The 71,780-nt window shown below is 41.0% G+C and overlaps 5 protein-coding genes across 9 annotated transcripts in view; 2 read left to right on the top strand and 3 right to left on the bottom strand.

Annotated features, from left to right (window-relative positions):
* Window positions 1-14,494: 14,494 nt before the first annotated feature.
* On the top strand, window positions 14,495-17,651 carry tmem229a (transmembrane protein 229A). Its single transcript, XM_083934886.1, has one exon. It carries the CDS (start codon window positions 14,534-14,536, stop codon window positions 15,635-15,637), a length of 1,104 nt encoding a protein of 367 aa, XP_083791012.1. The 5' UTR covers window positions 14,495-14,533; the 3' UTR covers window positions 15,638-17,651.
* Window positions 17,652-18,912: 1,261 nt separating this feature from the next.
* On the bottom strand, window positions 18,913-28,805 carry LOC310962579 (hyaluronidase PH-20-like; the record flags this gene model as incomplete). Its single annotated transcript, XM_083935083.1, has 9 exons — window positions 18,913-18,920; window positions 20,866-21,121; window positions 22,183-22,272; window positions 22,792-22,950; window positions 23,060-23,278; window positions 23,364-23,532; window positions 23,631-23,797; window positions 24,160-24,338; window positions 28,775-28,805. The coding sequence occupies 9 exons, from the start codon at window positions 28,803-28,805 to the stop codon at window positions 18,913-18,915; spliced, it is 1,278 nt and encodes a 425-aa protein (XP_083791209.1).
* A 3,050-nt stretch (window positions 28,806-31,855) lies between these two features.
* Window positions 31,856-56,612, top strand: LOC310962683 (actin nucleation-promoting factor WASL-like). Of its 2 annotated transcripts, XM_083935201.1 has the most exons (11): window positions 31,856-32,237; window positions 40,433-40,567; window positions 40,821-40,907; window positions 42,106-42,202; window positions 44,121-44,144; window positions 48,763-48,946; window positions 49,635-49,677; window positions 51,662-51,815; window positions 52,528-53,066; window positions 53,144-53,252; window positions 54,144-56,612. In XM_083935201.1, the coding sequence occupies exons 1-11, from the start codon at window positions 32,133-32,135 to the stop codon at window positions 54,203-54,205; spliced, it is 1,539 nt and encodes a 512-aa protein (XP_083791327.1). In that variant the 5' UTR covers window positions 31,856-32,132; the 3' UTR covers window positions 54,206-56,612. The 2 variants fall into 2 exon arrangements, with proteins under 2 accessions (XP_083791327.1, XP_083791328.1); XM_083935202.1 differs by lacking the exon at window positions 44,121-44,144.
* Window positions 56,613-60,950: 4,338 nt separating this feature from the next.
* On the bottom strand, window positions 60,951-65,629 carry lmod2b (leiomodin 2 (cardiac) b). Its single transcript, XM_083934863.1, has 6 exons — window positions 65,230-65,629; window positions 64,424-64,945; window positions 63,540-63,804; window positions 63,185-63,396; window positions 62,147-62,593; window positions 60,951-61,177 (listed from the first exon to the last, which is right to left on the bottom strand). Exons 1-6 carry the CDS (start codon window positions 65,503-65,505, stop codon window positions 61,151-61,153), a joined length of 1,749 nt encoding a protein of 582 aa, XP_083790989.1. The 5' UTR covers window positions 65,506-65,629; the 3' UTR covers window positions 60,951-61,150.
* An 812-nt stretch (window positions 65,630-66,441) lies between these two features.
* asb15b (ankyrin repeat and SOCS box containing 15b) overlaps window positions 66,442-71,780 on the bottom strand; it is a 9,252-nt gene continuing 3,913 nt past the window's right edge. For 2 of the 4 annotated variants that reach the window (XM_083934835.1, XM_083934836.1), the window contains exons 8-14: window positions 71,223-71,394; window positions 70,624-70,784; window positions 69,877-70,021; window positions 69,625-69,780; window positions 68,825-68,927; window positions 68,577-68,730; window positions 66,442-67,782 (exon numbers count right to left, since the gene is read on the bottom strand). In XM_083934835.1, the coding sequence (XP_083790961.1) occupies window positions 67,604-67,782; window positions 68,577-68,730; window positions 68,825-68,927; window positions 69,625-69,780; window positions 69,877-70,021; window positions 70,624-70,784; window positions 71,223-71,394 (1,070 nt within the window). In that variant the 3' untranslated portion in view covers window positions 66,442-67,603. The remainder of the gene's footprint in view (window positions 67,783-68,576; window positions 68,731-68,824; window positions 68,928-69,624; window positions 69,781-69,876; window positions 70,022-70,623; window positions 70,785-71,222; window positions 71,395-71,780) is intronic. The other 2 variants (XM_083934837.1, XM_083934838.1) reach the window with 1 other exon arrangement.

Genomic DNA, 71,780 nt, shown 5'->3' with positions numbered 1-71,780 from the left:
CAGCTTTCTATTCCGTTGATAATTTCTACTTTATATTAATGATGAATTTTAGTTTCACTGTTCCTTTTGATTTCACATCATTTCAGTTTGATCAGTGACTTCACAGCTCGCCTCTTCCCTCGGCGCATTGTGTGTTTGACGCCAAGAATAAGTAATCGGCTTCTCTTTATCACGTATTTCTCTCACTCTTCTTCTCCTGCATGTTTGTTCGCTCCGGTCTGTTGGTGGAGCAGTGGAACATGGGATAGCTGTCTAACCCCCGTCACCTGTCGAGATACCCTGGATGGATGCACCCGGTGGAAATTAACGCCAGGATTATGCAAATCCAAATTGAACTGTGACGTTAAGAGGCTCGGCCCAGTGACCTCGTCATCTCACACAGGCAGGGGACGACGTATAGACAGACCGACATACAGTATTCACATGCGTGCACACTCACAGACACACACATTAGTGCACGATCATACACATATGTACAAAGACACACGGATATGTGACGATGAGTATGTGTGTGTGTGTGTGTGTGTGTGTGTGTGTGTGTGTGTGTGTGTGTGTGTGTGTGTGTGTGTGTGTGTGTGTGTGTGTGTGTGTGTGTGTGTGTGTGCTTGTGTGTTGACCACGCACACTGGTTGTGAGTCAGTGTGCCTCTCCTGTCTGTGAGCATGAGCTGAATTATAATTTGGTCATTTGGGCTGTGTCCTAAATAACCACACACACACACACACACACACACACACACACACACACACACACACACACACACACACACACACAATACCCCAGTCACATGTATGCACAGGCCACTGGTTTCTGCAGCTGTGACTGTAAGAGTTTATGTGCACTCTTAATGAGGCAGCACTATGGCAAAGAGTGACTTAAATGTAGGCATTTCCAGTCTTGCAAAACCAAAAAAAAACATATAAAAACTGCAGATATTGACTGTGCTGCACCCAGAACTAGGCTTGCAATATGTATTAAACTGTACCAAAAGTCTGTGATGCAGTTCAGGACAAGCACATATCCTAGCAAATCACCAGATCACCAGTATAGAACCGTGTTGTAAACGAAACATGAAAGTACTTATTCTCACCTCAGATGTAACTGGATGTTTTATGGCAAATCCAGATTAGATGTTCTGCCATACATTATTTAGATAGTTAACATACAGTGAATAATCCGAATGGTTCCAAATTACCTCCATTCACTGTCACGGGAAAAAATTAAAAGGACAAACCATGAAGTTGTGTTACAATTGTGAGTTTTTAGAACAATTGATCATACAAAGGGCCAAATGGTTGAACAAATATGGTAATTATTGTATACACTGAACACTATACACTGAGTGGTTTTAGTCCAAAGAAGCAGAGAGAACTGACATCACGTAGAGCTCAAACAGTGCGAAATGGAAAATTCTTTCTGAGAATATGAGAGGAAGAAAAATAGAAAGAGAGAGATGGGTTAAAAAGGAACATGTCCTCTTTTTTTCATCTCTTTACCCTGGATGCTGTCCTTCTGCCTGACCTCTGTGAGAGATGACAGATGATAAGTGATAGATATTAATATACACACACTGATGCATTCACAAATGTGCTAAATGTGCTAAACTACATTCACACAATCACGCCCATTTGCTCACACATCCTTATCATATTTAAGGTTGTGTGCACAGAGTCTGCCAGATTTTCAGTGCTGGTGGAATCTAATGGTTGGCATTACAGAAGCTCAGTGTTCCCCTGACATTTCACTGGAAAAAAGGGCTTCTGCTGCAAAGTGTGTGTTTGTGAGAGTGCTCACAGGACCCTAACAGACAGGCAGACAGCAGTTAGCGTGGGTGGTGTGAGAGAGGGAGAGAGAAAGACAGAGAGAGACAGAGAGAGAGAAAGAGACAGAGAGAGAGAGAGAGAGAGACAGAGAGAGAGAAACGATGAGTTAAAAGGTGGAGGAGACAACAAGAGGATGATAAAGGCAGAGTTATGGCCATAAATCAAAACTGAGAAAGAACTAAAAGAGCAAAGGTGAGTCAGGAGTCGAGACAGAAGGAGAGAGGGAAGCAGAATATGTGAACTCTAAAACCTGCATGATCATCTGACTGTTCGTGTTTCCAAAGGTTTTTGAAGAATCCAACTTCAGTTGTTGATTCGGGGACTACAATGATATTGTTATTATTATTATTAGAACTGATGGCCAAAACGTCAAAAATAAGACCCAACTTCTGATAAACTGTAATTGTCCTTTTTTTTTTTTGATCGTAGACTTTCAAGACTCCATGACATGGATTAAACTTTTGGGATTTTGACTCTGCATGTGTGCACATCAGTCTTCCCTTCATCCTTTCCAGGATTTACTCATTTACTATGACGCTCGCTCTCTCTGTCTCCCTCCATTTCTCTCCTTTCACATGCTGCTTTTTTTTCACTCCATCTCCCTTCCTCCCACTCTCTACCCCCTCCCATATCTTTACCTACCCTCCTCCCCCACTACTTCCGTTCATCCTTCATTTTCCAATGACACGGGGGATCATATCCTCTCTCTGGGCAATACAATGTAACTTAATACGGGTCAGTGATGCTCAGAGAAATGCCCTGCCCCACCCCTAACCGTGTTAGTCACTGACACTGTGAGATTGGAGCTGGGGGTGTGTTTGCTTGCCTTTGTATAGATACAGTATACTGCATGTATGCATGTGTCTGTGTAGCTATATGTATCTGTATGATGCCTGCCAACCACCAGCATTAGTCATGAACAGTAGATACTGCCTTCAGCCCGCTAAAAGGGTCATTATGACCTTAGCACACGTCCTAACCTTTGCAGCACTTCTTTAAATGCTGACAGGCTGAGGCATGATGGAACAGAGTCTGCCAGAGTTCTCTTACATTTGTGGATTATTATGGCATGAAATACCGGAGTTTTCAAATTCATTATGTCAACTAGAAAAAATCATGCACCTCACCTCTGTCCTCAACATGGTTCAGAAGCTTTTTGTACATGCAAAGGCACCGTGCTGAGGAGTAATAACTGAACAGGGTTTTCTATTAAGGCACATTCCACTTAACTGACGGTGCTTTGTTCAATGCATGAATTTTCAATTACATGTTTTTTTTCCTATATATCTGTCGTTTTGTGCTTTGGGCAATGCTTTCTGCCACGCAACAAGCTGCTGAGTGATCCTGGTCTATTGAGATTAGCAGGCTTCATGATGACCTTGATTGGGACAAGCCAGCATCGATACTGTGCGTCAATCGATCAGTCACAGCAGATACTACGAGTCTCTCTCCACTGACCGAGGCAGATAAACAAAAACAGAACTAGATAGCTGAGCCTGCTTTTGAGCTGCTCCTGGTCTGAATGCAGTTTCTCTCTGTGTCGAAAAATTTATTCAGGTCACTGAACTTTTCGGTTACATGGAAACATTCGCTTATTACTGTTGGAGCCACCACAGAAGAGGACCAGGGGTTGACTCACCATCTGCGAGGAGTTTTGTCGGGAGGCTGGGCAATGAATCAAGCAACATTAATATTTCTGGGTCAATTGTACCGTATTCTCCCAAATATAAGACAACGTTTTTCCTGAAAATCCGCCTGAAAAAGTTGGGTTGTCTTTTTTTCAGGGTCTATATTTTAAAGACCAAGTAAGTGCTTTTATAGAAAGAATCACTGAGTCAGAGTGTGAGAGTTCCATTCACAACATCAAACAGCAGATAGCTCCAGAAATCTCTAAAACTGGTTGACACAGTGATCGCCCTGAAACAAGTGGCTCAAAAGTCGGCCAAGTTAGCCGACAACTGAGGAGGAGGAATAATGTGTATATTCTGCATAAACACAAGGGTCAAGTACCTGTAGGTCGGGGTGGGTCTTTTACAGAATGTTAGGACATTTAAATTGCACAATACAGACACATAGGTTTGATATTTGAAGCAGTTATATTGGTCACCTTTACAGATAGTAGTAAGTAAGTGGTAAGTAGGTGGGAGCTGAGTACAAGCACTCCACTAATTTCACTATTTAATGAAGAAATTGAGTTGATGGGTCTGTTACCACTAGCAAAAACAAAATAAGATGCTTAGATGTTGGGGAATTTTGTGCATAAATCAAAGCTCTGAGCAATACAAAACATCGTCTTGTATGAAACAGATGCAGTCTCTGTTCCTCAAGCGTAGCCTGTAGCCAATTTTTGCTGCTGCTTAAAGTTTTACAGCCCCTGTAGCTTGATGAAGTTTTTACTCCATAAACAAACTACAACAGAGGTTTGCAGATGGAAAATGTATGAACGCGACCATCTCCATACAAATTGTATGCAAATACAGGCAGAGCATGAAGCAACTGCATCTTCTGAAACATTCAGCAACACCACAGGGAGCAGTATAAGGAGCAGCTGAATTTTATAGTTGACCCTGAAATACGAAGCAAGAGAGGAGCAAGAGTGAGGCAGAGGACAAGAGTGAAAAGGAGGAAAAACAGACGTGTAGAAAAAAAAGAGTTGTAAGGAGTAAAGCTAAACTGAAGGAGAATATGACTGGAGGCAAAGAAAGATAAATGAGATAGAGTGTTGCTCTCGTAAGCAGATAGAATGGATAAACATTAGTTGCTTAACGTTTGAGACGCATCACACAGATTATTTATAGAGTGACAGACTCCTTTAGGAAATTACCACCTGTAAGGAAACACATTAGAGTGCAGATGGCACGATTTTACATTCATATTGAAGCAATTATTTTGATGACATTCGTTCTGTTTTAGCTGAAGAAACGATCGGCTCCGGTGATTCATGTAAGAACTATCGAAGAAGTTAAAGGTCATTTGTGAATAATGTTCATGTAATGAGCTTCTGTTGGAGACAAGAAGTCAATTTGAATAAATGGGAAATCTTAAGAAAAAAAACACTATTTTGAATCTCATTTCAGAATGGTGTTTCAGTGATAATTAAAGATCAATTTAGCATTTTATTCATGCTAAAGTTGATTGAAAGACAAACGCACAACATTATGAACACTAACACTAAGAAAATACACAAATTATTTATTGTAATAAATAAGTTAAACTACGCACATCTAGCATGACCTCTTCCTTACCTCACAGCTTTCTCTGCAGAACAAATACAGAGTAAAACATTCCAGTTTCAGGGTGAAACATTCAAATAAAAATCCACTGGAGGGTTTGTTTAGTTAACCCGTGTAGGCAGGCCGCCATGGGACCTCATTAGAGGAAAGGTTTTGTTTTCTGTTGTTTTGCTTTTCCTCGTTGAATTCTCCCATCAAGAGCGAAGTCACATCTTGACAACTATCTTAATTTACTGTAGCAACTTTATTTTAGGTTTGGGAGGAATTTCGACATCATAAAGTTGAACACAGTGTCTTATTTCCATATCGAAGCAGTTGTTGTGTTCATCAAAGACACATTGTGCTAAGAATAGTTTTTAGAGAGCAAGAATAGAGGTAATACAAAAAGGTTTCATCTTAAAAGGGACTGAGAGGGTGTGAATGTATTTCTTATGAGAAGATAAAATAAAACATGAAATATTTTAAATGTTTAACCTCAAGAAAGTAGGCCTTAATTAAGCGCACATTAATGAAAATAAAATATTCTCAATATTTCGCCAGCTCTGAGAAACAAAAGTTGTTTGTTTTCATTTTGCCATCAGTGCAGCTCTTGTTTGCAGGTGTTTTGAACAGCAAATGTAAAAATTAAATGGCCTGGGTTTAAATTGCTCTCCATATTCTGTACCGTAACTGACATTATACAAGCACAGATGATTATATTTTTCAGACTATTCAGTAAACTAGGACATCACTTCGACCATCCAGCCAAAAAGAAAAACAGACAGCCTCAATAGCTTAACAAATTCAGATAAATATATTCAAATTTACATTTCACTCAAGCTGCCACTGAAAACTAGAGCACAGGCGATAGAAGAACATGCACACACCACCAGGAAAGGATCAAACACTAAAACAGCCATGAGGTCAGAGGTCGGGTAAAGCCACCTGCTGCTTTTTCCTCTTTACCTCCTGGCACCACAGTTAATAGACAACTCCAACTCTCTGATTTTGTTGGTTTGGAAATCCAAACAATGCACTCTGCAATGCAATCTCTCACTCTCTCTTCTCCTCAAACCCTTTCCATTTCTCTTTCAGAAGTGTTCTCTCCTTGTCACTATGTCTCTGCCTGTTCTTCCCTGTTTCTGTCTGCGGCCAGACAAAGAAAAATACAGACAGTATTGTGCGAAAACCCAGCAGACAGCTGAGAAGAATACAGAGTAATAACAATAATGGATTGGATTTATATAGCGCCTTTCTCAGTTCTCAAGGCGCTTTACAGAGTCCAGGTTCCATTCATTTACACAGACATACTGTACATGGTGGTGGTAAACTACCATAGCAGTCACAGCTGCCCTGGGGCAGACTGACGGAAGCATGGCTGCTAACCACCTCCTCAAACATACAGCAGTCATACACATGAGGAAAGGTGGGTGAAATGTCTTGGCCAAGGACACAATGACCATGACACAGGGCAGGGATCATACCGCCAACCCTTTGGACATTGCCCGACTCGCTCCACCAACTGAGCCACAGCCGCAGAGTAGAAAGAGCATCGGAAATTATTCTTATCCATATCACCACAGGTCTGTAATAAAACAGGTCTCTAATACATGCCCTAGCTGATGGGAGGTTGAACCAATCGGGGCATGACACACGCTCATAGTGTCGGTATCCCATGGCTACAGTCTCTAAGACCCCCCTGGGGTGTATGGATGGTAAACAAAATGGATGAGATACACATAGGTTTACAATACACAGCCCATTGTGTCTGTCTATCTACCTTCTTTTCTTCCAACCCCGCAAAATACAAAAATACCACAGAAGTAGTCCCATAACGAAACAGGAAGCAGACACTTTTTTTAGTACCAACCCCAGGCGTGCAAAATTAAATCATGCCGTCCTCTGCTGCTGCCCTGGCTGTCTAGACTCAGAGAGAGAGACATAGAGAGAGGTGGAGAGGTCTACACGTAAAGCCTGAGGCAGACAGGGGACAGAGACTGTCTGGCAACAGGTACACAGAGGGCATCTGGAGTGGACTGAGTGAACTAACTGGGTTTGCTCTGAGATGATTAAACATGCAGCGGAGAGGGGGGAGCAGAGGAGAGGCAGAAAATAAGGAGGGCGTTTGCGGGGAGGTAATTTGGATGAGCAAATGTCAAACGTGGAAAAAAAGACTTGTAATTTTCAGGACAGTATGAAGAGGCTAGAATGAGGTCATACAGGTGTGGAGGATTAAGATGGGGAAGACAATTACAACTATCTGACAGAAGAGGAAGGAATATGTCGGTGCAACGGGCTTTGGACAGGAAAGAGGTGACACATTTGAAGTGAACCGGCAAAGAAAAGGAGATGACACATAACTGAGAGGAGAAGGTTGAAAGGTTGGATGAAAGGCGTACAAAGCTCTGTTTCTATTCCAGTTTATATCCCTCATATATTCAGTGGGGGGAAAGAGGTTTGCAGGTGCATTATTGCACCAACACTGAAAGGTAATGATGATAGGTTTATAATGATTTCATAAGCTATAAACCTTTAAATTCCAGGCCAGGCATTTTTTATGAATGATTACTGTCAGTGCTAACTTCAGGGCAGTGGGAGAGTGAAAGTAAACAGTTAAGACAAACAGTAACAATGTATTGCATGCGTGAATCATTTCCTGTGAATCCCTTGAGCGTGCATCACATCACAAAAACCATAGTGATGTAAAAAAAAAAAAAAAGAAAAAGTACTACATGAAAACCAAGAACTTCTGCCAAACAAGTACAGGAAGAATTTGAGGAAGACAATTATGAGAAGGGGTAGGCGAAGAGAGTAAAAAGTTATATGCAGCTGTAGTTGGGGCATGAGAGGTTACACTGTAGTTGTGTGAAGAATATAGAAAGACGCAAAAAGAAATTTACTAGAGGCAGTACAGGCTATGTGGTGGGGGGTAAGTAGGTTTAGAGCTGAAAGAAAGGGGGAAATGAAGGTAAGAGTGAGGCCGGAGAGATGTAAAAGGGAGGAGGAGGTGGTGAGAGGGTTATTTAAGATGACAAGGTTAAAGGGAAGGTCACTAAGGTTACTGCAGAGAGGAGCGCAGAGATGAAACGAGAGAGGAGGAGAGGATAAGCAGGAGAAATGAGATGGGTGAAGAGAGGTGGTGCAGGCACAGATTAATTATGGTAGTAGATCCACTGGGACTTACACACGAGAAGAGAGTGGAGAAGTTAGAATATGAAATTATAAATGAGAGGAAAAGGGCGAGACCAGTTGAAAGACTCCAACAATAGCATTACCTAAGTAGTATTAAATGAATATATTATATATTTTTTAAATATTGTCATCAGACTAGGAGAAGATGTGATTCATAAAATGTTTGTGTCGGACAGGCAGGGACTGCAAGATGGGAGAGTGTGAGGCTGAGTCAAACGTAAATGAATTACAATATGGGGAGGAGAGGAGAGAGTCTTAGAGGAGAGACAAGGAGAGGAGAGAAGGGTAAGCTAGGTGAGGCGGGGTAAGTCAGGGTGTTGTGTTGCCGTGTGACCGGGCGAGCCCTGGAGGGTCTCTGGGTTGCACTGAATTCCTAATGAGGAACAAAGTGCAAAGCAAGGGGCCTGAACTGCTCTCGGGAATAGTGCAAACCTCCTACTGGGAAGACTGATCTTCATTCTCTCTTCATCCTCTCCCTCTTCCTCTGCCCTTCTCTGGAGGAAGCGCACGCACACGCACACACATGCACACACGCACACACGCACACACATGCAGCCTCTCTCACATAAGCAACAGGCACACTTATTCGATTTTAAAAATCAATAATGTGTATTACAAAAAAACAAACCACATGTTAAAATTGGGGGAAATGCACAGATACACAAGCACAGCATTAGTTTACAGGCACACACACATACACACACACAAAACACATTACCCCAACCTGACCATATGAGACAACGCGAGTGCATGGGGCCAGTGGTCCATTCAATAATGGCTCAAATAGGAGGAAATGGCTTCTGAAATTACATTTTCAGAGGTTCTCATTTTAAGTGCATGACTGCAGATTCACGTTCATTTCCTGTGGGACTTGGTCAAGCGTCACATCAATCAAACATCACATTGCTTCATCTTACATCCATTCACAAACTGTAATGAGCCTAACAGGATACATCTGATGAGAAAATGTTTTTCAATGCAACCGCAGAGAGGCTGTCAAGCGCCTAATATGATATATCTGTTTTGTATATTTGCAATAGGCTTTGTAAATGCACAAGAGCCTGACGTATACAGCCTGCAACCCTTCAGAAACTAAATGAACATGTTCAAATGTCAGACTCTCATATGAATGGCACCAGCAGTAGAATAAGCTTGAATCCTCCTTTGTTAGCATTTCAATCAACATGCGGTGGTGAGGATAAAGGAGTTCAAGGCCACAGTACATAAGGAATAATGTATCATGGCTATTCAGGCCGCACACATGTCTGTCTTATGCATTTGCCACATTGGCCATCACTGATGCACAATTGTATCCACTCTGCATTAAAATGCACCCAGTGACACAGAACTGGGAATTCACAACATCTGAGTCAGAGGGGCCCACCCAAGCCATGGGAGACTGTGTCAGACTGCTGCCATCTAGTGTTGAAGCCTGACACAACAACACAGAGAAACACAAACAGGCTTCTTGGTAAGGCAGTATGAACTATTTTAAATTGATAATATGAAGTGAAAATGTGATGATATACTTTTATGGTCTGCTGTAGCAAATGCTAAACCAGGATTTATACTAATATATAGACTTATACCCAACACCTGGCTGACAAGGATCCATCAAAACAGATTCAATTGCATAAAACATAACAAGTCAGTCAGAAAGAACAGAGTCTGCTATCTGTGGACACAAACTCAAGGTCTAGAGTCTTTTATCTGGTGGAGACTGGAGACTCTAAGTATCAGACAAGCAGGTGTTTCACTGAAGGACAGACTTAAGGTGAAAGAAACTGTGAAATATCAAGACCACATTCATCTGGCATACCAAGTCTATGAAATCTACAGTCTGTCTTGGTGGCACTGAAGAACAATATTTGACTTCTATTCAGTGTATGTTACACAGATTGTGTGCTTCATAATAATTAAGTCATTGTGCAACATCAAGTCTGGCAGTCATCTGAATGAAACACAGTAATAAAACATGAGGAGAGAATTAGTTTATGTAGCCACCACCCAAGGGGTTGCAAAATAACTTTGTGACATCATGAGATAACTTGCTTGGCGAAAGCGTTTTATCTGAATTACGAATGTATTCACCCTTCTATTTTTCTCATCTCGGATTTTCTTCTCATGAAATAATGAATATTTGCCAGGGTCTCTGTGTCCTCTGAGAATGAAATTAAACTGAAAAGTAGCACATGAAGGAATCCAATATATGAGACAGCACTGACCTCTTCTATCTCTGCTGCTGACTCAGATTAGATTAGGCACAGAATATTATTCAAAACCCCAAGATTGTAAGAAGAAACTAATTTTTCTGTCTGATTCATCTTTCAGGTCACTTGAATTTCATACAGTACCTTGTTTTATCCTTACAATCACTAAACTGGTCCATTTGTAGAAAAAATTCTTAGTGTTTACACTTAAGTCAACTGCAATGACATCCTTTTCATTGCACACCCGGTTTTTACAATAGGGCAACATTACTGAGCTCTGGAAAACGGGGAATCAGACAGAATAAACAGGAAGCCAATTCTATATCACAAGGAAGAAGGAAATATTAAAAAGCCTTACTATAGTGGCTAAATCGTTAAAAAAGCCAACATGTTTCAACCACTAGTCTTCATCTGGGCTTTAAACAAGACAACATGGGTGTGGCCTCACCTATAAAATGACTGAGCTACACTCTGCTGCTCCTGCTATCATAACATTCACTGTAATCACAACACAGATTCATGTTAAAGTTAAAGTTTAGTCAGGAACTATTTGCATCTTTTTTTTTTTTAAGGCTCTACTGCATCTCTGTATTCTTGACAGCATACAGAAACACCAGTACTAGTAGACTTACGATGTCATAATATAACTTGCCAAGAGCAAGAATCAAACGCATACGACTCACCCTTCCCTCTGATACAACACAGCTGTCCAATTTACAGCTCATGTCAGATTTCAGTCAAGTAGCGTCATCCATCCATCCATCCATCATCTTCACGTTCATTACCCTAATGACACCCTAATGGGGTCACAGGAGGCTGGAGCCGATCCCAGCTGACATTGGGCGTGAGGCGGGGTACACCCTGGACAGGACGCCAGTCTATCGTAGGGTACACATTCACACCTACGGGCAATTTAGAGTAATAAATGAACCTAAAATATGCATATCTTTGGATTTTAGGAGGAAGCCCTGGAACCCTGGAGAGAACCCACGCAGACACGGGGAGAACATGCAAACTCCACACAAAAAGGCCCGAATTCGAACCAGTAACCCTCTTGCTGGGAGGCAAAAGTGCTGACCACCACACCACTGTGCCACCCTGCTAAGCAGTGTCAGTTCTACGATATATAGCCCTTTATCACAAATTTTCCTCTGTCCTTGGACGTTTGATTTGGGGAAACAAGTCAAGGGGAAAAAAGAGAGGTAACCTCAAGTAAAGCAACAGAGGTTGAATCCCTCTTCCAGGAAGGACATATGCATATGTTATAGTTGTACAGAATAGACAAGTTAGTGAAATTATACTATGACCTGATTGTGGAGATTTGTAAATATAAAGCGATAAAGAAATGCTCAACTTCTACTTTTTCCCATCTGAAAGTAAGCCTTATTATTCAGTATTCAAGGAGATAAAGATGGTCAGAGTGTACCGTTTACATCAGTGATAATCTCATTTGTTTACAGTAATTGCCCTATGTCCAACAATAAAAAGTGTAATGAATTATTGATGTTCATAGTCGACATGACACATTAAGACTAATGGTTGTTATTACCTTTAGCAGTGCACTTAGTAGAGGTTGAGAGAATATACTGTAGCAATATAAGAGGCGGCGGTGCATATATGTGTGTGAGAGTGGGTAATCTTGTCATTTGGCATATAATGCTGTATTTGACCCAATCTTTTTGCTATTAGTCTTGTTTTCTCGTTTCCGAATTGGCTGTGTTGGTTCTGGGTCACGTCTGAGTGGGTTCAGGCTGGAGTTCAATCTGTGCTGAAGCGATTCTGGTTTTAAACCCTGCAGAGACACACTGTTATCTCTGTGGCCCAGAAAGACCACTGATATCTCTATTTCCTCTGAGTACACACACAAACACACACACACACACACACACACACACGCATGCACACACTATACGCTTTTGCATTCACAATTGCATACAAATACACACATAGACAGCACGCAGACATTCACAAAAGCACACATGTGAACAGTTTGGGACCCCACATTGTATCCTGTAGAAACATGCTGACACACACTTAGCACTCACAAAGTGCAAACAAATATGGTTAAATATGCTAGGATGTCACAATACCAGGATTTTGAACTTTGATACAATACTAGTATAAAACAAACTGATACTAAATACCTCTTTCAATAACGCAGGAGAAATACCAAAACCAACACACAGTTGATTTTGTTGTTTCATCTGTACATTATCTGATTGTAGATCTCGCTTTTTTTATAGCTTTGATACTTTTGATACTATTGAATGTGGATATCATATTGTTTTGAACACGCGGTATACAAAAGTATTGAAGTATCGATACTTTTGACGCGTTGAAATCATGAAAGACTGAGGTACAGTACAATACAATACAAACTCAGACTCAGTGCCCACTAAAGACTTAGTGGGCACTGGAAAAACACGCAACACCAAACAAACACCAATGCATACAGCACAAATGAAGACAGGCATCTAGTAAGGATGCCCCCTGGGCGCCTCCCTAGGGAGGTGTTCCAGGCACGTCCAGCTGGGAGGAGGCCTCGGGGAAGACCCAGGACTAGGTGGAGAGATTATATCTCCACACTGGCCTGGGAACGCCTCGGGATCCCCCTGTTAGAGCTGGTTAATGTGGCCCGGGAAAGGGAAGTTTGGGGTCCCCTGCTAAAGCTGCTGCCGCCGCAACCCGACCCCGGATAAGCGGTTGAAGATGAGATGAGATGAGTACTGCTGCCCATGAACCATAATGTAATCTCTACTAATCTCTATGTGCTTATTTCTACAAAGCAAATGCATCACTTAAAATCATAGTTCATAATGTGTTATTTTAAAGTTCATAATGATAGCAAGCTATTTACATTATAGTTATTAACCAGGAAACCATAAGAGAAAGTGGTGAAGGTTATTGTGACTTTCTGTGGGCTGCAGAAATCCTTTGAGTTTCATCCTTTGGCTTACTGTTAAACTGTCACTTACTGTTAATGAAATTTGAGCAGAATAGTTATGATACAGGCCACCTTCCTATTTAGCCGTTTCCTCTCACACAGGTCTAATTGCCTATGTGATGGCTCAATTCATTCCGATGATGGATTCATTTACTACATTTTTCTTTACCAAATCAGTTGAGTAAGGACTGCCTTTGGTCTATCATAACAGTGGCGTAATCTGCTCTAATTATCACTAATGACTCTTAATTAAACATCGTCAGGACGTTACAGGGGAATATCAGCTCAATTAATATCCGCAGCCACAATGTCCCGTCTCCCCCTCAGCTATAGGACAGCTACACCACCACCTCCTCTGTTCCTCTCTTATGTTGCCTTCAAGTGTTATTGGAAATTTGGAAATAATGTTACATCGATGCAGTGCAGCAACTGGATGCATGACTGAGATCACCTGCTGCCACTGATGTAAAAGTCCATTAGGCCTAACCCTCCGAAACCCCTCTTAGCTTTATATTGAGTTTTTTTTACCTTTTGAGGTCATGCACACCGCACATACACCAGCCAGCGACTAAATAATGCTAGCTTTAGTTCCATACATCATCCTCAGTATTGCTGCCAGTAAGTTAGTTTCTACTCATTTAGTTAACTTCTACAGTCACACTTTAGTTTGTATTAAATAAGTTGAATGACTAAGTGAATGACTCGTTCTAATAATTAGAATTAACTCAAGTCACACTCAAATGTAGAACTATGTTTATTAAATCCATTTTTTATCCCATCTTTTCTGTCGAGGTGACATTTAAGAGACGGTGAGCTTAGACGACTGTATTTTTGTTAAAACGCATGCTCTATCATAATGTTATTTTGACTTATGTGACAAAACATCAGTTAGTACTTAGGTTTAACAAAAAATACAACTAAAAAAAGGTTAGGCTACTGCAGCATGTTATTATTTCCAAATGAGTCATAAGAGGAACTTGTTCTCAAGTTGGGTTCACTAGGGGTCACAGAAACAGGTTTTTCCAGGGAGCACCTGAACGCAGCAGTCACTGTATGGTTGCATGAGATGCTTGCCGCCGCCGCCGCTCGCTTCACTTGGCAGAGAAAACAATGTGTAGGAAGAGGGAAGCTGAATCTCTCCAGACAGAGTGAATGATCATGGTCAGTCGAGGGCGAGACGGTCCTCGCAGCCGTTCAGGAGACGCCGTCGGTGGCCTAAATACTTCGCAAATGCCCCGCCAACAAGAACCGTCCGGAGAGACAGAGGACGCGGCGGAGTCACCGCGGGAGCTACCGCGTTGGATGCGGCTTTACTTCTACGGGATGCACGGCGTGACTCTGGATGTCCTGCTCTCATCATTACAGGGCTTTTTGAGTAATCGGGACCCTAAACTGGTGGGCTTTTCCTCCCCGTATCTTTACATTATGCATTCACTGACCCACTTTGCGCTGGAGAAGATCTACTCACAGAAGAGGTGTTTCCGAGGTCGGCCTGTCGTGTTTCATCTTGTTTTCTACCCGTCTGTCTACATCGGGCTGCAGATCCTGATCGGGAACGTCAACACTTTGACCGAGCAGGTGAGGGTGGTGTCTGGCACGCAGCTGGTAGTGCACTACATCCTGGCTCTCTATTTCGCCCAGGTGTTTCACAGAGGGCTATCGAGGCTGCAGTATCACCCCTCCTGCAACCCGGACCCCCAAAGCAGCATACCCGGCCCGGAGGACAGCGGGCATCATCATAATCGGGGGCCTCTTCATAGTCTCCCCGGCTTTGTGCGTTTCTTGTTCTTTGGGATGCATGGCTTCCTGGACGAGGTGCTTTTCACCTCCGTGTTCAACCTTGTGGAGAAGTCTGACCGGGCCCTCAGCGGTCACACGTCCCTATGGTCTTTCTTGATGTACGGGAGCTGCAGCTTCGTGGTGGAGAAGCTCTACCTCCACCTGCACTTCAGCAGAGGCTGGGGGACGTGGAGGCGGCTCCCCATCTACATCTGCTTCATCTACACCTGGGAGTTCTCCTGGGGTCTGGTCCTGAGGCAGTTTGGAGCCTGCTCCTGGGACTACTCCCATTATCCTCACAACTTCATGGGACTCATCACCCTCCTGTACCTGCCAGGCTGGGTCTGCCTCAGTCTGTATCAGGATGTGCTGTCTAATGTCCTGCTGAGAATCAAGTGCACCAAAGATGAACATGTTTTGAGCGGGGAGAATGGAGAAGTCAATGGACAGCTGGAGTCAAAGAAAAAAACACTTTAACTTTTCTTTTTGACGTTTTAACATCTAGGGAAAGTCGGGCTCACAGTAGACTAATGAAGAAACAAGCTGGCATTGTTTAATTTTAATTAATGAATTAATAAGATCAAATTGATTTTAAGGGAAAAGCATAAAAGCAGATATTTAAGGAGAAGTGCCAGAGGTAAATTCGTATAATGCGGGACCTTTTCAACTCAATTCATAAATAGGTCTATTTAAGATAATAAGCTACTTTGACTCTTTGGACAGTTGGTTAGTAATGTTTCCATGACAACAGATGTTAAAATGTTGAATATATATTCAACATGAATTGTTCAGCTAACCTGTTTAAATTCAGTTTACCTACTGCCATTTTTATCTATGTAAAATCAACTTGTAATATTAACATGTTACTAGTCGTCATGACTTTGGACATTTGAATATTCAGTTTTTTAATGATTGCAGAGGCAGACTTGCCATCGTATACATTACATGTATTGTGGCAGAAGGTCTAGTTTGAGTTGGATCCATTGTGTCATTTATGCATCGGCATGCTTTTACTGTAGCTCATATCTGCATGCTAACTAGAATAACACCTGGAAGCTTTATAGATGAGATATTAAGATATTCCAAAGTCAGCACTTTCAAGACAGAGAAGACATGAAATCAATTGGACAGTAGTAACCCATATTATTTCATGCAAGCAGTCAGTTTCAAATGTTCATCTCTTAATTGACATTTAAAAAACAAACTCCCTGTCTTTCACTCATCTTGTTAATATGACCCCTTGCTAATGCATGTGAACTATAAAAGTAGAGATCAACCCAGTAACATATGTAGCAAGAGAACCTGTACCTGAATGGATACGAGGAGCGAAGTGAGATTTTACTGTGAATCTTTTATGAACCAAACAATACTTTGCTGGAGTGCCTTTCTGTGGAAACAGAGTCAACCGGACTCACACAAAGAAAGGCTCAGTGTCCATGAGGATCCTCTTTTATATAAGAAGCACAGGAGTGTTTGGAATAATCTTTTAACCTTCAGCACTAATGGCGATCTCAGTCAGTGAGGTTTGATTGGCTCCATTATCGGAACAAAACCGGTTCTGTCACTATCACTGCATCACTCCATACCTACAGCTGATCAAATTCACAGATTTAGCTAAATAAACTCCAGCTGTGTATACTGTTTAGAGCAAATTGTGACATAAATTTGCTTTACATGGTCTTATGCCTTATTAACAAAATAATCTAAGCACCTATCACTGTGACAAAATAATGGTGTTAAATCTTAGCAAACCTATCTCATCTATACAAGTCACTTTGTTAGGTAAGTCATCATCATTTGGAGCATGCATTGCCAGCAGTTGATGCCGTTTTATTCCCACTAGCAGTTTAACTTGGTGCTGGAATCGTTCCTGTCATTTATGAAGCTGCTCTTTAATAATTAGAAAATGTTTTGTTCTAGTCACACCTCTAAATTCTGATAATTTGTTTTATCTTATTGTAGGAATGAGTAGTATTTTCAGAATTTTTAGATACGCTTGCTGTTTGCTGAATGCAAATCTTGAAAGAATTTGAAATTGGCTCTGCTAGATTTTGGTCTGTTTAGTAGGTTTAGTAATCCTAGTAACATACTGGACTTAAATACAAGGAAAAAGTTGAGATTATTCCCTTGTGTGCTGTGGGAGCTAAACTGAAATTCTTGCATGTCATTAAATATATTAGAACCATTGACTTTTATTTCTTCTTTTCTGTGGGTAATTTATTAAGGAATCAAATGTTAAATGGCACAAACATTATAGCTTCACATTTACTTTATTAACACAAAGAGGTGTCTCAAACTTATTTCAAAACCATGTCACAACAACTGATACATCTAGCACTGAATGTTTACAGCGCTACCTGTGGGTGGTGTGTTTTACTTTTTTTGTCTAAATTGGCAGCTATAGAGGTTCTTAAACATTTGCATTCACTGAACCACAGTTGAAATGACTTTGTAAGTTAAAATTTAAAACGGTTTTAATATACATGCATATACATACTTTACTTTCTGCCGTGCTCCTCGCCAATTAAAATAATGACCACCCTCCTTTCAGAAACTGTACTTGCTAGCATGTGCTGTACGAGTTTACAAATAAATTAAATCTGGGATTTTGAATGACACGACTGGCATTTCTTCATTCTTTTACTCGACGGTGCTCTGCTCTACTGAACAAAACTTAGTCTGGGCTGGGATTGCCTCCACACTGCCAGAGTTTGTTTGGGTTGACCTGGCTTCTGAGGAAGAGTGGTGCTTATCAGTGATAACGTTAACCGTCCAGGACGCCGCAGTGCATACCGGCAGCAAGTTGCCAATGAGTCAAGACCGGACAGACTGGCTACCGAAACAAGGAGTGTGACCTAATTCTCTTCTCACATAGCAAATATGTGTTTTCTGCTTATTAATGTTCGAAATGTCATGTACAGAACCTTTAATGTTGGTAAATAACATTCATATTATTCAGCAGAGTTCTGAGCAATTGTGTTTCACACTGTATCACGGAAGCAGAGTTGGTAAACAAGCCTTACAAGAGAGCTTGTGCAATAAGAAGGAACAATTTAGTTGTTGTTTAGATGTTTTCGCGTCGTTAAAACATTCACTATTACAAGTTACCAACAAAAAAGATCTAAAACCTTTATTTTTTTTGAAGGCTTACTCATAACTGTCAACATATCCAAGCTGAGGTGTGAAACAAATTTCAGCTAAAACTGGAAAACAAAATCCAAAGACACAAGGAAGATGACTTGGCTTTTTGCATGTACTGTAGGTCAGTTGCCAGAAAGCACGCATCAGTTCCCACAAAACAAAAAGCTATTTGTGGCATTTCTCTACAGCTTCCTTGTTGAGAGATTGTGAACAAATAAATAAATGAACCGAATGCAACAACACAGAGGAATCAAAATAGTTCGACAAAAAGCCTATACTTCAAAGCTTTAATTGATGTCCGTCTGTGTCCTGAACTTGTAGGGACATTTTTATTTATCTGGCCCTAACTGTAGCATCACATCTAGCCATAAGGGGTTAAAACTAGGCTTCTCTCCCTCTTTACACCACCGTGGAGATCACTTTGACACAAGCAAACATCCAGACTCACATCACGCTAACCACCCAGAGGACACCATCAACACACCAATGACCTACAGTATCTGCTGACAACAGCCCAATGGGAATACCAAACACTGACTCCTCCATAAAGACTCATTAGCACTCTCAGTAAGAAGTGTATGACTGCTGTGTACAAACGTGAAAACATAGTTTCATGCAGCTAAAAATAGGAAGAGCAGTTAAGAGCATTAACAGCATCAATAATCACCCCTCCTCTATTATAACACCTTGTCGTGTAGGTTGACCAATTAATTAAACTGTAAGGGTCCGTTAATCTATGTGTTGTTATATTAGCTAACATTGAATCAAATGGCTAATATGTGTGATGTTAAAGAGGGCACTATAAGGGAAGAACGGAAACTTAGCTAACAACTCTGCTTGTTGGGGTTTATAGCACATATAATTAAATGGTATATAGCTTATATGTGTTTCCAACAATTGGTGTTTTCATGGGGGGAAAAAAATCTAATAAACACACTGTACACTATAAGCTCTTTTCAAAATGGTTCCCTATCACAGAAGTGGTAAAAATAGACCTTTTAATGGAATTCCATTGCTAGGCAAAAGCCTTGGTCCCTGTTAACTTCCTGTCAGTTTATGTCATTCACATTCACTTCAACAGGAAACAAACTTGGACACATTCAGAATGTTAATGTTTACGTCCTTGAAAAAGTCTATATAATGTGTTAGCCATTTTTTAGAGGTTAATTCCATTTACTATATTGTCCACTATTATACCAACAATGCACAGTTAATTTGAGTGTACATACCATACAATGTAACTTCATTTTAGTCCTGTATACTCCCGAAATCTCGTTTGGTCCTTTATAAAACAGTATAATAATTATATACACACAATTAAGGGAATTGTGAGTGAGTGAATTAGGGAGTTTTGAACACAGCTATAGACCAGACTGTATAAGTAAGTTAGCTAGCTGGTCAACAGTCGAGCTAATGAGGCAGTTATTTATCTCAGGAAATAGACACTATGAAGAGAAAATTTGATATTATTACTTACATTTGCCCGGTGGTCAGAAACACATTTCCAAATTAATGCTAATGTTGCTCCACGTCTTTTGGATATGTAAGTGGGTAACTGCTTGCTGTAGCTAACATGTTAGCTACCTGAAACACCAGTGCTAAAAGTTTTAGCTCATGGACTTTGTCTTCCCTCTAGTGACCTAAACTAGTTGTACGTCCACACAGGTGTTTTCAATTATGTGATAGTCCTCCTAGGCTGAAGTTGGGTTTGGTAAAGCTCGTACTTACAAGAGTCTTAATTAGTAACATCTGTGATTTTCATGTCCATAGCATCGACTTAAAAAAAGATCTGTAATCAGGCATGTAAGGGAAAACACCTGTGTGGGTGTCATCATTTGTTTCTGCGCTAACAACACTGTAATTTACTACAGAATAAAAATGTAGCCGAATCACTAATTTAATTATGTATCCTATAACAAAACACATTTTAATTATTTTTGTTAATCACATTTTTTGGACTGAATTTTTGATAAAACTCTTCAGTCACTCGGGTCACCCTATTTCTTCTGCAAGTTCGATGTAGAACCAACAACACTCCCTGTCTTTTCTTTTATTTACATATACATTCAAATCATATACAAATACCTGAAGGGATATTTACTTGATATGGCACAGTATTTCTTTCTCAGTTTTATTTGAGCCCTCTGTTCTTTGGCAAGACTATGAAACATTTAATCATTGGTTATAGCATGCACGTACGCATAATAAAGATGAGGTGATACTTCCTGAGTATTTTTAATATTGCAGATGAAGTGTCCAGTACTAGATTGTGACAGGACTGGGTAGTTCTGTTCCATATGTTTTGGTTTAAGTGGTGTGTGTGTGCTGTAAAAAGAACTTCAGGTCACAAAAGAAATGTCACAAAAACATTTTGATTACAAGCTAAACTTTAAAAACATTTTGAACACTGTCCTTAGCAATACTGGCTTGTTGCTTATCATGCAACATTGCTTTATTCAAAGTGTGAAACTTTTGGTACAGTCCTTGCTTCACACTAAATATCAGGGCCTTGGCGAGCTCTCTGTGCGTCCTGGGAGAACAGCTTAGTCCTTGGTAGCACTGACAGGTAAACCTCTTGCTCAAAGCCTTTAAGTCTGTGAGGGTAGGTCTCCCTAGGACAAGGTAGCGGTTCTGAACATGCAGGATTCTGAAATTCTCCGGGTTTAGATGGAGGTAGTGATGGAAATTGTAGTTTTTTCGGACACAGCGGCCATTCCCTCGACACAGGAAGTTGCTGCAAAGCTGGGCGGCTAAGGTGACATTGGTGACATAAGGGTTGAGGGTGGTGGAGAGGTAGGATGAGAGGGCTGCACAAGATTTCTGGGGAGGAGCGGAGAGAGAGTGGACGAATAAACAGGAAGGGCAAGGAGAGAAAAAGTATTTCAAAGTAAAGACATGTATTCATATAATATACTCTGTATATACAAGTGTATGTCTGAAAACGGGACAGTACAGCCCTTCCGAAGAGATGAGAAGATTGATACCACGCTATCAGTTCGATATAAAGCTGAAGCCAGGACACGATTAACAAGACAGGTTTAGGACAGATGGTAGAATTATTAAAACACTCAGTCCACATGGAAATGCACACACCGGATTCAGAAACTGTGCTTTTAAACAAGCTGTCAGGACTGTGATGTCACATTAATGCTGTATTCAACCTTCATTGTCTTCTGTTTCTGTGAGAAGGACACTACATCTTCTGTTGTTACTTTGATATGGAGAACAACTGTGTTATTGGTAGAAAAGGTCACCTTATCGCTGGCGCAGCTGCAACATGTTGTGAAAACGTTAACAGAGACCCGCTTTAATATAACCAAATTAATGCTTGTGCTCTTTGGCATTCACAGTGGACCTTTGCTGCATGTCCGACCCTTTTGCAAAAGCTCATTGAACCTACCGAAAGACATTTTGAGTATTTATTTCTGTGTTTTTTCAAGAGGGGGGCTTAAAGAGACAGGCACTAAAACGGAGCATTTCAGACAGAGGGTGAATACAGGAATATTCAGACACACAGTATGAGAAAAATAATGTGTTTTTTAACATTAAAGCATTTAAACATGTTCTAGTAGAAACCCAAAATACAAGTATGAACCTGAAAAGGAGCATTATACGTCCCCTTTACTTTACTTGGACTTACATGGTGAGGTATTTTTCAGAAGACTTTAAAAGACATTAAAATTAACCCTGCTGCCATGGATTAACTAATACTGTTACACTACCAACCAGTCCATCAGTACCTGGGCCGCTGAGGTATTGTCAGTCACAGAGACAAGTAGACTCCTATATCATATAATTGAATACACTGCCTCAGGTCTGACAACCTGCCATCAGTACATTGTCTTTCAGCAGTCCAGTGGAGGTCTGTGGGGTAATATTACCTGGTCATCATAGTCAGCGCTGGCCCCCCACAGCACAGTGCCAGACACTCCCACTGCTGCACTCTCCCCAATGGTGCTGACCAAGTCTCCCTGGGCAGAAATGGTTATTACGCTCATTATCGCCTCAGAAACTGACAAACAACAACCATACACATATGCATGCATGGAGCACAGACTTTGGAAGTGTTTCTTTATTTCCCCAAAATATACCCAACATCCGAGGTGAGAAGAGAGGATAAAGATTACATGCTCAGGCAAGGGTTACCACCTGGACAGGGTGTTGTTACACCAAGAAACCAAACTCCTCTTAAAACAACACCTGAGGCCGGAAACACCTCACTGCTGGGACAAAGAAGTAACCAAAGATGTATCTGATTTAGTCGAGTGTGTGGTCACTCATTAATGAGTTGTTCAAAGGTCCTATATTGTAAAAAGTGAGATTTCCATGTCTTTTATTTAGACAGAGTTTGGAAACTGTGCCTTTAAACAAGCCGTAAGGACTTCCGTACAGCATATAGTCCTACTATATATAGCTAGGTAGGCACTTATATAATACATCTGGGAATGCAGCACGTGTTAAACAAATCGACATCTAAGTGACTCATTTACCTGACTGAGGAAGCGTCTGTTTTGATCAACAAAGACAGGTCGCATGTAAGCAAACACAGGTGCAGTGCCACTCCTTCTGGGCAAGGCAGATACTCTCAAAGCTTCCTGGACACGGTTTCTCACCATCAGGGCGGCTCTGGGATTGTCTGCCAGAGAGACCTGAAACAGTGCGAGCATGCAGGATAAAAAAATATGTGGGGAGCTTACATTTTTTTTGAAATAATATAAGGGATCCATAAAAAGTAAATATTGCGCTAATCTGACCAACCTGCAGGTAGACAGAGGGGTAGAGGGCGCTGCTGGACTCCCACAACCAGAGCAGCTCATTATTTTGCCTCCTCACCTCTTTGGAGCAACGGCCTGTGTAGTCTGGCTTCTCCCAGCCATAATTGTAGCAGTTAGGAAACAGGTAGAAGCCCCAGAGATAGTTGGGTCTCATAGCTCTACCCATCGCCAACATCCCTGACATTAAACTCTTAGCTGCCACCTAAAATGGAAGGAAAGATGGAAGAATTGAATCAATATTCTATTGCTGTTGAGAACTATAACATATGTTTTCACACCCTTCTGACCTGGAACTGTTGTTTGGCTTTCTCTGTGGCCTGCTGCACGGTGAGTGAGCTGTTTTTCTGCATAAGGTGGGTCACTGATAAGGTCTGGTAGATTCTCTTTGTGCCCCAGTTTCTGTCCCACAGGGGGCGCCATTCCTCCCAGTCTATTACGGCCAAGCCTTGGCTCGTCCTGTAGAGAGGACAGTAAGGATGGAGAAGAAAGTTAAAGGTCAGCATCAAATGTGTCAGACAATGAAGAGTGGCATTTTTAATTTTAGATAGGCTTACTTGGATGGGATGTAGTAGTTAATATCTCCTCTGGCCTTGTTCATACTGGCTTTCAGGTTACCTCTCTGGGGGATGCCACCATTGAACTGTTTCCTACTAGTGAGGTCTACATGTGGGTAAAGACCCAATCGGTCTGTGTAGAACAGGGACAGAAACTGGCCTGGGACCTGCAGCAGAAACAGAACAAAGTGAATCAAGTCGTAAAGTTTCCTTTAAATAAGGTGACACTTTCCAGAAGAACAGCTTTAAAACCTCCAGTACCAGAGGCCTCTTTCCTACAGGGACCTCTGAATATTCATGCATTTTACTGAGTTGGCATCATGTAGAAAAAAAAAAACTGAATCAAGTTTGTTTGCATGCATGTATGTAAAACATATAGAAACTGGCTCTAAAGCTACTCAGATTTAAGAAAACAAAAGACCAGAAATGTCCCTCTGTACTAGCTTTGTGAGCTTGTAATTTGATTACAGCATGTCTTTTGCGCATACAATACACAACAACATTAACATTCAAATGTGTGTCCCCATACCTTAGCAGGTGTGGCCACTCCTTTAAAGGGTGAGGTGTCCAGTGAGATGTTGTACCTGTTACACACCAGATCAGGAATGTTCCAACTAACGATGAAAGGCTGGTGCTCAAACATCGGACCTGTGGTGTGGGGGAGAGGAGGAGGCGGAAGCGGTCCGGGCTGACAAGAGGCCGCCGCTTCTGGAGGAGATTTCAGGGTTTTAGTGAGAGGGATGGGTGACGTTTTGGCAAGAGGAGGTGGCGATGTTTGCGAGGTTAAAGGCAAGAATGCTGGGAGGGATGATGTTGAAACAGGAAAGGGAAGCTCGGGTGAAGGAGTTTGAGGTAGAGGGGAAGATAGCAAACCTTTTGGAAGTGAAGTTGAGGTGGAGGGAGGAAATAGTTTAGCAATGTGAAGAGGAAGTCTGTCAGAAGACCAAGGACTCGTTTTGGGAAGATGACATGATAGGTTTTTGTGCAGAGGTAGTCCTATAGTTTTAAGGGATATGGCCAGATGTTTGCAGGGTTGAGGTAGCGAGTAAGCTGTGGGAGAGGATATGAAGTCTGACATTGTAGATGTAGTGGACATTGATTCTGAGGGAGTTGTAATAGAGGCTTGTGACGAGGACGTTGGGGTGATGGTTGAGTTGAATGATTCTAGGACTGCAGGAGTGGTAAGAACATTGGAAATGTTTGTGTTACCAAAGGGCGAGGTAGATGCTTTTGGTGGTGTCAGGACAGATAGTGAAAGAGCAGGCCAGACAGAGATGGTGAGAGCAGGGAGGATAGAGATGGGCAGAGGGGGAAAGAATGATGGGGTGAGTGAGAGAAGCAGCAGTACACAACTTCTGCCCTTCTCTGTGATGGAAAACATCCTTTCCCCTGGCTGTAGAAAAGCAGAATTAAATAGAACCAATCAAACTCGAAAGCACATTCTAATCTGCTAATCATGCAATAACAATATAATATGAATATGCTACAATGAAGCTAAAAGGAAATTGTATATGGAATGTACAACTTTAATCCACAGAAATGCACACAGTCTGTATTCATAAACTGTGCCTTTAAACGAGCCGTCAGGACTTCTGCATGGTTGTCATATCTAAACTATACTATACATAGGTAGAAAGTGCTACTACAGTAATGTTACAGTTATTCCACAGAGCATAAACACAGAAGACCCGGAGACACTGACCAATGAGAACAGATTGGAGGGGATCTTAAAGAGAGGGGGACTAAAATGGAATGTTTCAGACGGATAAAACAAATAATGTGTTTTTTTTTAACATTAAATCATATAAACATGTTCTAGTTAAAACCAATATGAACCTGAAATTGAACATAATACGGGACGTTTAGGATATTCAGAGCACACTAAAGGCCCAGAACTAGCTAATACCCCCAAATTGTCTGATTGGCTAGTGTTGTTTTTTTAGTTACTATATATGTACATTTAAATTAAATGCACAATCTAACACCAAAATATTTAAGGGTCACTTTCTTTTTAGAGTAATCAAATAACCTAATACATGCATGTCTTTGGACTGTGGTAGGAAGCTGGAGAACCTGGAGAGAACCCACACGGACAACATGCAAACTGGAAGGACCCCAGTTGGGATTCAAACCAGGAACCCTCTTGCTGTAAGGCAACAGTGCTATCCACCACACCACCGTGCTGCCCATCTTCCCAATCACAGAGCACAAATCCAAGGTAAAGCAGCACAAAACCAACTCAAAACTTACAGAGTATGTAAAAAGACACAATACCTTGACATGCCTTCAGTGGAACTGTCTCCCCAGATGATGTGTTGACTGGAGCACAGAGTAAGAGTATCCTCACAAAAATGGCACTGATATATGCAGAGGGTGGAGGCGTGGCGGGCAGAGCTGCGTACAAGGATGCACTCTGATCTGTTGTTTGTCTCACAGAAATGTCTTGTTTTGATCGACCAGTGCCAAGTTTGACTTGGAGCAGAGGAGGAAGGCACACCTGGGTGTGAGGTTAAAGAGCGTTCACTTGTCCTCATGGTGAAGGGCACTATAGGGCATCAGTATAGAGCTTAGATTGTTATTGCACTGGTGTTGACGCCAGTGTTTGTCGCCTGGGATGGGATGAATAAATAATTACAACAATGGAGGCTTTGAAAGCCAATGGGATTACCCTAAACTGACATTCATGGCTCAATATTTCAAAACTACATGCACATTTGATCCTCAGGTCAGCCTTTTCGGGTATTCTGCATCATTGCACTGTCATTGCAGCCGGGGAGGGACTATAACAGCACTATAGCAGCACTTTCTACTTAAATCTACTAGGCTATAGTCCCAACGGCTCGTATAAAGGCACAGTTTTTGAATACGGGCTGATTACATTTCTCTGTGGATTAAGCGTTTTGATATTTTCACAGTATTTATATAGCACCCGACCTGCTTCATAAAAAAAAGTAAGTGGAAATCTCACCTTTACAATAGGCAACTTTTACATCAGTTTCTTCAAAGTAATGCTATGTGCGGCAGATTACTGGCTGTCTTCTCGTCCATCAAGAATCAAGTAAATGGAAAATGTTCAGGGCCAAATAACTGCATAATACACATGCTACATGCTATCAATCCGCAGCCAAAATCTTTACATTCTCCCCCTACAGTAGGGAGACAGGAAAGTTTGACACCTAGGTGGCAGCAGAGGAGTTGTATACCGATGCTATTAATAACAGCAGTTCTCCTTTGTATGAGAATGTAAGTTTAAAAACAAAAGTGTGAAGCTAACAGACAACAATAACTGAAATATAACTAATGTTAGCACCTCCATGTTAATTGTATGATGTCTGGGATTTTTATATTGGACTGTTTACCCTGTAGTATATGTGTTTATGTGTCAAGTCAGGGACCTGTAATACCATATGGTGGTGGTTATTTCACAAGTCAGTGGCACAGTGTTAACACTAGCTGTTTTTTAGGAGGGTGGTGTGTGTACCTATGTGTGTGTGTGTGTGTGTATCTGTTACGATAAGTAAAGTTTAGTAAATAAATATATGCATATGCAAAAGTGTTTTCTCAAAAGTGTGAGATGATCAAATGTGTTCTGTGTTCCTTTGGTAAATTATATCTAGGGAAAAGGCTTTTATTTTTACTTTTTAATAAGAAATCCATTCCTCTCTAGATAGGATTAATAGAGCAAATATAATGATGATCAAATTGAATATACAGGGCTAGTTCTGAAATTCCACAAATTGCTCAAATATTAAAACAAATATTATATAGCAGCACCACAAAAAAAGACCTGCACACACACCCCTTAGACAAGATTATATGATAAATGTTATTAGATTAGATCAGATTAGAAAAGATTATTATTATAATATCTGTAGTAAAGCCAATGTAGTAGCTGTTCCTGTCAACTAAGCCTAGAAGATTTAACACCAAAGACTTTAATATTCTTTTGTTAACCATGGACTAAGCACATAGGGCCAGAACAAATTGTTGTATGTACTGATGCAACATAAAATAGGTATATTCCTACCCCTTCTATCTTTTCCTGTCATCATTACAGGTATAGGCACATCAGTCAGCTGATAGATCAAATCTCAAGTAGAACAGCTATTTTTGTAACAGTGAGAAAACACACACATGATATTTCCTTACTCCTAGGCTTGCATAGCTCGTCATTGTCAAGAACTGCAAGAAATCCAAAGCGTGGAGTACATGTGTTTCCTGCTGGGCTTAGATGCATGAGCTGCATTGTTCTCCTCCCAGACCAAGACACTGCAACACTGCATTCTCTATTGTTAAGATGGAAAACACACTCTCCCACAGATGGGCAGTAACTCTCCACCACACCACTGTCATCATTCTTGCATGCACAATAGCAAAGGATGGGTGTTGTGTTTTGCCATACATGTTAGACAAATGCAATTTGATACAGTAACCAATGTGCTGAGTGCAGCATCAGTGATGCAACATCTTGGGTAATGCTGCCATCATGTGGTTAAACTGTACAGATCAGAATCAGAATCAGAAATACTTAAATAATCCCGGGGGGGGATTATTTTGGTTACAGAACTCCAGATATACAAACAACTAATATTATACTGACAATGGTGCAAGTCTAACTCTGGCAATAATCTCCAAACCTTTTCTCACTTTTTTTTCTGTGAATCGTTTATGAATGTATTTGTGTATGTATGCTAACCTGATCCCTGGCACACCATATTTACCTGTTTGAAAATGTTTCTATTAAAGTGACCCCTTATCATTGTGATATTTTCAGAAAAATCCACACTGTAGAATACAATGAGGAGATGGGAAAAGGCCAACTTCATTAAATATTCATACAGAGGCCTGTAGGGAACGGCATCCTCCAGAATTCAAAATATAATATTCATATTCTACCCTTTCCTGCTCCTCTCATAACCACTTTTGTTGTGGAAAGTGGGTGAAATTAATGTTTGACAAGGGTAGACCCAGAAGGTGTGTTTGCATAACCCTAGATAATGCAGAGTATTCCATAACTTAAAGGTCCCATATTATGCCCTATTTCAAGTTCATACTAGTTAGTTATCAGTTTCTACTAGAGCATGTTTACATGCTTTGATGTTCAAAAACACATTATTTTTCTCAAATTGTCTGTCTGAATATACCTGTATCCACCGTCTGTCTGGAACACTCCATTTTAGCGCCTGTCTCTTTAAGCCCCCCACCTGGAAAAGCTCGGTCTGCTCTGATTGGTCAGTGTTTCTGGGTATTTTTTCTCGCATCTGCACTCTCTGTTACACTGCATCATCATTACAGTCGGGGAATAACTGTAACGTCACTATGGCTGCATGTTCTACCTCTATATAGAGGTATTTATGACATCACAACCGTACAGAAGTCCTGACGGCTCGTTTAAAGGCACAGTTTCTGAATACGGGCTGTGTGTGCATTTCTCTGTGGATTAAGTGTTTTGATATTTAACAGCATTTATATAGCACCTCAACCTGCTGTATAATAAAAATAAAAAGACATGTGAATCTCACTTTTTACAAAAACACTTAAACATGCATTCACAGGATTCGAAAAGACATCCCTGCTCAAGCTCATACCTCACACATTCTTGCTCAGAAATGTCAGTTAGGTGTCTTACACATGAGCAGCAGCATGTGCTCAGTTCAGTTCTCTTGTTATTGTGTGAGTAAGCGCGTACCAAGCAGTATTAGCTGTCTGTGTCATTACATTTCTGTGAATAGAGTATCTGTATCCTTCTCAATACATCAGTTGCTGAACAGTTCACTTCCTTAATGGGTAATTGCGTCTGTACCTTATGACAGCGTTTAGGATATTTGGGGTTTTACGTACTAGACTAAAAGCACACACTGCTCTCTTTCTGCTTGCTTCCTTCTGTCCATCTGCTTTTTTTCTTTCTGCCATTCTTTCTTTTCACATTCACTGCTACCAAATGATATTTTCTCATGTTTCTGCATGAAGAACATACGTGTTCTTATAACTGCTAATTTACGATGAGTCATTTCTAACACTTTTATAACTTGCTCAACTAAGGTTAGGTGGAGTAGCAGAGTTTCCCCGAGGTGTTTCTCTCTCTGTCGGTCAGGTTTTTCAAGTCAGACAAGACTTCTGCTGAGGAGCAGGGAATTAATCAGGTGGAAGTACATGGAAGTAAGTGAAAAAAGCGTGTTCAGGACAGGTTCATTTGATGTTCAAATTAAGGTTTTTAGAAATATTTCCCCTGACCTCACTATCAGCTTTGTTTACATAATTTAAAACGTATTTTTCCCTTTTAAGTGTATTGCCAAAGTTTTTGATATAAGGATATTCAGTAATATAAAGTAACTATACAGAAAAATTACATGAAATTAAAATGCATATTTAGTTTTTTAAAGGCAGTATATTGTGATATATACTCTATATAAATCCTGACTGTACAGAAATGAAGAAATAACCATGTATGGAATTTTTTCACAACAGGTGTTACCAGTGACATTTGAGGTTGTGTAAGCTCCACAGGAACTTTCTCTACCCCCATACTGACCCAGCAAGCGAGGAGAAATGGCCTATCATTTTCTAACACACTCTTGCACGCATGCAAGATACACGCACAACAACTCACATATGATCAGACGCATGTTCTGTTTAGCTGCAAACAAACAGATAGAGACAAACACACACAGGAGTCTCTTCAATCAGGAGGACTTTTATGAAACACTCAGGGCCTTTTGTACTGTGTAATGATTGAAGACATTAAAAAATAACACCAGCTAGGGACCATATTGTGATGGGATCAGTTAGGACCCCAAATTGAGCCATAAAATGGCATAAAATGTGTGTGTGAGCCCTTTCCTTACTTCCTACCTCCCTACTTCTCTCGCCCCCTTGCTCAGATCACACACATTTATGAGCTTGGCATTCATTTTAATCATCTGTAATGTGTTGTGACTGTATCTTGCACCGTTGTGCCAAATTTGACCACAGACTGACGTACAAACACCCAGCAAAATACTCAAAAAAGCCTCTAGTTCCCGCTTCAGTGGACAACATTTTACCATGGCGACACACACACAGACTCACAAGGTGAAAACAATATCAGCGTTGCTGTCACAGCTGGTAAATGTGACTTTAAGAAGTCTGTACATATTAAGGAGGTAAAGGGACGGACCTGCTTTTGATAGCTGACAAATGTGCGTATAAAATATTTATACAACCTGCAATACTATGGGCAGTAACAAAATTCTTCACAAGGGAAAGTCTTTTCTGTGTATCACCTCCCAAAGACTGTCATGCTTCAACCACCCATTTATGAGCCTGACTGAGCATGTTGCAGAGTATTACAAACACCCTTCGGCACGTTAGTAAAATATGTATGTTGCCCTTGTTCAAGGCTACTCAAGGTAGCCTCTGAATATGTCTGTTTTATTGTTTTGAGGGCTATTTATTGTCTGATATGAATACTGTTTGGATTCTGGAGGAACACACTGAATTACGCTTTGAAGCATATGTCATCCCCCTGAGGCTATGCATAGTAACTGGGGCAGTCTTAATTGTACTTCGCTTTATTTATAGGCTATTTAGGCTAAAGCTTACTGCAATGAAGGAAGAGTCCTGTGTATCATCACAGAATCATTTCAATTCAGCAGGCAAATCATTTCATGTCCCAGGGAATGTTTATCATCAAGGAAATCATAGCCCACATAACAGCTTTGTAGTTGAACCTGACCTCTCTGACTTCAAGAATAAAATAGCACATCACTATCATTAGAGGGGGGATTACAGTTTCCATGGTTCTTTTGATAACACCTATTAAGCTTTAAAGTGTTCATTTAAATTGTAGGTTTGGCTCTGGATTAATTTTCAGTTGAATAATTCCTCTCACAGGACAATTGTATGCCATTATCTTCCCAACTTGCACCTTTTTTCGTATCTCCTCCCATTCTCGCACACATTCCTGCCATAAAAGCCACGGGCGGGCAGGACTAAACCATCTCCATGGGGGAGTTTGCTGAGAATTTTCATTTTATTAAGCATAATTTACTCAGTGAAATGACACCAGAATATAAATACATAGTGGAATCCTTTAAAATAAACGTCTCATCTTTTGCCGTGCCAACATTGGGTCTTGGTAAATATGTGGGACACAGCTAAGGAAACGTGTGAACCCCTATTCTCAGATAGTGGACTCGTCCCGACACTGCCATGTTGGATGGAGCTGGCTCTGGGATCTCAGGCGGACAGACTTCCCAGGAAACTTTTTACTGTTTTCCTTCTTCGCTTCAGTCGCAGCAATTTGACCTTATTTTAAAGAGGAGCGGGTCGTTGCACTGCACCCCTAAAAAGGCGTACATTTTTGGCACCTGAGTCTTGCGGACCTCCGGGATAAAACCGAACCGGTGTGAGGGGGGTCCGGAGGAAAGGCCACGGATGAACCGAGGGATTGTTTATGTATCTTTTTGGATCTCATATAACGAGTTACAGTCGGTGCATACTTTATAAAATTGGTCTCTAATAATGAGTGGACACCAGCCGCAAAGGCGGCAAGCAAATGTCGGGTCCATACTACTGACACCGCAGGAAAACGACAGCCTTTTTAACCACCTTGGCAGGAAATGCATGGTAAGTTTGTCCCCCCATCAAATTGTTGTATGATAGCTGGCTAAGGGGGGAAAAAAGCTAATACAGCTAACTTGCACGGTGTTTCCTGTCTCGAGACGGGGGATACGGCCAGCTTTGAGGTGTAAAAAGGTGCGTTTGTGGCCTGTAGTTTTTGGAAACACTTGACTTCTAACTGGAGAGGTTTGTTTTGACAGCAGAGCGAGGGCTGTGGGCGCAAGCGACTGTGTTTGGGACGGTGACATTTGGGCGACAGCAAGTTTAATTAGTGCCCGGATAGGCCTCCACTGGTACGCCCTTCACTTAAAGCCCTGACACACCTGAAATCACCCAGGAAATACCGACTGCTGTCAACCTACCATGAGTGCAGTAAGCCTAGCAATTGGCAGCTAATGGTCTGGGTTTTGTAGCTGTTAAATCCATCAGCGCCGTGCAATGATTTTGGCATTACATAACATAGCTGAACCTTGGTTTGTTTTCGGGAAGTGTGTGTCCACCAAGAAGAATGAGGATGAAGTCGTCCTAATGCAAAGACTTGTCTGTCACAAAATCTGAGGAGAAAGCAGTGTGAGAATAGCCCAACATCAGTAGTGCACTGTCACGACTCAGTATTGTGAGATAGTCTGATATTACATAACGCATGTCACCGTTCAGCTGACGGGTTTTTATGTTCTCATTGAGCACTGTGTCACTTTTAAGGAAGACATTTTTGCTTGTTCCCCTTCATGGTCCGTCTTGTGTGACAGGTTTTTGCCCCCTTTTCAACCATACTCGTCATGGTCTGTTACATCTGAATATTAATCAAAAACAAACAATTGTAGCAGGTAAAGCTGATATTAACAGATCAAACTTTGAATGAGTGGCTTTAATGGTACCGTACTATTCTCATTTTTGGGATATTTTTGGGGTTTCTACCAGAAAAATGTTTACACAATTTAATGTTCAAAAACCACATTACTTTTCTCATACTGTCTGTCCAAATGCACCTGTATTCACCCTTTGTTTCAGCGCCTCACTCTTTAAGCCCCCCTCCTAAAAAAAAGTTGTGACATCACAACTGTACAGAAGTCCTGACAGCCTTTTTAATGGCACAGTTTTGTAATACAAACTGTGTGCAGCTCTCTATTGTTTGAGCATTTTGATACTTTAATAGTAGTTATATAGCACTTTGATCAGCTTTATGATTTAAAAAAAACAAAAACAATATGGCACCTTTAATGTGACTAAGGGCCACCACAGCCAAATATTGCTAAGATTTACCTGTTGGGAAATAGATTTACATCCATATTATGGTTGTCCTGTCAAACTAAACAGGGCATTGGACAGACAAGTAGACAGTATAGGCTTAATATAGTAATGTACATGCAGTTGATGAGCACTGTGGTATAGGTGGTTGCCTCTACAGCATTGTAAGAAGTATCTTGCGGCCAGCTGATGCAAAACAATTTTGACCCTTAGGCTCATTTAGTCCATGCTGTGTGCATCACCACCACCTTTTAAAGTAGTCATGAAACTTGTCTTTCACCGTTAAGTTGGTTGATATTGCCGTCAAAATTGAAGGCTTTTGCTAAATCAGCCTATTTCTTCAACCAGGAGTGTGTGCAGAAGACCTCGAGTGAGAAGCAGGGTGGGAGATCTTTTCAAATTTCCTCTTAGCAACACAGTTTCTGTCTGATCTTTAAAATTGTTGTACTCCCTTGACCATAACTGCTAAGTCGAAACGCTGTCACCCAGTGATATGAGCTGGAAAAATGTCACACCTTCACAGTGTTATTGATAGCCTTTACAGATAAAACATGTTTATAGTCAAGGTGTCAGGTTAATAAATTAAATCTGCATTGTACTTGCATAGTGCAGACTTTGACCTAGCCTGTTCTGTCACTTCCCCATTGTGATCATACTTTAATCTAGTTGTGTAGAGTAACTGTGGTGTGCTTGAGTGACACAGAATTGGCTCTTGGTCCTCTTTGTGTTAATAGGCCTAACTTCATTGTAGTGTACCAGTCATGCTCTTGGTGTGTGTGAGCTTTCTTGTGTGTCTACCCATGTTTGCTTTGGAAAGGCTACATTTCCTGTCCCACGGCACAGTGTGTGTCAGGCCTGTATGCGATCACATGGCGGGATGTCCAGCCTCCTCCTTCACAGGTTCCTGAGGCGTGTCTTCCTACACCTAACCTGTTTAAAAATCCGAATGACGACGGTCCTCTGGCATTCTGGCCTTGTGTCACTCAGCATGTGACAGAGACGTGGAATCAGTAACATTCCTCTCAGTCCTACACTCTTGTGTGTCTGTACACGTCTTTGCATGCAGAGAGAGTTTGGGAGAGGCAGAATGTGTGTATATGTGTGTGTGCGTGTGTGTGAGAGAGAGAGTGGAAGAGACGGACATTGTGTGTCTCGCCCACCAGTCTAATTAGAATGCCCACCAGTGATTTAGAAGCTGACTGAGTGACTAGGCCTTATGTAACGCACTTATCAGGCATAAAATGTGAGAATCAGTCACCTTTACCTGGTTTTGTTTGTATTGTTGTTGTTGTTGTTGTTGGAGGCGTGCAGCTGAAGTAGACTTGATTCATTCTAGCTGTAAAAGGCTTGATTGTATTCTAGCTAATTCATTGAAAGTAGCTGAGCTCTCTTTGCCTGTGTGTCGGCTTGAACTCTTAGGGCGATTTCACGTCCACAAGTGATACACACGCAGGGATGTCAGGGCACGAGATTTTGATATTGCGATTAATTGTCATAGGAAATATCACAGTTTCACCCTTTTCACAAATATTAATCAGGGAATTTATTATTCAGCACTTTGGGAGGAAAAGGGGACACAAGAGCTCTTTTGGTCCTGTCCTGCACATAAAACACGTAAACCTACTTTATATGGAAAATAAACTGTTCCACAAGTACTCATAGAACTGTAGGGACAGTAACCCAGTGCATCTCCCTACAAGATCAGATTTAAGAGACCAGTGCTACGATGCAGCAATTCAGACACATAGTGAATACAGGTGTATTCAGGCCGACCGTATAAGAAAAAGAATGTGTTTTTTTAACATTAAACCATGTAAACGTGTTCTAGTAGAGACTCAGAATTTTTTTTTTTTGCATGAGCCTATGAACATGCAAGTTTTAATTCAAACAATTAAGAATTGATTAGTTTGATTTGTTTTCCTCTTTATATTGTGATGCGTTTGTAATTTATGAGCGATACGAATTTGCAAGTTCATATATATTTGAATCTCAGATTGAATCTTAGATTTCTCCAAAGTCAAAGTGTGGCAGGTAGCATTATTTCGCGACAAAAATATATTCAGAATACACACATGACATTTATGGTCACCATGTTTGTTGTGAGGGTTCAAAGTAGCACAACTTATTCCTGTAAATGTGTAACTAATTGGATCATATTTTAGAAATTCCATGGAAGTATTTCACTCTCGCAGTAATGCAGCCACATACACGCACTGAGTAACAGAGACTGGGCTTGTACAGGTACATACACAGTGGTCCTACTCACGGTTTTTACTCATTGGTATTCCTTCTGCTGTTTTCACCATCAGCAACACTGTCTAACTGGGCAAACGATGGAAAAGATCCAATTCACACTGTGTGTTAGTGTGTGCATGTGCATGTGCGTGTTTGTGTTTGTGTGTGTGCGCAGACTGCCTGATCAGCAGTCCTGTCCTACAGGAAGTCCCGTGGTCGGCCTCCTGGTGATTTGTACTGGAGAAATGGAACATGACTCCTCTTTTCCTCCTCTATCTCCTCTTTCTCTCCCTTTTCTCTCCTTCCTTCCTCTTTTTTTATAGGTCTGCTAAGTCCCGCCCCTGTAATACGGCTTCCGGTAGACCCATTTAAAAAGTAACATTGGTGTCTATTAAAATAAAACTATTATTTTCTGGTCCCAGTCATTATCTGTCCTGCATTACACATATGTTTGCAGAATTAAATGATCATTTTTTAATGTTAAGAGTTTGACAGGTAATTGTAAGATTGTTCAGTGAAAGGCTCTGGAAAGCCTGATGAGAATGACTTCATTTCATGTCACGACATCATGCTTTTCCTCCACTTCTCAACTCTTGAATGCTGCTACTGCGTCTTCTGTCCAGATTGAGATCAAGATGTCAGTGTTTTTTTGTTCCAGAATCTCCTCATTCCAGCAAGGATAGGTCCGTAAAGGACGCATTGAAGCATGAGAGCAGTGACGTTTAGAACATTGATAACGCACATCTCTATTTACGCACAAAATAGAAGCATAAATGAGCCTTTATCAGCCCTATTCTCACATTACCTACCCCCACCACCACCACCATCATACACACCACACACTAGTCATTCATATTTCTCCTTCAGCCCCTCTAATCCAGTTCTGGATCTCCTCCTTCAGTTCTTCTTTTTTTTTCTGTACTTCACTTTCCCCTTTCTTACATCTAAACTCTCCTTTTGTCCCTCTTCTTTACAAAACTGCCTCTCTGCGTCAGCCACTTACCACTTATCCTTATCTTCTGTTTCTTTCAACTCCTTCCCATCTTTTCACCCGCTTTCTTTCCAGAAGATCTTGTGAAGAGGTGTCATCATACCTAATTTGTGCCAATACGGAACAGCTTGACCAAATGGCTGATGGACGGCATTCAAATGACGTCAGCTATAGTTTGCTTGCAGATGTGAGCAGTTTTTAGAGACAGAACCTCAATGTCCTCTGACTCTTTTAAATGCATTCAGAATAAAAGTCTCCCTTCTTTAAGTCAGTGTCTAGACTCACAGAGACAGACATTGCAACTCTCCTCATTTCATAAAGGTTATGTTCGCAATTGGGCCTGATTATTTGTTTTGCTTTCAACAAATGCTGAGTGTAAATGTGTGATCTTCATCATTGTAGCAGAAATGTGTAGAAAATAGGTGCAGAATAACTCGGCGTGTTTGAGAACAAGTGCATGAGAGAGAGAATTAATTTGTGAGAGAGAGTGTATGTAACCAGGATTTTGTTGGTTTTTGATGACGCCATAGACGGTCTTCCTTTTCCTGCAGCCTTTAGACCTGTCAGGAACAATCAGCGCTTCATGGGCAGATGAAACTTCAAGGATTCAGAGCCCGGACACCATTACAGTCGCTGTTAGAAAGGAATTCAGAAAGCAGAATTCATATTATTTATTCATTCTTAGCTAGCTTACCAAATCCAAATGATCAAAGGCTGTAATGCTGACGAGAGACTGAATGCATAAATATGAAGAGGAATATATCTTGCACACGCTGAAGGACAAATTTCGTCTCTGACAACATAGTTTTAAAATCTGGTAATGCTGATATGTTCTTCAGCGTCATTCATACTGTGAGGTTATACTCTTGATTCACACTGCATCGCTATGATGTAACCGCTCCTCCGCATGTGCTCGTGTTGCTTGTGTTGTGTGCAGGATTAATGTTAAGTCATGCAACGTGGCCCCAAACTCAACTTCCTTTATGACATGCTGTGGTTGCGTTGAGTCAGTGAGAGATCAGATCTTATATTTCCTGCTGGAGAGATGTGGGACTATCAGTGGGAGCTCCTGCTGATGGTACTGAGCTCAGTGTTGCCAGGTCAACACATGGGGAATTACACTGACTTTATACAAGGGAGCTGGTGGATTCAGACATAACCTGTTACCTCTGGGTAATGTCTAGATAAGTTCAGGATTGCAGTGCATGTGTGAAAGGGGCTTTAACTTCAGTTTTGGTTCCTGGATCATAGTTCCTTCGCTCAGAAAGTACATGCTCCTGAGGTAATGCCTTCAGGTGAGCCAGTAACTAGCGGGGTGGAGTTTATTGTCCTGAAGTTTTCAGGTTTGTCAAACAAGCCTTGAGACTGCTGCTGGTTGTGTGCAGTATTCAGTCATACTTTAGGCAAACACTGTACTTTTGCAAGCATCAGTATTAGAACTAGGGACATGAATTTCTCATGTTATTGTTGTTTATTCTACAGCTGTACCGGCTGAGTCATTTTTAATATTTTTCAGTCAAACATAGCATTAAACTCAAGGTCTCCGTATGTTGTATTGAAGTTTGCAGTAATTCCTGGAACTATTGAGTTGAAAAAGCCCAAACAATCACCAGGCATTTCCCTCGTAGGTGCGCTTGCTTTCATGTGTGTGATAATGACTTTGAACCCGGACCCCTCAGTGTGAGCCCCTGCAGCAGCCCTGTAAAACCAGTGGGAGTCTTATCTGGTCTTATGATCATGGATGTGTCTGTGTGTGTGTGCTGCAGGTGTGCTCCTCAGTGTATGTGAGTGTGCGCATATTATTAGGTAAGTCTCAGACTGACACTCTGCCTCTGACCCCACTGCATCCCCAGCGAGAAACACAACTATACAGATAAAGTATGTTTCAGTGATAAATGTTAAAGCAGCATTTCAAACATACTGTATAAAAAATGGGCGTAGCATACCCGTCAGGGTCCGTTCTCTCAACTTGATCCAATTATACTCGCCTATGGGAGTCACCATCTTGTCAGACTTTGACTCTGCCTCATCATCATCATCATCGCCTCATACCAAAAAAAGGTATGCATGTGACATTGGGGGGAGGAAGATACGTCCATCTTGCTGTTGAATACCTCCGAGGCTCCCCTTATTATTCATAAACTTTAACCTCCAATAAAATAAAAACCAGCTAGGAACAAAAAAATTCACCCCCCTAGTGTTGTCATGGAGATATGACCTAAACATAGAGACTAGAATGGGTTTTTTTTTTGTACCAGGCCTTAAATCTGTTTAATTATGCTGTGAAAAACGGCCTATATAACATGGGGGTCAATGTGAAACTGCTCTATTATGAAACCTGCCGCTAGTTGCCACTCGGTGAACCGCACTTTTTGGCACTTCTGTATTGGATCAACCAGCAAGTCGCTGTGGTGGGGGGGCTTGGTTTCAAACTAGTTATGATATTACTTGTCAGTTTTTATGTATCTCTAATGACTAGGCACTAGCTGTCCCCCATGTCAAGATCAACTGTCTCTTTAAACAGATTTGTTATAATGCTGTGTAAAATATTCATTTTGACCCGTCTCATCTCTTTAGTCTAACTTCCTCCCACTGCGCTCACTCAGCTTCGTGGATGTGTCTCTTCTCACAGTCATATTTCTGCGTTGCTTGTCAGCCATTTGGCATTGACGGACTCTTTTCTGACAACTGCAGGGCAGAGCAACTTGACCCCCCCACAGAGTCACTGTCACCCCCGTTGCTCAGTCAGTTATGTTATTAGACTTCCGTGCTGCCCACGGCACACTTGCATCAAAGGCATCGGTCCTAGCCTGCGTTTGCTGCTTGGCCCATATTAGACAGCTTTAGTTTTAAAATGTGCTCCTGTTTGTGAGTTTTGGTCCATATTATGAAAAAGACTGACTCAAGCTCAGGCAGTTTAGCTGGAGGAACATGTGTGAACAGCTGCACTCAGATCATTCCACTGATTTTTCTTTTATGATTGAGGTCAGAGCAAGTCGAGGATGTAACCGTTCTTGTTTGGAAACTGTGCTGGCCTGTGCGTAAACTCTGTGTTAACACCCTGTTCTTACAGTGCCACAAAACTGCACTTTTATTCATCTCTCCTCATCAATTCCTCTTATTCTAACACATCTCACAGTGCCTGCCTTATTATTGTAGGAATATTGTTAGGAGCGTGATGAGTCCAGTTTCTTCATTACCGAACTGATTTTCTGCCCACATCCGATGATAGGCCACTTAGCTACAAGCGAAGATGTACAATGTATCTCTTTTAAAGGACCACTGTGTAGCATTTAGGACGATCTATTGGTAGACATTAAATGGAATATAATATTAATAAGTATCTTTTCTCCTGGGGAAAAAAGTGGGTTTTTGTTACCTTAAAATGAGCTTATATCTACACGCAGAGAGGTGCCTCTTCCATAGAGTCCGCCGTCTTGCCCCGACATAATTGTTCTGTAGCCCGAAAGTAACAAACCAAACACTTTCTAAATCCTGAAGAGCAAGTTCAGGGAAACCTTGAAGCTTACGTTGTTACCAACCTACATGAATTTGTAATCAGTTTATTAGTTAAATAGGAATAGGAAGTTAATATTCTGTTTATACAGTGTTCATTTTAATTTAGTGCCCTCATATGGTGTGCTAGCTTAAAACCCTTGTGACATACATTTACATGTATTGTCCGATTAGCAAACACAGAATTAGTGTGATTCTCTCTTTATTTCAGTCACTGTCTTCAGCAGTGGTCCAGGTGTTCACAGCAGATAGGAACTCCAGTTGGACTAAGAGATGCTGCGGGGTGGCCTGTCTGGTCAAAGACAACCCCCTACGATCCTACTTCATCAGGGTCTTGGACATCAAGGTAATTAAATATGCCGTTCACACTTATTATGGTTCATCACTGTAGTAGCTGGCAGATGATGGTACTCGCCACAGTTAATATCCAGCGTGGGTGTACCGCCATTTGATATGCATGACCTTATATTTTAATAGCCACACTGAGGAACCTGTAGGATGTCTGTTCATTTAAGACCTATACCATTAACCTACCTATGGTACTAACTGATAACTTATTCACGTTATTCATTCATCTTTATCATTATGTTTTTCCACAGGATGGTAAGATGATGTTTGAACAGGAGCTGTACAACAATTTCAGCATCTACCTCCCCAAACCTTACTTCATCACATTTGCTGGAGACGTGAGTTTTCTTCTCTGCTGCTTTCGCTTGTTTATTTCAGATCCTAGCTGTATTGCAGATCAGCACTCAAATTTAGTCACAGACAAATCCTTTTCCTACATTTTTATTTATTGTTAATTTTCATGTATTCATGGAAAATGCAGCCCAAAAGGATGGGAATAGTATTATTAATGAACAGCAGTGTCCTCTCATGCAATCAGGTCTTTACATCAGAGACACCTAATATTAAAATGAAAACACTGATCGGCTGATCATACATTTTATAACCAGTAGTATCTTGACTACAATTGCGGTTCCTGAATATAATAAATCCCATTTTACGAGGCATTTTTCAATACTTGCTCAGTTTATAAAAGTATATACCCAGCCCTACTTGCACTGACACATTCAGAATATGGCCTGGTGCAAATGCTCCCAGGAATCAAAAGGTGGATTTGACATTTTTTATTTTTTATTTTTTAACAAATATTTGGTTCAGATCACAGAATCAGAGATGATTGTGTTCAACGACACGGGTGTAAATATGTTTTCTATCAAGCTTATTTCGCCCTTATTTTTGCCCACCAAAAGACATTTTGACGTCTCTTCCCATTACGTCGTACAACATTGTTTGTAGAAACTCTCACACATCTAAGGCACTTATCATGACAAGACGCTTTTATTTGTGGAGCAAACATCTTAGCTGGTGGGTACAGTCAGGGCTCGGACTCCGGCAGACCATAAAGTATGTGGGACAGCTGATTGTGGTGATAAGGCTGGGGCTGTACACATCATGGAAATAGGTTTAGAAATTCAATCAAGGAAATTAGACAGTTAGTTAGGTCGAGATAAATTGACTTAACAAATGTATATTTATATATTTGTGTGTGTGTGCGTGTGCTTGTGCGTGTGCGTGTGCGTGTGTGTGTGTGTGTGTGTGTGTGTGTGTGTGTGTGTGTGTGTGTGTGTGTGTGTGTGTGTGTGTGTGTGTGTGTGTGTGTGTGTGTGTGTGTGTGTGTGTGTGTGTGTGTGTGTGTGTGTGTGTGTGTGTGTGTGTGTGTGTGTGTGTGTGTGTGTGTGTGTGTGTGTGTGTGTGTGTGTGTGTGTGTGTGTGTGTGTGTGTGTGTGTGTGTGTGTGTGTGTGTGTGTGTGTGTGTGTGTGTGTGTGTGTGTGTGTGTGTGTGTGTGTGTGTGTGTGTGTGTGTGTGTGTGCTTACAGACATGCCAAGTGGGTCTGAACTTTGCCAGTGAGGAGGAGACCAAGCGTTTCCGTAGCCATGTGACGGAGCTTGTTGGGAGAAGACAGAGGAAAACTGGTACCAACTTACTGCTGCTACTGCCTACTTGCCTACAAACCTTCCTACTGACATAACTCGCTGAAAAAATGACACGTTTAGCACATTGATATCTTGTGTTAATGGCTTTACTAGTGTGAGCACGAGATCAAAATTACTTTCTAAACCTGTCATTTTTTACAGCTCTCAATCTCACAGAACTGGGCAAAAATGTCTTAATTTCTCTGCATGAAAATGAATTCTGAGGCTCGAGACTCATGCTTTCTCTCATTTAAACTCAGTTCTTCATCTCTGTCATGTATTGAAAATGGTTATGGATTTTTTTGCCTGGGTCTGTTTACTATACATCTTCTCCTGATCTGCTGCAATGTCTTCTCAGTAGAACCGTTTTTTAACACGTCGTCATTTTCAAACTTGCAGTCATTAAGGTGCTCATGAAATCTACAGAGTCAAAGAACAGAAGGTCTAAAAACTGAAATCCCCATGTCTTTTTTATTATTTGTTATAAAGCAGGTTTAGGTGCTAAATAAATACTATAAAATCTTAATCCACACAGAAATGCACACAGCCTGTATTCAGAAACTGTGCAGAACCGCAGAGAGAGCAAATGCAGAAGACCCAGAAACACTGGCCAATCAGAGCAGACTGGGCTTTTTTGGGAGGGAGGCTTAAAGAGACAAGTGCTAAAATGCATTGTTTCAAACAGAGTGAATACAAGTATATACAGACGGATAGTATGAGAAAAAGAATGTGTTTTTTGAACATTAAAGCATGAAAATATGTTCTAGTAGAAACCCAAAATGCAAGTATGAACCTGAAAAAGAGCAAAATATGTGACCTTAAACAACTCTGTCTTTCAGACATCACCAGATTATTATTTAATTAGAAAACCTCAGGGATGTGTCACAACAATCTACACCAACAAAATACTGACTGGCCCAAGGGGGGCACTACAGATTCAGATTTCAAATGAAATGAGCAAGCAAAATGACTTCATCCCTCATGGGCATAACATGTCCAGAGTTGATGTGTCATGAACTGAACATGTTGTATTAACGGCATTCATTTTTCCCTTTTTTATTAACTAAGATACTGTAATACTAAAATGACAATCGAGAAATGTATCTTTTGTTAAAATAAAGTGTGCTCAACATTCACATGGTTTTTATCCAGCGCCAACAATGAGACTTTGGGACCACAACACTATCATTTTAAATTTGTTGGTTTTGCATTATAGCTTCTGTCTTATCTACGTAAGGAAATGAGCCATGAATGTTTGCATTCACCCCCACAGACTACAAACACTGAGGAGTCAATTGAAAGCACATTGTTTATGTAAAGCAGTGCAGATGCTATCTTTAAACTTATTAGTGGCTTAACTTTCATCACCACTTGCTTGATTAAGATCCTCCGTCTTCCTCATTCCTCCTTCCTCCTCTTGTGACGGTCATTTCCTGACCTTTCATATGGATCCTTCTTTCATCTTTTCCCCTTCAGCCCTCTGCGTTGGGTGCCTAATCTTATCTTCAGGATTTCTTCTGTTTGACCTTCACCGATTGGAAAACTCAAGCCATCAGTTTTTTAAATAGTGTGTGTATGAAGGAGAACAAGAGATGTGTGTATTGTCCTTTACAACTTTATGTATGAATATAATACTGGATTTGTGTGTGTGTCTGTGTGCATGTGTGGGTGTGTAAGAACGTCTGATTAACGTCTCCTAAAACACTTACCAAACACTTTGCTTAGCAACGTTTCCAAATAACTTTCCATTCTGTGCAACACATGCACAACACTGCCGAGCCCCGCACTTCCAAACCAACAAACTCTCTTCTCTTCGTACATCTGCGCTCTGACGCACTCACACACATTCGCTTCTCACTAACAACAGCCCCACTGCTCAGCACACGATTGTAACGATTGCATTTGTTTGTGTTCACAGAGAAGAGACGCGACCCTCCAAATGGTATGTTTTCCACCGTTTCCTGTCAGTAGCTTTAGAAATAAACAAAAGAGAAGTGTAAACCTCTTTCCTAACATTGTGGAAATTATGTAGCATACATTTCATATTCTATGTAGGAAAAAAAAAAAACTGATTATCTAAGGACAAGTTCCCTTTAACCTATTAGTAAAATGTATGTGTATAACAAACTATGTATTTACATTAATTAGTAAGACATCAGCCGTTTTCCATTTCCATACAACATATTAACTTTAAACAAGTGTGTCAAAACAGTCAGCATACATACTAAAAACACACAATGCAATACACAGCAGAAAAAAAATTGACTATTAAGTATTTGGGCTGGGCGATATGATGCTAAATATTATCAAAACAATATAAAAATGCCTATCGTGTGTATTTTTCTTTATCGTTTCTATCTTAATGCCAAAAAAATCAGCAACCGAGATGCTTTACGGCAATATTTGCATCATTTACACAACGCTTTTACGTTCTGATGCATGCAAGTTATGATTATTTTGCACTTAAGTTCTTAACAAAATAAGAAAATACTCTTCATTTTTTGAGAATTTAATTCACAAGAGTACACAAAAATGGGTGTTATTTCATATAGACTATTTATTTATTGAATTAACAGAGAAAGGCTTTATCGTGATATATATCGTTATCGATTTATAAAATGACCTACAGTGTATCGCGATAGAAGATTTTAGCTGTATCGCGCAGCCCTAATACAAACAAGCTTCATAAACATGCTACATGACATGAAAACTAATGCAGGATTCTGAACTTAAGAAATAACTGTTTTTGGTTTGTATATTATGTTTAAAGTCAAAATGAATGAAATCATGTGTGAATTCGGAGGACAAGCATTTGATCATTACGCTATTACAGTGCAATCGCACACACCCTAAGATAACATTACAGTGCCCTGTAGTGGAGTCTTGATCTGTTAACTACGTGCCCTTCATGACCTGACCCTCACTCCGTATGTTCCGATGACTAAACAGATGGAAGACATTTGTGAATATGCACACATTTGTTTGTGGACAAAGTTTGGGGAGCCAGGTTTGGATTGACAGAGAGCTGGGTTTGACCGAGCTGTCTTATTGATATTTATCTGTGCGTGTGTGAACCTGCAGCTGTGACTGCAGAGTTCTTTGCTACACAAATGACACATTTCCACGTTACTTGAAGCTCATATTCAGAGCATCTTAACAGCATTTGTTCATGCTTTAATTCGGGTCATCCTGTGGTCATATCCTTTTATGTGAGATGACCTACACCACCTTGTAAGTCAGAGCTGCCCTGTGAACCATTTTGGGTTAATGGTCGACTCAACAGCCAAGGATTCTGATTATTTTTGGACTCTGCTTCTATGTTCTTTTTTTAAGATTACCTACTGGAAAGGAGAATTAACAAGACAATGTGATCCATTTACCTGTGCCTAATTATGCTGTCATGCATATATGTTCAACCGGTTTCTTTCTTGGATTTGTCATGCATGGTTTCAGTTTCTGAACAAGTGCAACTTTTGTGTGAATTGGTTCCTTTCCAAAAGAAGTCATCCTTGTCCTCCCACAGGAATTTCTTCTCTCCATCTGTCTCACTCTCACTTCCCATTACCGCATCATAGCTCTTGTTACTGTCTGTCATCTCCAGTCTGGTTACTGCTTTCCGTCTGTTCTGCCTTTTTCTCCTGCTGCCCTTCCCCCCTTCTTATCATCTGTCCCCTACTTCCCCTTTGCTCTGCTTTTAATGTCATCATTTTTCTTCTTTTCTCTTTCTTTCTCTGTCTGCCGTTATCGCTCTGCCTTCCTCATGACTTCTCTCACTCTGCAGATTTATCATGTTTTAGACCCCCCCACGACCCCCTGAGATTAACATGGGATTACGCATGGTTGGGTTTTAATGGTTACATAAAAATACAGCGCTAAATCCAGAATGATTTGCTGGGATTAGATCCGTTTGTGTGTATTGCAGGGAGAGGGAGGAGATTGTAGTGGTGGAGATGGGCGGAGAAACGTCCGCAGCGAGCCAATCCGAGCAAGATAATCCGACAGTTTTCCCTGCTGTGATGGAAAATTAAGGGAATAGAAAATGATTGCAAAACAGATCCAAAATATGCAGAGCTCAGACAGATGGATAAAACAGGGAAACAGAAATTCAGTGAACAATTTGCATAGAAGAAAAACTGTTGGTGTGATGGAAGGAATGTGAGAGGAAGGGTAAACTTTGGCTCTCAGCTGGCAAAATGTTGGCAAGAACGTCTCCCTTCTGATGGCATTGCTGGACGTCTGCCTTCATAGCTCAGACAGTATGCGTGTAAACTCCACCAGATGTCTGAGAAGGATGTTAATTCAGTAAATGCAGACTGTGGCACCAAGTCCGTCACAAGTTGGCTTATTTTCTATGCTGGTGTTTTGGAAACCTTTTGGGATCGTCTTGGCTTTCAGGCTTCAGCACAGAAGAAACCTTTTCCTTGAGAAGACTGGAATCTTTTCTGAAACAAGGCAACAAGTGGATTGTGCTTTTTTACCTCGGGTTAAAGAGGAAGTCCTTCACGGTGAGCAGTCTGTCCCTGTTCTCCTGGATGTGATACTTGACTTTCTTGACTGGAACGCCTAAGATCAGCCCATTCTGAATCACAAACCTTTCCAACAATTACTTTGAAACCAAGATCTTCCTTTGCGTCTCCATCTGAGCTTTATCTAACCGTATTGCTCATGCCTAGTCAGCTGATACGATGATGTTCTGCACCACTTTTCTGTCTGCTCCCTCTGAGGAACTCAATTGTGAAGGCAATGGAGGAGGAGCAGCAGGAGGCGGACGCTTGAGCCCAGGGAGCTGCCTGTCCTCTTTGCACTGCCTGGTTCTCCCTCAGGACGAACTGTACCCACCTATTTCCGACCCGACCGCTCAGCTTTCCATTCCCCCCGAAGAGCCTGCACACAACTTGGTCGGCAAAATGCTTCTCGGTGTCAGCGTGAGCACTTGCGGAGTAAGAGATGGTGGCTGTATTTGGGACAGGGTGAGAAGGCGACGCAGCCGGTCAGCCTCGCCTTCTCCAAGCAAAACACCTAAAAGTCCCTGTAGTGAGAGTGTTAAAGGTATGTGCTCCAGCTGAGGCACTGGTACCTCTCATTGTCCATTGAAATCCATGTTGTTTGGCTGCATGTTGGAGTTACTGTTAGTGTCTCCTCAATGATTACTAGTTAGCAGTTTAAGTGTCATGTCCAGGACCCACCTGTGTCCAGTCCAAAAATTATGTATTTTGAAAAAAGATCTATTCTATTCTTTGCATTTCTGTACAAACACAAAACGTGTTCTCCATTATTGCAGTTAAAAGTGGATGTGATGTTAATCTCCCAGATATATTTTGGCATTTTATGTCAGATTGGTAACTCGTTGTTTCTACCTGTCAATGCCAGCCCTTAATGAGGTTAATATCTTAATCAGGATTTCTTAGATAAATAAAAGTTAAGTAAATAAAATAATATCCGTTTTCATAGCTGAGTTTAGATGATTGAGACATCTGTAAACGTGAATTCATTCATTCAGAATGAATGTCATTTGGAGAGGAGAGTAGGCTCAACAAACTGACAAAACAAGTTTTACAACAGATTTGAAGACCTTTGTGTTTCAAAGGCAGTGTAAGCTGTGGTAATAATTTTTAATTCAGTATCGGCCTTTCACTTTGTGTCATTTAGTTCAAATAATCTAAAGTATTGATATTATGCTATAACCCTACTTATTCCATTTTTATACCCACAAACACAAATACAGTAGAATGGCCAGACCTCTCTGTGACACGCAGATTAAATAATGGATTACATAACTGATGGAAGGCTACTGGCCTTGGCAAACCCTGTGTTTTTGCATTTCATCCTGTACACAAGTTTTCTTTTCTTCTCTCTTAATGAAATGTGGCACAGTTAACATGTTTGCATTGTCACACATGCCAGACAATCCCAAACTAAAATTCTGCTTGTTATAAAACAGTATGTGACTTTTTTTTTTTAATGTACGAAAGCAATGAATATCAGTGAAATTTTACACTATGCAAAAACTGGACACTACCCCTGCATAAATATCCCACAATGCAATGCAGTGACAACAACGTTCATAACAGACAAACTGAGAGCAACCAAGACAGCACTGTAACCGCTAATAACACTGCAATTTACATTTCTACTGATTAAAAATCAGTGATTTTCTTTTTTTTTCCATCTGCGACCGCTAGACGAGTTGCTTACCTTTTCCAGTAATTATAGCATTATCGGACAATGCTGGCAGAACTGAGGTTGGCATGGGTTACCATGGTTAAGCGTCTACAACCCTTCAAGAAGTGGTGTCGTAATCACAGCTCAGTGTGTCCAAAAAAGATCTATCTGTACTACTGTTTATTCACACAAAAGTATGTTGAACCATAGTGTTCATATTGAATCGGATACAGCAATAATCTAAAGCCCTTTTTATGTAAAAGAAGGTATAATCAACATTTATAATGTACTCGTACTCCGTGAGATCTAGTGGGAAGTGTTTTCCCCCATGTCTTCTTTGTATTCCACGTGCTGTGTTAAACATATAACCATAACTTTGTTTTCTGTGATTTTTCAAGGCCCAGCGTTGCCCATGGCTACCGTCGACATCAAAAACCCAGAGATTAGCAATGTTCATCGTTACCATAACAACTCTCAGGTGAACAACATTGTGCACTCGTCCTTCCAAAAGAGGGAGAAAAAGGGCAAGGCGAAGAAGAAGAGGTTGACCAAGGCAGACATCGGCACACCGAGCAACTTCCAGTGAGTCGGCATGTGCACCAAGTAGGGTGGGGTTCAGTCTGGGTGATGGATAAACATTGTTGTTGACTGTAAAACACACGTGCACATGTCCATTCGGGTGACACTGCAAACTTTGCAGGTTTTTGCCTATAGGTGGCGCTACATGATAGAATTATAAGTTAGTGTTCATGATTCTCACTTGGACAGTTTATCCTTTAACAAAGTTCTTATACTGCCTGACAGTATATTTGTCTATTCTGTAGTGATTCTATGAAGATCAAGATACAAATGCAGATCAAACATTTGTAAAAATGAACCCAGAGTACAACAACTACGTGACTAATAGGTCATTGAGTTTCTTGTTATCCATATGACATGTTGGCCCCAGAGTCCTATATCCCTCTTGTCCATATAAGGACTGGTGAATCCTGGTGATGTATTAATCCAGGCCATCTTCATTCAGAGACCAATCCTATACTGTGTGATCGGTAATGCCGGGAAATCTGTGCTGTGCTTTCAGGAATAGTCTGTGGCAGCTCTCATAGTTTTAAATGAGATACTACAAGCTTACAGCGGGCCATCTGGTTCAACGTGGATTTTGCAGGAGTCGATCGAACTTTAGCTTGTCTTATTTGGGGAAATGCGGTGTACATGTATCTTCTGCTTACTTTTATGTGATCTCACACCCTCTCTTTCGCTTCTCTCACAGGCACATTGGGCATGTAGGATGGGATCCAAACACAGGTTTTGATGTAAGTGCAACACAAGAATGTGAAGTGTTTGTGTGTGTGTGTCTTTACACGTCGGGAGTATGTGACCTCTAGATATTCTTAAAACGTGGTCAGTCACACATCCCTCTTCCAGACAGATTTTCCATATTTAATATCGGCTTGGAAAATATTAAGCCGAGCTGCGTGGCCAAGTCATCGGGAGTGTTACACAAGGAGATTTGGGAGGGAAGAGAATCAACCTGCATCTGCATAATCCATGGACTCGTTCCCAAAAAGCATCATCAGTAATTACGCTGTACGCCGGATCATGCTTATGAGAGATCATACGGGTCAGAGGACTTAGTCTGTCAGTAAATGAAAAAAAGAATAAAATTCAGATGATTTGGTTTCATAAGTTAATGCTTTCAAGGACTTAGATTGATTTGAACGGGTGACGATCAAGCCTGCTCACCTCACTCGAATCTTCAGGCTGAGCGCAAATGAGTGTATTCACAAATAAGCATGCTATGTATTTTAGAGTTTTTAGCTAAGTTTCTTTCTCTTTTTCTCTTCGATTCCTTATACTGTAGATAAAGTAATAATCCAGCAAAGTATCAAACACATTAAAAAGTCTGTAGTTTTCTTTACACAGCCCGGAGCTTTGATCAATTGAATTCATGATGGTAATAATGGATATAAACAGTGACCAGTTGTTGTGGTACGATACAAGTATTACAATAAAATATGAAGATGAGGATCATAATCTGGCAAGAACTGTAACAGCACCAGGATGTGTCGTTTCGCACAGTTAACCTTTTTAGCTATTTCATCTTATCAATGATCACTCCTCATCACTTATTTAGTTTGCACTTATTTTATTTCAGCTTGCTGCTAAACTGCACGGTGTGTATTGTTGTATATTGTATATACCTACGTTTCACCACAATGTCTGTTGCACTCCGTCACATTTAGTTATTGTTTGATTTACTTATGTTAGCTTTATTTTGATTTGATTATGTTAGCTCATTGTCACTCTGATCCTTTCCCACCTTTGTATTGAAACTGTTGCACAATAATGTCCCTGGGGATAAATAAAGCATCTTGAATCTTGAATCTTAAAACAACAGAGTTGTAAAATTAAAGGTCCCATATTGTATTTCTTTTTAGTAAGGTGCCATATAAATACTGTGAAACATGCGTAACACTTAATGTTTCAGACGGATAGTATGAGAAAAATAATGTGTTTTTGAACATTAAAGCATGTAAACATGTTCTAGTAGAAACTCAAAATACAATTATGTACCTGAGAACCAACATAACATATCCCCTTTAAATACACAGTGCTGTATTATTTGGGGCTTTGTCTGTATTATCTGCTGGCAACAGAGTACAACATGAAAAACGGAAGCAGTTGAAGGGGGAACTTTTGTAACAAATTATGCTAAAAGCCCTGACCCAAACTATTCCAACTTGTTAATTTTATTCATTGATGCCAACCTTGTAGTGCTACCCCACACCACCAGGTGGCAGCATAATGGCTTATATTGTGGTCTCATTTTGAGCTATATAAATATCTGAAAGTGTCTTGGCAAAGTGTAACATGATAAAGAAAGGTTCCTTTTCACAGATGCAGTCTTTCCTGAATGAACCAGTCAAAATGGTTGAATAGATTGCTAACAGCCAGTGTAAAAAAAAAAGTGCCTGCTTTTTCAAACGTCTCTTCTAATCCTAACTGAACATGACTGTCCATCACATAATGTGTTACTGATCTGCAAAGCTTATAAATACAGATTAAAACCAGTGAAATCACATCACAGATCTTAACATATAGGGGATGAGATTCATGTGCAGGAATGTACATGAACACGTATGAAACAAGCCACTTTATTTTAGCCAGTATGTTTTCTTTACTGTGGGGAGGGCCCCTATTCTTTTAATGATGCTGATGATGACTTGAGATTTTCTCTGAGATGGATTTGTAATTATTTCATACAATTAACCCTAAATCTCTGTTTTCTTTCTTCAGCTGAATAATTTGGACCCAGAGCTGAAGAATCTGTTTGATATGTGCGGCATCTCCGAGGCTCAGCTGAAAGACAAGGAGACCTCTAAAGTCATCTACGACTTCATCGAGAAGAAAGGAGGCGTAGAAGCTGTCAAAAATGAGCTACGGAGACAAGGTGAGGCAGATGCACCGTCGGGGATACAGATTTTCAGTAAACAGGCTTTTTTAAAGGCAGGAGACAAAGTCGCAAAAATGAATTGGAGGGATTACGTCATTATTTTTGGAAAGGATAAGAAAAAAAAGTCAAGCCCAGAACTCTGCTTGGAGAAGTCTACATTAAAAGCCACTTTACTGTCATTTATAGTCACTTGACCATGTAAATTAAGTTTTAAAGGGTAACTGTCAATTTAAGACAGTCTAACTCGTGTGGTGGTTTTATCCCCAGATCCTCCCAGGTGGAGTGGTAGGTTTCTATGCATGATCTGCTGTGACATGACTGTGCATGTCATGTTAGTGTGATAGTGTGACTTAGGAATAATAGCATGTGAGGTTTTTGCAGTTACTGAAGGTCAGTGTTTGCTCTTTTCCTTTTTTCTGTGTATTTGAATCATTAGCTGAGTCCCGGGCATTATGACAACAACTGGTGTGTTATTTATAATAACGGGACATGACTTACATGTGAGAAGACTGCCCCGAGGGGCGTGATGTAATTGCATGATGCATTTACACTAGCAAAACTGATGAGCGTTTTTGACGGATGTGCTGTGAAATCTTTTCACAAGGTTTTTAGATGAAATAAAATCAAATCTGCAGTGTGAGCATTGAGTGATGATGACTATAACTTTGCTCTGTTTTTAACCTCAAGTTTTTCTGTTTTTCTTCTCTAGCTCCTCCCCCTCCTCCATCCAGAGGCGGCGGCCCTCCTCCCCCACCCCCACACCACAGCTCAGCCCCTCCTCCCCCTCCTCCCGCCAGGGGGCGAGGTGCCCCTCCACCTCCTCCGCCCTCCAGAGCTCCCATCTCTGCGCCCCCTCCTCCCCCTCCGTCCCGACCGGGCATGTCCGCACCGCCGCCTCCCCCTCCCAGCCGAGGCTCTCTCCCGCCTCCCCCTCCGCCAGCCCATGCCTCAATTTCCGTGGCACCTCCCCCACCACCTCCTCCTCCCTCATCCTCAACTCCAGGAGCACCTCCTCCTCCCCCTCCTCCTCCCCCGCCTCCTGGCCCTCCACCCCCTGCTCCTCTGCTGCCCATGGAGGCTAATGGAGGGGACAGCGGTCCACCATCAATCGGCAAGAATGCACTGCTGAGTCAAATCAGAGAGGGCACCCAGCTGAAGAAGGTGGACCACAAAGAGAGGCCAGTGTCCAGCAGCACCGGCAGAGACGCACTTCTGGACCAAATCCGACAAGGAATCCAACTTAAACCGGTACGACCTCTCAGTCACATATATTTATTTATCTTTGTCCTGTGCTTTCACTCATGCTCATGCTGTCTTTTTCACAGAGGGATGAAAACACAGATTCAGCTCCTTCCACCCCGGCCCCCGACGCAGGCATCGTTGGGGCCCTGATGGAGGTGATGCAGAAACGGAGCAAGGCCATTCACTCTTCAGGTGCGTACAAACACTGAAACATTCGATTTCTTTCTGACTAGCTTATTATAGGGCTGCGCCATAATTCAATATGATACTTTATTGTCGTTTGATGGAATCAACGCTGTGAAAAGATTTTATTGAGATTTGCCTATAACAAGCATAACAAACTCAAACTTAACAAATCTTGATTATTTTGCGATTAATTTGAGTGGCTCCTCGCGTTTTGCGTGTCGAAGTGTCCGTGAGCGAGACGCTGAACCCCAAGTTGCTCCCGATGGGCAGGGCAGTGCCTTGCAACGCAGCTCCGCCACCATCTGTGTATGAATGTGTGTGAATGAGAATGAGCTTTACATTGTAAAGCGTTTTGTCTGGTAAGGTAGAAAGGCGCTATATAAATACAGTTACCATCCTGGGGACTGGGAAGTTTAATTGCACCGCACAAGTGCTTTGAGAAGTTTACCTCTCCTCTTCAATTTTGGACCCAAATGGAGCTTGGCACCAGTCACAGGCACTCCGACTTTAAGTCATTTACTGTGGGTCAGGTGAAACACTGTCACCAAAATATAAATGAGACTTTCACCACTTCCTCATCAGTCTCAGAAAAAACCTTGTGGTTCCTTTTTTTTTTCTATTTCAAGCCTCTCTGAAGGAAAATGTCTTCCCTTAAAATTTCTGATTCACACAAGATACAAAGGTGAAGGTTTACTCTTCAACAGACAGAATAATATGAGACATTTGACATTCTTGCTAACAAAAATACACAAGACTTGATCTGGAAAAGGAAGTGCTTTGAAAAATGCCATGGTTTGATTAATAAAGGGATAATTCATTCAGTGCATATTATGATTCCCTCGCCTATAACAACCTCCTTTTTAGCTGTTTTCACTTCATGCGTCCTTTCTTCCACAGATGAGGACGACGACGACGACGATGAGGAAGACTTTGAGGATGATGATGAATGGGAGGACTAGTGATGTTTTGTTCCCCCCCCCCCATCCCCAACTCCTGGATGATCACGACACTAAAATAGTTCTTGTCTCTCTAAAAAGAAATCTTTAATTTCAAAACTCTAAATGTAAATGTTCTATCAATTTGCTGTATATTTTTGTTGCCTTTTATGCTTCTTTTTTTTTTAATTAATCTGTGCAATACCTCATTTAATCTGTAAATGTCATTCTCATATCTTTGGTTGTTGTTTCTTTATCTCCGTCATGTCTGGGTCCATCTGTCTTTTCGCATTTTAACTGTGTTCTGCTTTTCCCATCTCTCTCTCCTCCCACGTCACCCAACTCTTTGATGTTCATCACCTCCATCTGTCAGTCCTTCATATCGGCTGCCTCCCATCACACATTTTCCCTCCCTGTCCCTCTCCCGTGTTCTCAGTCCCCAGATTGACACGTGCAATTTTACATCAAGTTGTCTGTTAGAGTTGAATGTTTTTCCTTTCTTTTGGTCGGTGATTGAAGGGAAGGCTTAGTGGCCACAAATCCTTCATCCATAGTGTCTTCATTGTTCGTCAGGAGGAAGAAAAAAAATACTATTTTCATACCCTATTGCTCTCTAGTTTATTTTTACTTATTCAAATGATCCTAGTTTAGCGCTCATATTTTCTTAAAACAAAGAAGAGAAAAAAAACAAAAATGCTCTTTTTGGAATATTTAGTTTCATTTGCTGTCGACTGTAAATTAGCTCCAGAGTTTGAGTCTTGTTATATTTTTGCACAGATTGAAAGAGGAGACTCGCTGCATGAATACAGGACATTTTCAGGTCTGTAACCTTATGGAACATGCATATGCTTTCAGTAAGCGACACTTGGACATTAAGCAGTTTTAACCGTTAACCCACTACACGCATGGAGGCAGCCCACAGTGTTATGGCTGGCTACGTGTTTGTTTTTTTTGTTAGTATTACACTACAGATTCAGCTGAAATCATGCTTTTTTTTCTTTTTATACAATAGCAAACAGAGTATTAATAAATGCCTGTTTGTTGGAATCAGGACATTCATCATGTAAAGCTTGAGGAATAAAGACATTTTAGTTTTAGCCTGATGCTTATAATGGGTCCATCTACTAAGTTACTGTACAGAAATGGCGGAGCTAAAGTATTGTTTTTCCTGTTGTAGCCACTAAGTGCTGACACAGTATAGGGAGAAACGCTAGATTCATGGCATTGTTCAAACAAGTGTTTTCTTGACTAACTAGTAAACCAGGAGGTGTATTATAGGAATCACTTATTAAAAAGAGCGCAGACAGTGGCCAGTTATTCCCACCAAAAACCAAAAAGTCAGATGAAGTAGTTGTAGTAGTAAGAAGAAGTATTTCATCCAAACTTAATAACATTTACCAATAAATCTTGCTATGTGCTTATTTAAAGGTAGATTTGTAACAAAGAAACAATACTTTAAATCCCAAACTGTTACATAAACTTCAAAAAGGTTTTGAAAAAATCAGCTTTTTTTGTGGTAATCACATCCAAAGTGAAAGTTAGAGAACGTAACCTATTTCTGCAGCTATTTTATTCTGGCCTAATGATGAGACTCCGTTATGCATTGCTTATTAACCAACCAGAATTCAGGTGTTCACCTCTTAAAGCTAGACTGTAATTTGCTGAACAGCAGCTACTGTAGCTACAGTTACGGAAACATGCTAAATGCTAAAACCGTACTATAACAATAAAACAGTTAGCAATATCTAAAGTTAGCTCACATAAGCCAGCATATGCTAACAGGTCTTACCAGACCAAAAACAAAGGCTCAGCAAAAGTGCATGAGTCGATTTTATTGGTAATGAATTTGACTTTTCATTTGTTTGACTTGACTCTCGACTTGTTTTCAAACATTTTAGTCTCACTTCAAATGTAACTGCTAACTCTTATTCCTTAAAGCATCAACTATTAAGTTTGGCCTTCCAGGGTTTTGAGCATTTGCACATGCTAACAAGTAGCATGCTAATATTGCTATCATGTATGTGGGTTATAGGAGAGTTAATGCAGAGACGCTTTCACCACAATGTAACAAACATCCAGAATGTCAGAAGGTGTTTTGCTGTCCCACTGTTTGACAGTTTGGAGACGAGGGGACGTCTTTGAGAGACAAATTGCCACTTGTTTGATGTAAGAGCTGAACTCTTTTGTCAAATATCAAGAGGGAAACATGTTTTCGCTGATGTTAGCGTCTGTAGGTGACTCGGTAATTAAGATGCTATGGATGCAAGCCTTATCAATGAGGCTTGACACATAATGAACTCTTACATTGTACACTCCAATAAAAGGTTGATATTTACATATGTTGGTATTTGGGCTTCCTTTACCTTCACAGCCTGTTTATAATGGATGTGTCTTCACAAACCTTTTGTTTTTAGGATCCATCATTTCAGAAATAAAAATGTGTTTCCTGTGAAACTTCTGGCATGTTTCTGTGTTTAATGTCTAGAAGTCTAACGTATTTAGTGTAAACTTTGGTTCAAGTTTATAGATTCACATTAAGTTAAAGAGAGGGAGAAAGTGTGATTTAATGAAGCAGTCCTGACTCTAAATTCCAGGGGGAAAAAAACTATAAAAAAGAAAGCATGCACCAAGGACATACAATGCCTCGTGGCTATCACCCGGGGGGGGTTACTAAAACTTGCCCTTTTCAATAGTATTTTTAGAAGTTGCTGTAAGAAATGACCCCGTAATTAAGTGTGAACATCACAATAATGATCAAAACAATTCTATGCCATTACCATTTAGTTATTTTTAGATGATGGTCCACATCAGCTGACATCACGCCCTGCATCAGTTGTCTGTGCTGCAGAGTTTGAGAGGGATTAGAGCAGGTATGACACTTTCCACTCGTGTGTCAGCACCTGCTTCCATAGAGACCCCCAACCAACACATACAATACACATGCACATAAACAAAAGCATTTATAGAAGCAACAGGGCACTATTTGTCTTTCGACCCTGCCAGCTCTTGTACTTTTGTTTTCTTTTTGGCTGACGTGTAGAATTATTACATCACAGCTGATGCTCTTTTTTCGAGAGTTAAAGAGTCCAGATTATGCCCATGATCAGGTTCAGGAGTTTGGACTAGAACTTGTTTACATGCTTTAATTTAGAAAAAAAATATTTTTCTCATACTGTCTGTTTTAATATTCACCCTCTGTCTGAAACGCTCTGTTTTACACCTATCTCTTTAAGCCCCTTTTTCCCGGGTCTTGAATTTGAGCTGTGTGCTGTTTTCTGTGGATTGAATGTTTTGATAGCTTCACTTTATTTATATAGCACCCCGACCTGCTTTTTTTAAATTCAAAATGAAATGTAATTCTCGCTTTTTGCAATATGGGACTTTTAATGCAAAAGGGGCTTTGAACATCTCTTGCATATAGATAGCATAAATTATATTTTACAACAAATTATTATTGCTGTTAAAATGCAATCAGATGTCCAATAACCAACTCTTAGATAAGTAAGTAGAATATTAGGTCATTTATTTGTGAAATTACCCTTTAATGCACTTGATGCTAGATTTTTCCTTTTAGGATTTGGGCAGCTTAACATTAGCACAGTAGAATAGTTTTATTTTGTAAATCGGAAACGCTGCATGCATACGCTGGGAAGAAATAAAAAAGGTCAGAAGGACTGAGTGTTGTGACTGAAGCTTAAGGATATTCTGTAGCTATAGTGTTAAAGGAATACATATCAACCTGCGCACTTAACAGTTGTGTTGCGGTTCAGAGGCTGGTAATACATTCCCCTATGGAGCATGAAAACCTTTGTCCTTCCTGAAAATAATCTTGAATTCTACATGAGGGTGATGCAGTGACCACCCTGAGTGCAGAGACAGGAAGCAGGAAGTCTCTGCATGTAATGGACGGCTTTTATGGAAGGACCCCTCTATTGACTGTTTGAAAGATAGGACAAAGTGCTGTGTGGAGGAAGTTTTATTCTTAGGACACTTAGTGTGAGGAATGCATTGTGCATACTGAGCTGCTGTACTTAGGACGGCCATTGAGGAAACTGCTTTTTACACTTAATTCTGTCCAAGTCCTGTTTAAGGTTGTGTTTTCTTCAAAATGCTCTTCTACCATGCAATATCCCATCGTATATACGTCCTCTACAGTACCGCCCACCATTTGCTCTACGATACCACAGTTTATAGACATAAGCATAAACGAGCGTGGAGATTATAAAAACTATTTCAATAATGTAGGTCCCTGGGGCTGCATTCACCAACAGAGAATACTCTCAGACAGCCTAATTATAGAATTGTAAGTCTAGAAAGGCATGGTGTGATTATGAATACTATTTTATCTAATGAACATCTCTGCTGAATAATTCCTGTCTCGCAAAGTGTGGACATGTCACAATATGAGCGAGGCCGTGAGTGTGACATACCCAAATAATCACTGCCGCGTCTTTCCTGTTTGCCAAATATCTTAGCGTTGCGATCACTCTATGGTGTTATTGTGTTGGGTGGCAGATGTGAGCGCATCTCTAATGGGATCGCCCACATATTATACCATGCACAATCGACTCTGTAGCGTTTCTTTAACTCACTGTCATTCAGCACTGGAGAATATTTCTCCTACCTCTATAAGTCTATCTGCAGTTTTCTCCTTTTTTTATTTGAAATGTCCTCCTATTTCTGCACCTGAGGAACTCTCTTATGTAAGGAGTTTTATCTTGGATTGAGGGGATTCTTAGAAGACATCACACTTCTATGAATTTTCTGTTTTGTCAGTAGAAGCAACTCTTTGTACAAAGAAAGCTTTACGAATACAGCCGGTGTATCAAAAAGGTTGAGGTTCAGGTCTTTAATGTCAAAACTTCTCCCAAGCACTTGAAGGCATCAACCTGCAAGCCTGGAAAAAGAATCTATGCTGCTATTTGCCCTAAGCGCAATATAATTAGATGACCGCCCATTTTGAATGCAATTTGAAGCTTTCTATGAAAAAGCATGTGGTATTCTCTGGGAATGGGTTTTCCATAATGTCATTTGTAGTTTTCTCATTGTTGCCACCCTTGAGCCCCTGAAAGTGTCATCTTTGAACAGCTGCACCTTGGATTTAGGAGTCAGGGAACTCTTCCAAGACTCGTCAACAAATGCAGGATCAGGATTAGGATGCTAATAGCTCACATCCCTCAGCCTCTTGCTTTCACTCTCTCATCTGTCATCCACCCCCACATGCTCTCTCTCTCTCTCTCTCTCTCTCTCTCTCTCTCTCTCTCTCTCTCTCTCTCTCTCTCTCTCTCTCTCTCTCTCTCTCTCTCTCTCTCTCTCTCTCTCTCTCTCTCTCTCTCTCTCTCACCCCGTTTCTCCCTTGCTTTCTATCATGTTTTTTTTAATTAACCAGACTTATTCTGGGTCGGTGGGATTGAATTCATTCATAAATCCGGTAGTTCATGCTTCCTTTTCTACTTTTTCTACTCTGTATTGTGTCAGCATTAGCATTCTCCCATAATTGACAAATATGGGAAAATAGTTGTAACATCAAAGTTATTTACCCAGTTAGCTACAAATATATTGTCGACTGTGTTAAAATAAATAGATGTAGTGCCAGCAGGGGGCAACTCTTCTGTTTGCAAAAATAGGTCCGAATATATAGAAGTCAATGAGAAAATGACCCTACTTCTCACTCAGTTTTTCCTCATGAGATTATGGTCTCAATCTCTAGTTTTAAGTCTTCTTCAAAGCATGATGTTCATTTTGTAAATGTTGGTCCCATTTGGAGTGAAATAGATGTATATGCAGGGTGCGCTTTAGGGTGTAGCTACCTTGTGATTGACAGGTCGCTGTATAGTAACAGCCTAGAGGTTTAGTAATGCTTTTTGAACTTGTTTTGGATGTTTTCCGTGTTTTCGTCCTATAGGATTTGACCCTTTTCAGTTCATCCAAGTTAGATGTAACATTTTGGTCACCTAAAAATGTCTTGTTAAGGGAAATTTTGCTGATTTCCAACCGACTCTGTGTCATGCAGAGAACTGTTCCAGCCGACGGAGCTCCGTTTTTACACGCCTGCAAAAGTCACCATGTTGAGAGCCGGCAAAGTTTCCCTCTCTAAACCAAAACAAGATGACGGCGGCCAAAATCCCAAGCTTGAGGCTTCCAATGGTTGTCACAAACCATCATGGGTGACATCACAGTGACTACATCAATTATTTTCCTACAGTCTATGCTTATAAAGTCCTGCGTAGGACATTTTCTTACGAATTCAACTTTCCATTTTTAAGCGAGATAATGTGTTATTTCTTCTCTCAATTGTTACATAAACTCACATTAAACACTTTGTGGAGTGCAACTTTTAAGTAGCCCGCAGCTTCATATTTGAGCTAATGATTTTGGTTTAAAGTTGGTGTCTCTTCCGTCAGTGGTAAAGTCTATGCTTTCCCTTTACTTGTCATGCATTGTTTAAACAAAGTGCGCCAAAGCCCTGCTATAATGCGTACTGACATGGAGTGGGTGTATTGTGAGTGTGTCGGAGTGGGAACATGCATCAGTGGTGCTTGACCAATAAGCTGACTCACTGATAAAAACACTGCTGCATAACAGCTTGACCCTTTTCTTTCAAATGCTACTCAACCAGTAACCAAAGAACAAGCAGACAGTCCACATACACAGACACCAAAAGGCTACATTTAGAAATTAATATTTACAATTTTACAAGAAAACTGAGAATCACAAAACAGTAAACAGTTTAGTCAACTCATTTCAAAATTAAATACAAATATCATCCATTTTGCTTAAATACTTTTTAAAAAAAAAACTTGAAACGCCATTGTTGCAGTGCAAATTCTCTTTTTGTGAGTAAAAATTCAGTTTTTCCTCCTCAGCTATCCAAACATTTCATCTTGTGGTTTCATCACTCCATTGTCATCTGATGCAGACTCTCTCATTTCCATGGCAACCAAGAGACCTCTTTTACGTCTGCTTGTATTATCGTAGATGATGTGGGAGTTCCACCTGGAAAATAACAATGTTATAGTTTAAAAGTATTTTTAAAAAGTGATTATATGGTTTTAATATGTTATCTAGTGCGCTTTAGAGGAGCTGGGAGGTTGATTTTGTCACCTACGGACGGAGCCTGTTTCCCTTGATTCCAGTCTTTAAGCTATGCTAAGCTAACCCCCGGATGGTGATTTTTTTAAGTGGTGTTTTGAGGAACCATCATTGCAATATGTTATTCAGCCAAATCTTTTGAATTTCTTTCTTGGTAAGCTTGCAAACCTGGACATCGAATCTGTGTGCCGTCCTCAGCCCACTAGCAGATGAAATGTTAGTGGGCTGTTTTGTTTTTTTCCGATGTGTTGTTGGTGCATGCTGTGGTAACTTGTCATATCTGTCTTTATCAATGCTCCGCCCAGCAGTTTCTATAAATACATTCACTAAGTAGAAGGAATTTGACAGCTAGGAGACCCCGCTATCTAAGGGGCAGAGCGCATTTTACACTGAGATAAACCTGAATGCTCTCTTATTTGTTCGCCCCATTGTCTTTGTTTTCCATCCTTTTTTTTCTCTGTATCCCCCTATCTTCCTCTTCTAAGAATACTTGACTGCCTTGGCTGACATTATCATCAGCTATGTTTTGTCTTTTTACTGTATCTCTCTCTCTCTCTCTGGCTGTAAAAGCCTTGTGATCATACCACAGTGTTCGCTGGTGGTAAGCAGCCTACCCCAATTTAGAGACAGAACATACCATGACTAAGACACCACTGACTGTGTCATCCTCATCTATGTTAAACTTCCTACTTGTTCAGTTAATGCAGTTTTGCATCGCTCCCCTGCTTGTGGAGGAGGAATGTTTTCGCCACTCAGTATATTTCTAAATAATCCATCTCGCTTTAATCTGATGACAGTGTCTTAGGTGACGATACTGCTGATAACAAGAATGCTAAAGATAAATATTTTTGTCGCACAAATCAGTCCACTTACCCGTTTCAGGCTGCGGTTGCCGCTGTTGCGAATGGACTCCATCAGCTGATCATGGGCTGACCTCAGTGGCGTGGACGGCCTGCTGCCCTCCTCCCCTCTCCTCTCCATCGACACAGGCCTCAGTGCGTTCTTGAGCTCCTTCAGGATGCTACTCGTCTCTTCTTTCCCAGACACCTTCCCCTTCTTGCACTTCTTACCTTTTGTCTTCCTCACCTTCTTGCCGCCCGCCTCATGCGCCTTGATGACCTCCGCAATCATGCGGGTGGGCTTCTTCTTCTCTCGCTGCGGGGGAGGTGGTGGAGGAGGTGGTGGGGGTGGAGGAGGGGGTGGAGGAGGGGGAGGAGGAGGTGGAGTCTGCTTTTTAGCTAGGTCGCTCCGGGTGAGTTTGGGTGAGGACCAAGGGGAGGCTCTGGGTGAGCTGTAAGGTGATGACCGAGGAGTTCCTTTCTAGACACAAAGAGAGGAAATGGATTATTACAAAAGCGTTTAGAACTAGGAAAGGCTAGTGCCCTCGCTTATGCTGAGTTGCAGGTGTAAACAACAATAAGCTAAGTCACTCTCAAAGCACTTGAACTTTAGCCTGGAAACCAGACGAACCTGCCAAACTTATGTTTCAGTGGTCCTGACAGATTTTGTATCAACCAATCAACCAATAACAAGCATTTATCTCAGGCTGGTGAGGTTTAAGAAGATGATTGATAGCTTCAGCTTTTGCTCTGCTCTGATAACGCCAGTCAGAAATCGTAAATGCCAGGCTACTTGAACTTGTCTAAACAATGAACACAGCTGAAATGTTTTAGGCAAATGTAAAAGGCGGTTGAAACAGCTGGGTTTGTCAAAGTTGCATATCATTAGCTTATAGCTTGTTAGCTGAAGAGCTTGTCGCTATTTGTCACAGAGATCGGGGCTTTGGTAACAGTCATCGAGAAAAAAAGAGAAGCAAAATGCAATTGTTCGGTTAATTGAAAAGGTGGCCAACCAATCTTAAGTTAAACCTATTTTATTACACTAGTCTCATAATGGAGCAAAGTTACATACCAGTGCACTGGTTCTGGGGTTAACAGCCCCGTCTGACGCCCCCTGTTGGCCCTGCTGCTGCTGTCTCTGCTCCTGCAGCCGTTTCTGTCTCTGGCGGTCCTGGTTCCTGGTGAGGATCCCTGTCATGCTCATCCTGGGACCAGGCAGGTTAAACTGGTAGCCCAGCTTGATCAAGGTGTGGTTTTCCCTAAGTATCTTTACCATCTCCATCTCTACCTGCGGGGTGAAGTTTGAGGAAGTGAGACATTGATAAGAAGAACTGCCAAACAGAGTTTGGTTGCTTTCTGAATATTATGGTATATTGCTTAGTATATATGTTTGATTAGGACAAAATGGGAAGTGAGAAAAGAGGAACTAGCCTGTCCTCCACACATGTGTCTCTGATTGTGAAACCGGAGCTCAGTCAGGCTGTTGTTTCCAGGAAGTGCTTGAACCAGCGCCATCACACCCTTCCCAGTCACATAGTTGGACTCTATATTCAGACTGGTGATGGACGAGTTCTCCCTCAGCATTTTAGCGATGGCCAGAGCCACAGGGTCGTCCGCTCGGGTGTTTGCAAGGCTAAATACCCGCACGTGTGTGTTGGACCTCAGTGCTTCAGCAAATCGAATGAGGGTTACCTAAAAAGTAAATAGTAATATTCTCAGCACAAGAGCATATAGATTATTATTTTTACCTATATTGCGACAAAAAACACTGAAACTTTGAAACAAAAAGCTTTATATTGTTTAATAGTAAAATAATAGTTTATGGACGCGGTGTGAAAGTATCTAAACAAACAATCCACAGAGAAGTGCACACAGTCAGAAACTGTGCCTTTAAACAAACTGCCAGGACTTCTGTACTGTTGTGATGTCACAACTATACTATATACAGGTAGGAAGTGCTGGTACAGCTGTGTACATTTATGTTATGTCATTTCCTGGCTGCAATAATAGTGCAGATTGGTCAAGAGCGCAAATGCTAAAACACTGACCAATCAGAGTGGACTGGGCTTTTTCGGGAGGGAGTCTTAAAGAGACAGGTGCTTAAACAGAGTGTTTCTGGCAGAGAGTGAACACAGGTATATTCAGACAAACAATATGAGAAAAGAATGTTTTTTTTAACATTAAAGAGTGTCAACATGCTCTAGTAGAAAATACAAAATACAAATATGAACCTGAAAATGAGCACAACATGGGTCCTTTAACCCCTGTATTCACACTTATTAATGATGTAAAGTAACCTTTAACAGCGTACCTGTGAGATATCATCAATGTTGTTGAGATTAACCTCTGAGAGTTCAGGGTCATTGCTAAGAGCTCGCTGGAGGGCTTCGTCGACAACCGTTGGGTTTCCGGTCGCGTTTGGGTCGGCAGGTGGAGGGGGAGGGGTCAGTCTCATAGGCTCCACCCTCTGCGGCTTCAGCAGCATCGGGGCTTCGGCCCGTGACATCAGTGTCTCAGAAATATTTGAGGGTTCAGGTTTTAATTTATTATCTTGTTCCTCCTCTTGTTCCTCCTCCTCTTCCTGCTCCTCCTCATCTTCCTCCTCTTCTGTTACAACTTCCTCCTCCTCACTCTCCTCTTGTTCTTCATCTTTCTCTTCCTCTTCCTCCTCCTCCTCTTCTTCTTCTTCTTCTTCATCTTCATCTTCTTCCTCTTCATCGTCCTTCTCCTTTTGTATTTTGTGCTTTTTCTGTTCTTTCTCATTTTCCACATCTTTTTCATCCTCTGCTCCGCTGTTTTCTTCTGTCACACACTCCTCCTCTTGTTCTTCATCCTGTATTAGATCAAGTTAGTCAATGTTTGAAATGCTGTCATTATGATTATTTGTTCTATTAAAATCTTATGTAATTTTGTAAAGCCAAATTTACACAAACACTTTTAGGCCAACTATGGAAGAAAGTGTGATATTCCTTTTAGTACTTCAAATAACTTATTACTTTTAACTTTTACTCAAGTAATTTGTCTTGGCTTCCATCTGATACAACTTCAAACAAGCGGACTTCGCCTCTGGCACATTTTACAAATGCCAAGCAAATCAAATGAATTACGAGTACTTACTGGTTTAGGACCTTCTCCACCTATTTCGTCTTCCAGCAATCTACGTGTCTCACTTTCCCAATACTTCATGAGGGCCTCTCTGCTGAAGGTGCCCGTCGGGGTCTTGTCCGTCTGGTCTCTCTGTCGGAGTCCTATGGGCACGTTGGCGTCAGGGTCAATGTCCACCAGCTCCTTTTCTAATTCAGCCAGCTCTTCAGGGCTGAGAGAAGCCAAAAGCTCGTCCTCATCGACATCTTCGTATTTACTCAACTCTCGGCGGTACCCGAACGAGCTCATGGCCAAAGCGTGAATCACGCAGTGCGCTCAGTATGAGTTTAAACTATCACAGGTGAACAGTTCTTGAGTTGCTTCAGTCCGGACCCCAAAATGAAGTAGGTGTGTGGAGATAGGGGTTCCAACAAAAGAGAACGTCCACCGGGAGGTCGCCAGAGATCCAAAGACATAAGCAGTCCAGATGAGGTGAACCTTTGCTGGCCGAAGGTGTGAAGACTTACTCTATCCAGTCTAAACTGGATCCGTTCTGGCCAGCCGTGTTGCTTTGAGGGAGAGTCTGTGTGTGTGTGTGTGTCGGTGTCCTGTCCTCTCTAATCTCTCCAGCTGCTGTTTAGGCCTTAAGAGAGGGATCAGAGGGGAACGTACCAAAGTGTGGGCCCCATGATTCAGCGTCTTTTTTGGGAGGCACTGCTGAGAGAGAGCCACAAAAAGCATGTGAGCTCAGAGACTGTGGCCTGTCAACGTAGCAGTCTGTCACCACGTTCTGAGCGCTTTCTTCATGGCCAAAAATGACCAATTGGACCCAACAGAACAGAACTAGAAAGATAAACAGAGATGATGTATCGCCCAAAAAGCTAAATCTCTGCACGTGCATCAGCAGATTGCTGTCTGCGTTTCCTCTTGTTATTGTCTGTTGATTGGGCTGATTTTAGATCTACCATAACATGGCAGAGACACATATGAAGGCAGGGGCAAAGAGGATTCAGGCTGATGGGTTGTTTTCTTTTTTAACAATATGTAACTTCACTTTACAATGGGCTGAGATATGTGGTGCTTTTTCGTTCGATTTTAACTTTTCCCCCTCATTCATTGGCTGTCTGACAACTTTGTATTTTTGACATGAGAGCAAGATAACACACACAAATAAGGCTCTATTTTTTCAGAAATCTGTACAAGAGACAAAAGTTCAGCTTCCAGGGTTTTTATTCAGGCTAGCAGCATGGAAACATGACTCAAATCGCAATGGAAGAACAGGAACTCTACGAATATTATTCAGGGCTTTAAACAGCTCAAGGTTCTGTTTAAGCTAATATGCTGTTGAAGTTGTGGTTACACTCAGACTCCAGGATACATTATTACTCAGGTCTTTTTTAACGCTTCCCCACAAGCATTAGCTTTGGCCAGATGCATTATGTTTTCAGGTTGTCCAATCCGTCCCATTCTTGTGAATGCGATATCTCAGAAAGGCATTGAGGGAATGCCTTCATATGTGTCAACTGGAACTCAAAGATGGACAGATTTTGGTGGTCAAAGGTCAATGTGACTCAAAAATGTCTTTGTAAATTCTAACAAAATTTTACAGAAATGTCTCAGAGGATAAAACATGATGAAGTGAAGGCATTTTCTATCCAAAAAAAAGTTCAACTTCACTGTGACATGATATTGTTCTGTAAAACACGTTTCTGGCCATTATTTAACACCATAACAAATAAACACAAGGGGAGACATTTGGTACGATACTGAATTGGTGACAGTAATCTTAAAATGTCTTAGAAAATAGACTTAATACCTTTCATTTAACACCTTCAAAGTCTTCACTGCATCTGTTATGTAAGTCTGGACAGACATGGATGTAAGTTCTAAATTGAGCGGTAGGCAGAGGCATTGAGTGTCACAATATGAACACTTAGAGCCAGCAGCACAAAGTGAGAATAATGTTGCCCACCCACGCAGGTGCTGTCACTTAACCTTTCTGATTAGACCTCTTGTAAGGACTGTGTTTGATTGACTTTTCTGGTTCACACCATTGCACCTCTTAGGGCAGGACAACTCTCACTCAAATCATTCTGATTGGCTGATGTAGTTTGGTGACCTCGTATAATTCCCTGCCTAAATTCTCCTGGAGCAGAGGCGTAATTAGCGAGAAGTGAAAACACCTATGTGGATGTACAGTGCAAGACGTATGCTAGACAAGCCTGGGAGGAATAATAATTCTTTTGAGCCGCATATAAATAGTAGACACAGTCACGCACTACAAGGCTCATAATATATAAAACATAACATATTAAATATAAAAGAAAAATATATTCCTGTTGCCTAATTTTAAAAGAGCGATGTTTTCTGAAGTGTTTCGATCACAAAGGTATGAATAAAATATGTTTCACGTGGAGGAGAGGCCACCACACTCCCTGTGGCTCAGGTAGTCCTTCAGTCTCGGAGGATAAGGGGCAGCAGCCATGGCTTCGGGGTCGTTCAGCATCCTGAGGCTCATGTGACTCCTGATTACCAGTCGACACAAGTGCTGCAGAGGCCGTGGTTTGCCTGGCGACACACAAACAACTTCAGGTTAATTAACACATTCTTAATTAATTATTCGGACGGGATTAGTTTGACGTGGGGACGTAGGGTAAAATACTTTTACCTCAGGACATCTGTAATATAACTCGAGTTACTCGATTTACACACTACCATCACCTCCCTGTCACAATGTGCATGTTACGTAGCTTCCTGATATCACAAAATTAGGTAAATGGACTTAAGGACAGAAACAAAAAAGAAGTGTTAAGAGTGCTTCTTCAAGCGCCTACATGCTAAAAAAAATGCAGAAACTATGTTTGGACAGGATATGACGGTATATCAACATATGTAGGGTCGTATTCGGAGAGGACTAGTTTTACCTGAGGTATTTTTTTTACTGACATGCGCATTTGGATGGGACCCCTGGTAAAAATTACCTTACCCTACGTCCCCACGTGAAAACTGATCCCATTTGCATAGGGCTTTAGAAATCCCAATGGCTGAAATCAAATCAAACTCACAAGTCAACTTGAACAACAATAGTGAGTGAAAAAACAACAACAAAGACAATAATAAAGGGCAATTACAAAAAATTAAAACAGAGACCAACCTATGAGAAAAATCAAAAAATGATAAAATAATAAAACTACTAAGAATAACCAAAAGACATTGAACAGCATCTTAAAAGTGCCAATACATTTTTGTGGAGAAAAAGTTTCGAAAAATCCTCACAAATGGCTGTGGTTGGCACAGGACATGTAGCAGCAACAGGGTTGAGAACTGAGTTTATTCTATTTGTGAGAATTTTGTGAGAAAGTGATGTGTTGAAGTTTTACTCAGTATGTCAGAAATCTCCTCCCACTCTGGCGTCTTCCGCAGAACCTGTTTGAGGATGGGACAGATGTCAGCGTGGCTGACGTAGTCCAGGAGCATCTTTACAACACCGCCGACTAGATGTGTGAGCCACGACACCGATACAAAATCGCAGAACTGTAAGAGAAAAAAATCAAGGATGTGATTATTCTGTGTTACTCCTTATTACTATAGCAGATGTGTTTATATGTTTGCCTGAATTATCTCTTACTGTGACAACATTAGGTTGACTGTAAATCTGGTAGGCTTTGTTATGGAGATCAGTCCAGGTGCTATCGATTTCTTCACCATTACCATGGCAACAATGGAAACACCTACCACAGACAATGTTGCAGAGATGAAATGTTGAAATGTTTTCTAATCAATATGGTTATGAATAGTGTGAATGCTAGTGCTAGGTGTGTCAACGTTAGCCGTGCTAAGTTTGGAAATAGCGGCACAGAAGCTAAGCAATGACTCAAATTATTTCAGTGCTTAACGTAACTGCGTCACAAGTCGAACACCGTTCGCTGGCATTATCCCTATTTAGGACGGATCTGGTCTTTTCTCTGCACTTTTACTGGGTGATCACCAGCGAGGTGCAAGAAGAATTTATTTACAATCTACAAGTGAAATGTCATATTTGTACATGGGACTTTACATGTCAAATTAGTATACGAAAGTGCTTTGATGGGAGAAAGCAGTAAGAACGTTTGGGCGGTCTGCCTGAGTAGTACACCGGTGTTAGCTTCCTTTAGACAACTCTTGTAAACACAAAGCTGAATTAGGCTGTTAAAAAGATATATGGTTACAAAGATAGGACATTAGACTTTAGTTTTATACCATTCAATTAACTCAAAATATTACAGCATCATTTATATTTGTAGGTTAAACTGAAAGTTTGATATCATTTAGTTAAAAACAGATCCGTTAAATGTGTTTTACTAAAGAATCCTAATCAAGGAATGCAACTTTACACTTTCCTGAAATCATATATGGTAGAAAACTTCATTTAACAGGTGGTAGACGTACCTGTAAGCTTGATATCCACTGTTGAGCAGCAGTCGCAGCATGAAACGGTCGTTCAGGCTGTACTGCAGGGCAGTGGGGAACAGTGTGTTGGTGATAACTCTGAAGTAACAATTCACATCCGTTCCATAGGACAGCAACAGCTTCACCAGCTCATGACTGGAAATGGTCAAACAGAGACACCAGAGGTTACCGTCGCTTGTATGTAAGTTACAGTGAATGAGGATACCCAGGTATGTGCTGTATGCCACACACCTCCCGGCTCGTATAGCGACCAGGATGCATCGTAGTGGATCCAGATCAGTACTCGCTCCGGCTGCCAGCAACATCTCAGCACAGGTCACATCACCGTTGGACACAGCAAAGTACAGAGGAGTCTTCCTGAGGTCCCCATAGTTCTCTTCAACAAGATTGATATTGAATCAGGGGCTAATGTAAAGGTCCGGCTCATTTTCAGGTTCATACTTGACAAAACACATTATTTTTCTCATTCTGTCTGTCTGAATACACCAGTTTTCACCCTCTGTCTGAAACACTCTGTTTTAGCGCCTGTCTCTTTAAGAGTGTTTCCGAGGAATGACTGTAACAGCGCTGTATCAGCACTTTCTAAGCATTTTGATACAGTGTTATATAGCACCTCTACCTGCTTTATAATCAATACAGACATTTTACAAAAGCCTTTATGGGACCTTTAAAAGCTCATGTTTCCCAAACACTTGATGAAGGTGGTTTGAATGACGTTCAGCTTATTATCTACAAGAAGCATTTGTAAATCATTACATTATAGAAATATGCTGGTTTCCATTTATTACTCTACGGCAGGATAATCAACTTACAAACATATTAAATCGTCACAGGGGACAATTAACCATTAGTCATTCTCTGGTCAAACTTAGTAATGATGTCTTAAGCAGTGACTGTTTCAAACTTGTCATATGTAGTGGGTGTATGGACATTACGATCTAAGACTGACAAGACTTAGGTTATAGGTTTTTGAGCTACCAGAGATGTGTGTGCCTAGCAAGGCATTGACATCATATCCTTTCTGGATAAGCAGCTCCAGACACTCAACTTGTCCTCCATCAGCTGCTGAGTGGACAGGGTTCTGGCCTGAGAGACGGATAGCTCTCTTAGCGGTGATGGGGATGAGAGTCCTCAGGACTCTACAGAGAGAGAGAGACAGAGAGAGAGGGAGACAGAGAGAGAGGGGTGGGGGCAGGGACAAACTTGAAGAGATTGAGGGACAGAAACTGAAAAACAAATGCTAAAAGAAGAAAAAAGGATATTGCGAAAAAATGTTCATTAGATTGCGGTTGAGCTAAAGTGTTGTTCAGTGACAGAGCTGCAAAACAGCGATTAACAGAAGGCTCTTTGTGGAAGTCACCACGGTGAAAACACTGCAGAACTATGAGGTGCAGAGAGAGACATGTTTCAGATTGATCAATTTGGCTGCAAAGTAGGAGGAAAAGAATGTTAATTTGACTCTACTTTCTGTCTCGAACTGTATGTCTTTGAAATCTCGAATATTCTCAAGCTTTAGGCATGAGAATATCTAGTTCATCAGGACGATTGGGTGCTCTCTTGCATGAAGGTCAGCTCACAGTATGTGTCCCTCATATGCAGCTCTGTGGATAGGCAGCTGGCAGGCAAGGCTGGCTACGTTCGGGTTGGCTCCGTGCTGCAGGAGCAGTTCCACACAGTCCAGATTTCCAGAACCAGATGCATCATAGAGGACCGTGTCTCCATTATAGGCCTGGGCAGCCACGTCACCACCTAATGGAGCACAGGGAAAGTACAACAAGGTCTGATGAGTGAAAAAAATGTGTCGTGTGTGTGTTGTTAGTCAAACAAACATGACAAATGTAAAGCAATACATTTTAGGGCTGTCCTTGACTAAGGAAATTCTTAATTGACTGTTACACTCTTAACTTTTTTTAATATAGATGCGTAAAACTGAGTTTCTTACTTTAAATCTTGTGTTTACCAGAGATTGGCACATAGTTGATCGGAAATAAATCATTCAGCATGAAAAAAGCATAATGACTAATCAACCATTAGTTTGGATGCTTTCTAAAATGTAAATAGAAAAATAATGCTGTGACTTGTAAAACACTGAAACTCCATATTTCATTGAAAATGGCACAAAGACAACATATCAG

The sequence above is a fragment of the Echiichthys vipera genome (assembly GCF_963691815.1).
Source record: "Echiichthys vipera genome assembly, chromosome: 20".
Lineage (NCBI taxonomy): Eukaryota > Metazoa > Chordata > Actinopteri > Perciformes > Trachinidae > Echiichthys > Echiichthys vipera.
This window is presented reverse-complemented; position numbering and strand designations above follow the sequence as displayed.

Coding starts and splice junctions, on each gene's coding strand:
- lmod2b (XM_083934863.1), bottom strand. CDS start 65,505: ATGAGCTCGTTCGGGTACCGCCGAGAGTTGAGTAAATACGAAGATGTC. Junction 63,397..63,539: donor CATGTGTGGAGGACAGGCTA/GTTCCTCTTTTC, acceptor CCCCGCAGGTAG/AGATGGAGATGGTAAAGATA. Junction 62,594..63,184: donor ACCCCAGAACCAGTGCACTG/GTATGTAACTTT, acceptor CTTTGTGTCTAG/AAAGGAACTCCTCGGTCATC.
- tmem229a (XM_083934886.1), top strand. CDS start 14,534: ATGATCATGGTCAGTCGAGGGCGAGACGGTCCTCGCAGCCGTTCAGGA.
- LOC310962683 (XM_083935201.1), top strand. CDS start 32,133: ATGAGTGGACACCAGCCGCAAAGGCGGCAAGCAAATGTCGGGTCCATA. Junction 40,568..40,820: donor TCAGGGTCTTGGACATCAAG/GTAATTAAATAT, acceptor GTTTTTCCACAG/GATGGTAAGATGATGTTTGA. Junction 51,816..52,527: donor AAATGAGCTACGGAGACAAG/GTGAGGCAGATG, acceptor TTTCTTCTCTAG/CTCCTCCCCCTCCTCCATCC.